Source organism: Hemicordylus capensis, chromosome 1 (assembly GCF_027244095.1).
Source record: "Hemicordylus capensis ecotype Gifberg chromosome 1, rHemCap1.1.pri, whole genome shotgun sequence".
NCBI lineage: Eukaryota > Metazoa > Chordata > Lepidosauria > Squamata > Cordylidae > Hemicordylus > Hemicordylus capensis.
Window position 1 is genome coordinate 152,534,544 of NC_069657.1, and position 70,781 is coordinate 152,605,324.

The 70,781-nt window shown below is 43.7% G+C and overlaps 1 protein-coding gene across 5 annotated transcripts; it reads right to left on the reverse strand.

Annotated features, from left to right (window-relative positions):
* Positions 1-1,867: 1,867 nt before the first annotated feature.
* Positions 1,868-59,889, reverse strand: SMARCAL1 (SWI/SNF related, matrix associated, actin dependent regulator of chromatin, subfamily a like 1). Of its 5 annotated transcripts, none has more exons than XM_053270859.1 (17): positions 59,771-59,889; positions 56,068-57,010; positions 55,193-55,243; positions 54,228-54,488; positions 51,745-51,795; positions 40,906-41,089; positions 39,960-40,089; positions 38,437-38,595; positions 35,299-35,364; positions 18,621-18,761; positions 15,065-15,283; positions 13,413-13,483; positions 12,792-12,894; positions 10,915-11,097; positions 8,999-9,099; positions 3,695-3,791; positions 1,868-2,917 (listed from the first exon to the last, which is right to left on the reverse strand). In XM_053270859.1, the coding sequence occupies exons 2-17, from the start codon at positions 56,963-56,965 to the stop codon at positions 2,708-2,710; spliced, it is 2,925 nt and encodes a 974-aa protein (XP_053126834.1). In that variant the 5' UTR covers positions 56,966-57,010; positions 59,771-59,889; the 3' UTR covers positions 1,868-2,707. The 5 variants fall into 5 exon arrangements, with proteins under 5 accessions (XP_053126834.1, XP_053126796.1, XP_053126826.1 ...); XM_053270821.1 differs by having other exon boundaries at positions 39,939-40,089; XM_053270851.1 differs by having other exon boundaries at positions 39,939-40,089; positions 59,755-59,870.
* Positions 59,890-70,781: the final 10,892 nt, after the last annotated feature.

Sequence of the window (70,781 nt, forward strand, 5' to 3'; positions counted from 1 at the left end):
CAGTACTTGCTGAGGCAGTCCTCCTCCTGCACGCCCAACTGCTAGGGAAAGGAGTGGGGGGGGGGGCGCGAGGCCAAATCTCGCAGGCTTACCTTGCCTGTGCTGCCGGGCGAAAGCTCTCTCACCAACGGGGCCTCCTTGTAGGGAAGCCTCCGATTCTGGTGCCGCCACTTGTGTCCTGCTTCAGTGGATTGCTGGTGGCATGAATTGCGCCCAGTCTCCTCACCGGTATCTGGCCACCAACGGGGCCTCCTTGTCAGGAAGCCTCCGATTCTGGTGCCGCCACCTGCGTTCTGCTACAGTGGATTGCTGGTGGCATGAATTGCGCCCAGTCTCCTCGCCGGTATCTGGCCACCAACGGGGCCTCCTTGTCAGGAAGCCTCCGATTCTGGTGCCACCACCTGCATCCTGCTACGGTGGATTGCTGGTGGCATGAATTGCGCCCAGTCTCCTCACCGGTATCTGGCCACCAATGGGGCCTCCTTGTCAGGAAGCTTCCGATTCTGGTGCCACCACCTGCATCCTGCTACAGTGGATTGCTGGTGGCATGAATTGCGCCCAGTCTCCTCACTGGTATCTGGCGACAGAGAGGACTGCTGTGGCCTATAGGCGCCAGCAAGGTCATCTGATACATCCGCCATTTTCCTTACACGATTTGCGCAGTCCCGAGTTTTTGGTGGGAACAGGCGCTGATGGGCGGATCTCTCCCTAACGGCCAGGAGTCCGAAGGTGGTCTTAGCGGACATCAGCCAAAAGGTTGGCAAGAGGTAAGGAGAGGTAACGAATAACAGAACGGACAGTAGAATAACAGATATGAAATAATTTTTTAAAAAAATTTAAAATTATTATTATTATTATTTTCTTTAGTAACTAGAGAAAAACTAATAGTAGTAGAATACCAGGTGAAGAATAGATTGGAAACAGTCAAAAATAATAGGAATATAAGCAGAAGAAAAGAAGAGGCCTAGTTAACAAGGCCAAAGCCAGCGAGCTGTAATGCGAGCCTTCTGGAGCAAAGGCAGGAAGTAGAACTGAGGAGATCCGCCCACATGCACTGGGTTAAGGATCTTCAAGTATGACTACTTCCTGCCTTTTGGAGCATGTGGGGGGGGGATGTAATCCCAAGCTTGGGTGACCTCCTACACCAGCCGAGAATTTGTTTTCCATTACAATACAAAGTTTTCCTTTGAATTTGATCCAATTTAAATTAATTGCCCTTGTACAGGGGTCCTTTTCTCTCATTGCCAAATCTTGTTATAAAGCATTACCCACAATCTATGGCAGATTTTGAACCCTATTTTGTTATTATCTACAGTCAAGACAACAAAATGTTGATGGACATAACCTTCTTGTATGCCAGTGACATAATGCCACTGCTTAAAATATATATCGGCCCAACCATATATGCTGCCATTTCTGATGAGATCACACTGCTGCAGATGTCTTAAGAAAGTGCCAGTAGTCTTGTGCAAGAGTGCACATATTTAAAGTTGTGCACCAGCACTTTGGGAGTACAACTTACACGGTTTCCAGTGCTATGCTGGTGGGCTGATTAGAATGAAACACTGGCATAACGCTGTGGAATACATGGGTCATTCTATTCTTTTCTGAACATAATGATTTTTCAGAATTTCTTCCTCATATAACATTTAGCAGGCCTGCCCACCCCACCCCCCCCGGCAATCCCATTGTTCTTTCCAGCTGCTTCTTAATTATTTAAATATTTCCCTGGAGAATAGAGTTGTGGAAAGCCTATAAACTCACAGAATTTATTTGCTGCGTAAGGAGGAGCATTTCATCCCCTGAGAAATCCTGTGGAGAGGTATTAAATGAAAAGATCCAGCAAAGATCCAAGCAGTAAAACTCATCTATTTCACTGCAGATTTTATTGGATTGGAAATTGAGCCACAGAATGCAAGTCCCAGGGAAAAAAGTCACAGTATGTGGGGGGAGGCAGCAGTCAAGATCAGGGGCAAAGAGTTATAAAGTCCCCTCCCCACTTGCCACAGTTTCAATCCACATGCCTCCCCCACAGGTGTTATTTAGTAAACAAAAATTAAGCACATCAGGATCAATGACACATTTTAACATAACATGTAGTTTGGCCCGTACTTTCCCTCCTAGTGAGTCTTCCTGATTCTTATCTGTAAATTCATTCAACCATTGTTAATTTGAAGCATTAAAACGAGTACTTGTGACTGGCTGCCTCTCTCTGAGTTCTGATACTGCTAGATCAAAACATTTATAGAGGAAATATTTGATAGACTTCAAGTCCTCTAATCCTGCACTGCACTAATCCTGTTTTCATGGGCATAAGCTGCATTCATGACTATCACTACCCCAGCCCAGGGAAAAAAATTCTTCAAAGGAGTACCAAGATAAAACAATGAAATATCTGGAACCCTTATGTTGAGGGCTCTGTCCTTTAGCAATTAACAACTTGCTCAATGTTAATATAGTAGCCAAAATGGTATTTTGACCATCATATGTACACTAGACTGGAAATAAAAACACAAAGGTTTGGGCTGCATATGGACTAACTAAACAGGGCAAGTTTCTTCTATTGTGTGAAAGAAAGTATGAGCTGTAGTTGTGTGTGTATGATTCAACATACCCATTTTTTAAAATGCCATTAGGTTTATTTTAGCAAACAATTCACTATACACATTTTTTTCTTAAATAAAAAGCATCATTTGAAAAAATAATATTACTGCCTGCAAAAAAAGTCATCAATGCGCCTTTTCTTGCATGGACTTGGGGGGAAAAGGTCTCCTTCTGCTTCACCCGAGGAAGTCTGAGGTCCAGAATCCTCACATGCATCGACTGCTTCCACCAGTAGGGCTTCATCCATGTCATCTGCATCTTCACATAAGGTCCTCTGGAAAAGGTTGAAGATGCTCTGCTGCTTTGGGTCTTGCTAAAAATATAAAGGAAAAATTTTGGCAAACTCTTATGTGCAGGAACAAGTAGACAAAACAATTTTGCCAATCAAAAGGCACAACTGGATAAGAAAATATCAGTGAGAGATGTACTGTACTGCTGATGAAGAGGAAAATGGAAGGTATCTTTAGATAGGTAGATAGCACTATCAACCTGTCATTGTCATCCTAGCCCCACAATGTTGACAGGAGTGGAGGAGTGAAAGAGGTCCACTGAAGTAGTAGACAGACCTCTTCAAAGCAGAGCTTTTTCGTGAAGTCTTGGCAGCAACCATCCAAGAGGCGTTTGTGATAAGAGAAGAGTATGGCCCCTTTACCCCAAAACATAGGGTAGTCATACTTGCTGGGGCCAGAATAGCTGTTGCCCAGCAACTGCAATTGGTGGTCAGGTTCCTAGGAACAGAGTGATTCACAAAGAGCAAGAGCACTTGCTTGGGCAGGGCAGTTACCCAGGGAGATAGTCAATACTAGGAAAAGGCCCACCTCAAATTCAATCCATGTCATTCTGCTTAACAGGAAATTAGGCATGTCTGCTTAGTGCTCTTTGTCACCATAACTTGTAATCCTTACATGTCTCTTATCTTCTCATTAACTTTTCTCCCTCCCCAAGAGATTAAGCAAGTACAGTAGCCCACACTGTCCCCATCTCTCCTCATTCCATGAAGCACCATGCATCTTAGAAAGAACAAAGAGATATTAACAAGCTCCAGGGATGAAGTTAATGCTAATAAAAACAGAGTTTTCCAGGTGGTTACCTTATAGAAATAATCTGTAGCTTCAGCTGTCTCCGAGAACTTGGCTTCAGAAAGGCCAGCTTCCCCCAACACTCTGATCTTCCTTTGAATCATAGGCCTGATGGAGGATACAGGTACTATAGTCAGGGAGTGGGTGGGGAATCTTTCAAATAAGCACTGTCTTGGTTGATTTGGAACTAGAACCCTGAATTTGGGATATTTTGCTGAGAAGTCATGACCATCTCCTCCTAGAAGAGCTCTAGAGACACCAGAATGCTGAGGACTGGCCTCTGGACCCTACCCAGAGCAGCCCACTCTGCTCCGCAGCACCATGCTGTGGCTGCATACCAGGAGCTGTGACTTAACATCTGCCTCCCTCCTGAACAGAGCTCCAGAGACACCACCATCACCACACGTGGGACTGAGATCTTTTTGTTTGTTTTTAACACTGTGAACCCCTTGGCAACAGCACCATTTTTTTTAAAAAAGGCTGCAACGCATTTAAAGCCTATGGGAATAGAGCAGGCTATGAAATATAAATAAATAAATAAAACCCTTCACTGACTTGCTGCCTGCTCCCAGATCCAGCACAAGCTTCTTGTCTTTATCTTCAAAGTCTTCCATAACTTTGCACCTCTCAGATCCCATATCAAGTTACAGTTTCATCATGACCTTCACCCCTCCAGCTCTACCGCCCTCAACCATTCAAAGGCTTCCTCAGACATTTCCACCCTTTCCCCCTTGTTTCTCGTTATGCTTGGAACTGCCTCCCAGAACCCCTGTGCAATGTTTTGTCCCTTATATTCGTCAAATCCCTTCTTAAAACCCACCTTTCCCAAGGAGACTTTAGCTGCACAACACTTTAGTCCCCATTCCCTACCATAACTATCATCGCTGTCAGCAGATGTGCATCCAGATAATTTTGGAGCTTGGACCTAAAGGCTTTTGGAGCACCCCTCCCACCCCCAAGTATTCTAAACACATTTTTATTGTGACCACACCACCTGGGACAGACTAAAACGGATTTGGGGGCCCTAAAGGGTGTGGAGGCCCTGGACTTCAGCCTGGAAGTCCAGGGGGATAAGAGCACCTGTAGCTGTCAGATGGTGACAATGTCTAGATTGTGAAGTCTGTGGGGCAGAGATCTGTCCACTCTTTCTTTGTACAATGCTATGGACATGGATGGCACCATATAAAATACACACATACAGAATAAGTGGAGAATGAAGGTGAAGAACATGGGAAACAATGAAGAGAAATAAGGATAATAGGAAATAAGACAGGAACAAATAACTATCCAGAGCACAGAAACCCATATCAAGCCTCTGTAGTTTCAAACCTTTGCAAGCAGGATGCACTCCCACTTTCCACTTCTCATGATTATGGAGGACTAGAAACATGCACTTTAAAAAAAAAGTTGCTATATTCTTCAGTTAACTATGCGACTGGAACTGTGTGGATTCCTAAAACTACTGAAAATTATCACTCCCCCATTAGTACAGTGGCTGCCCAGTGTGCAGACATGCTGGATACCAAGAAGGGACTGGATCAATGCTGGAGAAGGGGACATCTTGGAGGAAGAACCTTTTTAAAATTCACACACACCACACTGATGCCATTGTTTTAAAATGCCAAAAAATGAGGGAAACTATTGGGCTGTGATTTTGCAGTTCCGAGGATGGACAATGCCAGACAAATGGCAGCAAGCAGCATGCAACTCTGAGAAAAAAACATGGTCAGTAAGGGAGAAGTTACGGGGAGCAAAATTCTGTTTCTACTCTGCCTCAATACAGGATGGGAAAAGCAACCTAGTAAGGCATATAATCAAAACCAGCATTCCGCTTAGTCAGCTCCAAGTACATGAGAGTCAGACTTCCATTTTCATAATCTACTATGACCGGAAAAGCTTCCAAACAAGAGAATAGGAAACATCATCTGAAGAAAATCATGTGCATTGTTGCACATGTGTCTGGAGATGATGGGAGTTGTAGTTCAACAATGGCTGGAGAGCCAAGGTTGCCCACCCCTTCATTATGAGGACACGTGCAGAAAAAGAAATGATAGCCAAAAAGTTTGGGCAAAATGAGAACCCTTGAAAAGTGACAGTTGATTAGACAGATGTGAGTGTGTCTATACATGACCATGTGCGCACACACTAATTTTTTTGGAAGACCATTCACAGCTGGTGATGACTTTGGGACAAAAAAAGTTGTTATAGTCTGAAGCAGAGGAACATTTTAGAGGGGAAGATTGACAGAGTCATACAGGCTAGACAACAGACCACAAGGAACAGCCCCCCCCCCAAAGAGTGCAGAAAGTTGTAAAACAGAGAAAATGGAAACATTTAACATCTCAGCCAAACTGTACATTATGTTTAAAAAAGTGCTTGGCCCCAACATGCTTAGTTTTTCTGAGCTAAACAGCAACCATGGGGGAGCTAGATCTGGATCAAGCCAACTGAGTGCTTAACTCTTTGCTCCCACCACAATTTTCATCCCACCACTCCCAGGGGCCATTTACTTCACAAATCAAGCACATTATTAGCAAAACATGTAGTTTGGTCCTAAGGCACTGGCAAATAGAAAAATCATACGCAAGGTATCCAGTTCAGGAATGTAACAATATCAGTCTGAAAATTGTAAGATACAGCAACAAGAAAAATAAAAGATAAATTAAAATCAGAGAAAAAATTTATAACTATTTAATAAAGTAAACACAGTGGCCCACATGTTTGGCAGTTTAACAGGGGCAGTTCCCAGATGCACACTCTACTACAGACTCCTAATGAAGGGTTGGCAATCTTGCACAAAAGCGCAAATACCTAAACCAGTGTGTACATAGACTTATGTGCAAGAGAGAATTAGTAATGACAGTTGTAGAGTCATTATACTCCACCATCCCCTTACAAGCTTAACTCACAAAGGTGGCAGCCTTGCTAATCAGTGAACATGCCCTCCCCTCCTCATGCTCACTTTAGTCGCTGTAGGTCTGCCTATTCTCCACTTTGCTAGCTCAGTCGTTTGCCGGCAGCCCTCATGAGGAACATTCATTCACAGTAGAGAAGGATTGGTTCGCTTATCTCTGCCATTTGGCAGAGTAGTTTCTGTTTAGCATGCAGAGTCAGTAAGTTTAGGATTCTTCATCTGTTTACCCATATACTTCCAATATTGTGTTAAGACTACAAATTCATCAGTACCAGAGACATAGGAACATAGGAAGCTGCCGTATACTGAGTCAGACCATTGGTCTATCTAGCTCAGCATTGTCTTCACAGACTGGCAGCGGCTTCTCCAAGGTTGCAGGCAGGAATCTCTCTCAGCCCTATCTTGGAGAAGCCAGGGAGGGAACTTGGAGCCTAGATGCTCTTCCCAGAGCGGCTCCATCCCCTGAGGGGAATATCTTGCAGTGCTCACATGGACCCTGCTTAGCTAGGGGGACAGGTCATGCTTGCTACCACAAGACCAGCTCTCCTCTCTAGACAGGAGGAAAGCAAGGAAGAAGTTAGAAGGCTGTATAAAGCAAAAAGGTTAGGATTCCTAGCTTCATGGTGGCCATCTATTTTGGCAAGTGTAACACAAATCAAGTCCAAAATAGCAGGAAGTGTCAATGGTGCTATGCACAGTCCCCCAAACCCTGGGATGGTTTCGTCTCTAATCTAAACTGGGGAGCAATGCAGCACTGGAACGGTAGGCATGCCTGCCTGCCTCTATGTCACAGTCAGCCCAACAGGATTCCCTGCTGCTGTTCAAGGATGCCACTGCTCTTGCTGCCTGTGCCACTTGTGGCATCTATGCTGCAGGTTGGCCACTAGGTCCCAAATATAGCAGACTGAATGGCTAGTCATTAGTGTTCAAGGGAGAAAACCTGAAAGAGATACAACTGATAATGGCACCAAGAAACACCATGAGAGCCAGTACATAGCACAGTGAATCACTAAGACATCCATTCAACTCTCTTTCCAGCCACAAGCTCCTTAGATTGTTTAGGAAGCCATTATCTCTTAGCTGCAGCTCCTCGTTTGCATTATGGAAATAATTCTACTGAACTGTCTTACTGAGCTCCTAAAAGGATTACCGAGATAATGCAGCTGAAGTGCTCTGAACATCTGAGATGTCCTATATGCATGCTTATGATCATCATTCTTGTTGAAATGACGGCAACAAGGCAGCACCATGTTGTGCCTCATGGGCCCCCGACACCATCAGCAGAACGGGGCTCTGCCACGTGGCAAGCTAGCCACTTGATCAGCTCCCCAGTCCTATTCCAAGAAAGCTCAGCGACAGCTGATCTGTGACAGCTGCAGTTAGTCGGTAATAAATACAGTCATGGAAATCATCCACAAGATAAACAGAACAATGTTTCTTATTTCCAGCAGAAGAAGACAGCACATGCCAGGGTGCAAGTCAACAAGCTTTCTACTAACCACACATCCCGCAGAGCTATAAGGAGGCAGCCAGGGGAATGAAAAGGTGCCACCCCCCACCCACACACCCACTCCAACCCCTCTGCAAAGAGCACATTTTCTTGAGCTGCTAACCATTTCAAAGATGGCGATTTACAAGTAAAATAGGAAAATGACTGTCATTAGCTTTCCTTCATGCGTGGGCAATGTGTCAGCTCCTAGTTCCTTGTGAAGCAAAGAGGTAATTATTTGCAGAGCTGATATTCACAGCTCTAGAGGAGGGAACAAGAATTCTTGAGGGAGGACGGTTTGTCTCACTGACTACAGACCAATCCCACCCCACTGCAGAGGTAAGTCATCCCCCAACTTATACACACACACACTCCTGAGTCCCACCTGCCATCTCAGCCATTAATATGGATTGCTGAAGGTGGTACAGGAGAAGGTGCAGAAGAGAAGCTTGAGTGAAGTACAGATAGTCAGAGCAGATCTAAGTGTTCATATCTTTAGATCCTCCATCCCCCAAGGCCTGTGCAAGATCAGAGTCAGCAACCGTGTGGGACAGCCTACATTCCTGCACTAAAACCTTTCAAAATTTTGCAAATGGAAAATTGAGGGGGCAAACATCTAGCACAGAATAATGTGCCCTGTAACCACTCTCATAACAAGTACATTAAAAAAGATGAATGATATCGATTTTCCAAAACTGCTCCAAACTGACAGAGCAGAGTGTCTGGAAAATGCAACAATTTTTTAATTATGGTCTGACACAGTAGAGGGGAAAGGATGCATATAACATACAGGGAGAGTGAGAGTGATTGAGTTCAAGGGTTCTAGCTGATCCTGAGAGAAAGTCAACCTGAGGTTGCAAACCACAGCACGGACAAAACAAAGACAGCAATGGAATTCTTTCAATTTCCTACCATAAGTAGTCATCAGCTGTGCCTTTCGCTACAAGGTAGTGGATATTAACAGAATTGGTTTGTCCAATACGGTGTGCCCGGTCTTCTGCTTGGATCAAAACCTGCATTTTCAAAATCAAGATACAATAGGGAGGAAAACTGGAGTGACGGGGAAGTCGAAAACTACATTTTAAGCTGCTGTCGTCTCCAACAATAAGCCAATGGATCATTATAATGGTCACAGGGCTAATAGCCCTGCCCAACTGCCAACACCATTTAGTAAACCAAATAATGGATGGCTGAAAGAGTAACTACTGGGAGCCAGTGTTCCTTTGAACAGGGATTCCCAGATGTTGACTACAACTCCCAGAATCCCCAAGCAAAAGCCATTGCAGCTGGGGATTCTGGGGGTTGTAGTCAACAACATCTGGGAACCCCTCTTAGAGGGAACACTACTGGGAGCCCAATTTTACATAAAGAGGAATCAAAGCTCAGAGGAGTAGTACACCGACCAACAACCTGACTAACGAAGCACCAGTGCAATGGGAGAAGCACCACTAGTACCAGTGCAGTGTTAGTCTGGAACTCTTCCGAAGCACTAGTGCTACACCAAATCTTTGCATCATTGCACCAGTGCTTTGTGAGTCAGGATGTCAGCCACCTGTCAGCTGCCTGACACCGAGTCAGACCACTGGTCCTTCATACAGGTGAAACTCGGAAAATTAGAATATCGTGCAAAAGTCCATTAATTTCAGTAATGCAAATTAAAAGGTGAAACTGATATATGAGACAGACGCATTACATGCAAAGCGAGATAAGTCAAGCCTTAATTTGTTATAATTGTGATGACCATGGCGTACAGCTCATGAAAACCCCAAATCCACTATCCCAGAAAATTAGAATATTACATGGAACCAAGAAGACAAGGATTGAAGAATAGAACAATATCGGACCTCTGAAAAGTATACAGTGTACTGTGCTTGATTGGCCAGCAAACTCACCTGACCTGACCCCATAGAGAATCTATGGGGCATTGCCAAGAGAAGGATGAGAGACATGAGACCAAACGATGCAGAATTGCTGAAGGCCGCTAATGAAGCATCCTGGTCTTCCATAATACCTCATCAGTGCCACAGGCTGATAGCATCCATGCCACGCCGCATTGAGGCAGTAATTGCTGCAAAAGGGGCCCAAACCAAGTACTGAATACATATGCATGCTTATACTTTTCAGAGGTCTGATATTGTTCTATTCTTCAATCCTTGTCTTCTTGGTTCCATGTAATATTCTAATTTTCTGAGATTGTGGATTTGGGGTTTTCATGAGCTGTACACCAAGATCATCACAATTATAACAAATTAAGGCTTTACTTATCTCGCTTTGTATGTAATGCGTCTGTCTCATATATCAGTTTCACCTTTTAATTTGCATTACTGAAATTAATGGACTTTTGCATGATATTCTAATTTTCCGAGTTTCACCTGTAGGTCTTTCCCAGACCTACCTGGAGATATCAGGGATTGAAACAGAGACCTCCTACAGGCAAAGAAGATGCTCTACCACTGAGCTATGTACCACCACCATTTGCCAAGGGAAGGCAAATCCTCTCCTGAAGCAAAATCCAAAGTACCTACATTTATTGATCGTGGAGAAGCCAAACAGTTCAAACCTGCACAAAGCATACAGAGCCTTGAGACAGATACTTATTTCAGAAAAGTACAAGGCTGTCCTGCTGGGAAGTTAACACCAGTCTAAAAGAGTATTAGTACTGGATTACCCAGTAAACTGGGTGAAGCCAAAAATTCAGTGGAACATTCTTCCCTTTACATACACGACCCAGTTTCCCCTCACAGTAGTCCCTTACATTCTACCCTTAAATACAACCAACAGCCTCCACTCGGCAGTAACACCTCAGTTGGGAACCCATGATTTCTTACCCCAGGGTTCCAGAACAGTTCTGCAAACACAACCAAATCAGCAGAGGAGAGGGTAAGTCCCATGTTAGCTGCTGTTAGGGAGAGAACACCCACACAGCACTTCTCAGAGTACTGGAATTCTTGGCATAAAGACTGGCGTTCAGCTGAGGGCGTGGATCCATCAATGCGAATGTATCCGATGTGCTGAAAGGGAAAGAGAGGAAGTGAAGAATCACCTGTCATAAAGACTTGCTCCTCAGTTATTTCTCAGCTGAAAACAAGGGCCTTATGATTTTACCATGACAAACTGAGCTCTGGGATTTCAGAGTTTCACCTAGTCATTTTACCAAGCAGATGCTTTAATTTATTACATATGTATCTGTTCCTCCAAGCAGTTTAGAGCTGTGTATACAGAGTTCTCAAGTGGTCTCCCATCCAGACACTGGGCAGGCCCTAACTTGCTTGCCTTCGGTTTTCTCTCATCTGTCAACAATCCAAATAACCAGGAGTCAGGGACTAGTAACCAATTCACCACAGATTATGGTTCATGCCAGATGTGTGTCTCATTGTTCTTCAGGGTCCCCATATCCAAATTATCTGGCCTGCTCTTAGCATAGCCTCACATCACCCTTCCCTTGAGACAGATTATACACAAATGACATGAGACAATCCTCTTATCCTGATCAATGCCCTAACCAAAATTTTGTTTGATTCTAGCCCTATGTCTACAAAGATGCTGATGCCCAATCCTGGCACTGGAGAGCTAACTTACTGATATCTGTGATGATCAAGAAGATTGTCATATCACAGCAAAATTAACTGAGTTCCCTTAGTACATACTAAAGGCATGAAGGTCAATGGTGCCATGGATCCTTTTGACTTGGATCCTTATTCGTTCATAAAGTGAGGTAATCCTCAGCTTACACACAGACAAGGTAAGCGAGGGAGAGGATTCCCTTTTGGGACCTAATGTTTCCTTTTATTGGGATAGCTGGGCTATGTCGTATATGACAGACTTGTGTGAGATATTTATGAGGGACAAGAAGTCTACACGTTTGGCCGGTTGCCAGCTATGACCATCTCTTTCAATTTGGTGAGCACTTGCCCCAGCACTGAACAGGTTGCAGGGATCATTCCTTCCTGGTGGCACTTGAACACAGCAAGAAGTTTCACTGCTGCCGCCGCCATGTGCCTCTGAAGCAGCGTGCAATGGCAGAGACAAGTTTCTATCCTTCTACCAAGCCAGGAACTTGGGAGAAGGGCAGGGGCCATCCTTGCAATGACATTGGGCTCAGGAGGCAGCTAGAAACAGCACGATTTCTACATCAGGTGGCGCAATGCCAGAGAGAAAATCCCAAGTCAGGTGAGTGGTGGAGTCAGTGGACAGCTAGCCAAACTACGTGGACACCTGAGGAGGCTATTCTGCTGTTTGTTAGATGGCCATTCAGCAGAAACAGATTGCCAACTGAGCCTGTGTGTTACGTGTAATGTTTGCTGCTCTTCATCCCTCCTGGCCCCCACCACAATGCCATAAGACCTGAGAGATTTGTTCTTTTCAACTTTTTATACCTGTTCATTTTAACCTGTCAGCTTTTAAAAACCATAGCTCAGGGCAGGATATTGATTTGCAATATGAGATCTGGCAGCTGGGAGAAGATTAATTTTAATGTGTATCAATTGCTCCCAATGGTGATTGGTTTGGTCCAACATTACGAAGTCCTGTGGCCAATTCTGCGAGTTCAAGAAAGTGTCAGACAAGATGTTAATCATAAATGTACGGAATAAGGTTCTGCCCACTACTGAGAATAAGTGTCAGGCTCCTTCATATTATGCCTATGATAGAGGGGCTCACTAAGCTCTTCAAGTCCTGCAAAAGCAGTATGCCCAAGTTAATTTACCTTTTTCTCCAATTCCTCACTGATTGCATCCAGAATTAGCTTGTGATGAGCGAATACCAGAAATTTTCCTCGTCCACTTTCCAATAAATCTAGGATGTATTCTCTGAATGTTGAGAAGTGAAAAAAATCAAACACAAACAAAAAAACAATGACTGAACTACTGTTTCAGAATACAGAACCAGAACTTTTGACAAGTACCATAAACATAATGCAAATCAAATGTTTGGGTTAAGAACCTATTCTTGGGTAAAGAAGCTGTTTTTTTCTATTAAAAGTTGTCTATACATCACCTTGCAGAAAGGCAATTAGTAATTTTCAAATCTAATACAAGTAAGTGACAACTAAAAAGGACATGCTTATTTTAAGCTAAAGCAGAAAATCTCATCTCAACTCACGGCACATTGGGCTATTTAAACTACTCGTCTTAACATCTCACTCTGAGTATATCTGTAATAGATTCACCAAGCTGGTTCAATACAGAAGCCAGTGCCAGAATGCTGAAGTAGTTTAATTAGCAGTTTTCCCAAGTATGATTATGCTGCAATCTTATCTTGCAGTTTTTCTTCCCACTGTAGTAAGAAATGCATGGTCAGGTATGCTGCACAATACTCCCAAACTTACATGATACAGCAGATTTTGGCTTCTGCAGTTCTGTTGTAAAATAGAATGAGCGCTTCCTTCTCTTCTTGTTTCTGCAAACAGGTATTTGAAAGACCCATTAGTGACGTCTAGAGGGATGCCGATATGGCAACTCAGACAAAGAGGGCTGAACACAATGCATTTTATTGGACCACATCTCAATAGTGAGACATTTTTGAGCTTGCACATCAATCCAACAGAAACTAGGAACATAGGCAACTGCCATATACTGAGTCAGACCACTGGTTTATCTAACTCAGTGTTGTCTTCACAGATTGGCAGCAGCTTCCCCAAGGTTGCAAGCAGGAATCTCTCTCAGACAGGGAGGGAACGTGAAACCTCTGCTCTTCCCAGAGCAGCTTCATCCCTTAAGGGGAATATCTTGCAGTGCTCACACTTCTCGTCTCCCATTCATATGCAACCAGGGCAGACCCTGCTTAGCTAAGGGGACAAGTCATGCTTGCTACTACAAGACCAGCTCTCCTTGGGGTAATATCATCCCAAGTTACTCTGCCCTTTAGGGTGCAGCTAATTCTAACATATCTGCTGCTGCAAACAAGTCCAGTATTAGGAACCTTATAGCACACTGTTCTTCTAGAAAGGCACACTCTTGTGGATTCCATAATAATCACCAAAGTGTTCTCCTACAGATCTGGCAGTTGTTGGCAAAGCCTGGCAATGCTGACAGAATACCTGTGAAATCTTACTGCGATCCACAGAAAAGGAGGCACCAGGATCAGCTAGCTGCCACTAGCTAGGGCTGTCCACCCTGGAGAGCCCCATTTGTTGTGCCAACAGCTTTCACTGTGCACATAGCCCCAAGTGCCACACTGCACCACAGCACCCTTTGTTATCCAGAAGAATTCCAAGGCAATGTGGCAGATTTGGCAAACACAATTCTATCAACTATTTAACTCAAAGAATTTATATCCATAAAATGTATTTTCCTTTCTCTCTCCCCCTCCCTCTTTTTGTGCAGGGGGATGTGGGAAGGATGGCAGCACCAATCCTGGAGTACTTGTTTTTGTTAAAAGGGAAAGGGAAATAAGCACTACATGGAAGCCAAGAAGGACTTTAAGCAGGTTGAGCAAAAACAGGGAATTCTCTCTTTGGCTAAACTTGGGGCTCTCTAGTGAAACTTTTAATCTCAAATTCAGCGAAGAGCTACATATACAATAGACTCTGGACCACTTCATACATGACATTTAGAAAGAGATCTAACATATAATGTATTAATGCAACACACCTGTAAGTATTCTCATCAGGGAGTTGGATTTGGCTCTAGCTCTCTGACAAATATACACCTGATGAGAAAGCCAGGATTGCATAATATGTGAAAAGGCTGGAAGATTCTTTCCTCATCTGCCCCTGCTAGGCTCAACTGAAGTTCTGCCCAGAAGGTTGTAGGTTCTGCTTTCCCCTCCTTCCTCCTGAAGACACACCCATGCTAAGAGAACGCCATCCAAAGACTGCACATCCAGCACCGGTTCCAAAGTGGTCTCTGCCAAATATATGGGCCAAAAACAAACCAGTGCAGAAAGAATCCCCCACCTCACAACGAACCATCTTTCCCCAAGCCCTAAGCAGTCTTCAGTCGAGCCCCATAGTCATGGTCAGCAATATTTTGGACTTACACTCTTACAGCCCTTGGCCAATCCTTTTGCAGCTGCTGCTAGCTCAGCCTTGGTCCTGGCATTCAGGCCTTCAGGAGCTACCACCACCATTTTACGCTGCTTTGCCGGCAGCTGGGAGAGAACATCTGACTTCAGGCGACGGATCATGATGGATTCTTCCAGAAGAAGTTTCAGCTCACCAAGGTTGGATGATCCAGAGTAATCCCATCCCCAAGGCCTCTAAGTGAAATCCACACATAACAGTGAGCATCAACATTCACATTATTGACACTACAAAAAGCTGTGGACATACTATGCATCTCTGCACTGGACATCTGACACAGAACCTGGAGTTTATGTATTTTGCTTGCTTGCTTTTAGTAAAAAGATGAAGTTCTAGTCCACATGTGTGCAGATAAATGTTTGAAGGTGTCTACTGTGGTGTCTTAGACCAAGATTTTCAGGCCTTTCTGTAAGCACTACTCCCTGTCTCTCCCCACAGTTTTTAGTCCTTGTCCCCCCTGCCCAACTCATTCCTCTCAGCTTCTTTACCCTTTAGCACCAGTATCCCAAAATCAGAGCTGAATTCATGATGAAGCACAACATGCTACCATCCCTGCTTACAAACGCCATTCATTTATTCAGCTTGAGGACAAGAAACTACTGCTCTTTGTCTTTAGCTTGGAAAGGGATCTGGGCCGAAGAGAATGCTTGACAGTGGCTGCTTTGTACTAAAGCAAATAACAGGAACACCCGTGTATGTCGTTAACGAACACACCCCTGATGCTTTTCAAGTATGGGGCTGGCACTGGAAATAGACTGTAATCCTCACATGCATTTTGCTCTGCACTACAGTTATAGTAATTACTTCTCAAACGCTGTGCCCAATCCATGAGACTTAAAAAAACTATTTTCCGAAGGCTCTAATAAAATCCTGATAATCTTTTTAGCTTCTCTTTCTTGAAGGGAATGTCACAATGGGACTGAAGTGGCTGACAGCCTAAGTTTACTCAAGGAAGTCCCACTGAAATTAAGAGGACAAAGTAGGCATGCCTAACTTGTCCTCTTAATTTCAATGGGACTTCCTTGAGTAAATTTAATTGGGATATTAGAGTGTTTTTAATCTCTGGATTGCGTCTTGGGGTGCATAAGCTTGGCAATCAACATACATACATACTCCTTGTTATTAAAAATCTTAGAATTCTATACCCAGACAATCCAAACTCTGGACCAGAAAAGCTAAACTGTCAGCTATAGAATTAAGGCATGTTTGCATATTTTATCATTCTGCATAATTTATTTTGTACTTTTTACTATTTTTCAAGTTGTAGTATGAACCATGAGGTCACAGCCATAACAAACTTGCTTTAAAAGGGGGTGGGAGAGGAAGCTTACATTCTCAGAAAATGTAATTCTGCGTCCAGTACTACTTTCTATATTTTTCTGTACTTCCACAGAACAGCCTATGCACAATCCTGTGGACACAATCCTATCTCAAACAGAGACCAACATCTAGACATGAAGCAGTGATGTAATGAGCACCCAGCAGTGGTACGGAGAAAGGATGATTTTCGATCTCTCCCTCCTTCTATAGCCAATGGTGACTCTGCAAAATATATCCCTGAGGGATGCACAACCCTCACTGACATATTTTTGGGAGTTACAGTCAGCTACAGAGGGAAGGGGAGTGCCATTGCACATACACTTCCTTAATCTGGATGTCAGCCAGAGTTCCAAAGTCTAATCATCATATCAATATCATATGTAAAACTACACCTGTGAAAAAGGGCATACACCTTTGATCCTACGATATCACAAATCAGATTTAAGAAGCTGTGATTTTCTGACCTGAGGCCGCTCTCAGTTGAAGCAGTTACTTCCTAGCACCTTTCAGAAAAGCTCCTGAACCAGTCAAGCCATCTGTGACAATCTAGAAACATTTTTCTTCTTTTAACACTCACCAATAACATCAACTGCTTTGAAAAATGGCTTCAGAGTACCTATTTTTGCAAAATTTGGCTCATAAATAAACACAAGTGACATTTCATTTGTCGTCTTTTTTTGAGAGAGAGAGAGAAGTGCCAAGGAGTTGGATTGTAAACCAATAAACTAATTCCATATCTTTGCTTATTGCCTCTGATAGAGATTTCTGTTTTATGGCCATGAAGCTAAATCAGTTCCTTTTAAATGAAGTACTTGTCAGAGTCTTTTTTTTTTTAAACTGAGGTGTTCAGTTTTGAGAACTTCTGTTTAACTAAGACAATACAATTTATATTAAGGGTATCCTGCTTTTGTTATGACAATTCGTAGCCTGAAAATAATTTTAAACTATCCTTTTGAGCAACACAGGGCAAAATTACACATTACAAGTCAGGGCGCTAGGCTTGGCAATATTTGATTCTTTACTTGAGCAATATTTTCTATCTATCTATCTATTTATTTATTTAAAAAAAATTCTATATTGCCCTTCCAAAAATGGCTCAGGGCTGTTTACATTAAAACAACACTAAAATAAATTAACTGTTAAACTTTTTAATCTGGTGGCAACCCTAGAAAGCTCAGATCTCCACTGGATCTGAGCTTATGACTCAAGACTGCTTATGAAGATATGTCTTTTATTGGCCCATCTACCCTAGTGCCATCTATGAGTATGTTCACACATACAGCAGTTCACTTATATGAGGTTTACACAAGCAACCATAACATGTATTTCTCATTCATCCCTTTGAAAGTATCTACTTCCAGTCATTCCAATGTGCCGAGACTGGTCACATCATCCAAGCTCATAAATTTGGCATATCTTGTCCTACTTCTGTTAGAGAACCTGACACCTGTAACTGAGATTTGAAGCAAATGATAGATGTCTGCTTCCCTGACAGAAGTAGGGCAGGATATGCTAAGATTGGTGGGCTTGGATGACATGGCCAGACTTGGCTTGTCGGAACCTGGACAGGAAGTAGATGCTCAGGCGAGTGGGTGGGGAGCATGCAAACCTCAGTTGCCTACATATGTGTGAACCCACTCTATATGACAGTTAGCAGCTCTCAGGCAGAAAACTGTCCCAGCCCTATCACCCAAGGCTCCTTTAACTGGAGATGCTGGGGAATGAATATAGCATCTTACACTTGTAAAGTTCTATCACCGAGCCATGAGCAGCTGCTTCTGTAAGAGTATTGCTCATAGGCAAGGTGTTGCTAAAAGATGGTTCAATCAATGATTTTGCTAAGCTCTAAACAGAGCACACAATGCTTTTCAACTCCACATTTTAGCCCCACAAAGGGCCCTCCAAGGCAGCTTACAAACTCAATGAAACACAATAATACAAGAGTCAAGACAATTAAGATTACAAATAACTACAAGTAAAAACAAGTAAAAATTGAGGAACCAACACAGGAGACTTAGAATCACATATAAAGTTTAAGATCAACAATGCTGGTCAGAAGTTCATAATTAGTACATTCCTACAGAAAAAGTAAGGAGCACCTTGCTTCACTAAAGGAATAGGGCCATCTTGACCAAGGTCATCCAAGATCAAGTTAAAAAACTTTCCAGTTTGGCAGAAATATATCAAAATTACCTGCTTAGCAGCACAGTAGCGAAGCCCAAAGATGTGGAATTGAGAGAAAAAGGATGGTCTGACAGCTGCAATCTGGGTATACAGTTCTGCAGGGCGTGACATGGCAGGGGTGCCCGACAGCAAGATTACTCGTTTAGCAGCCTACAGGAATACAAATGTTAACATTCATTACAGGGGTCACAATAAGCAAACATGAAAAAATGACTTCTGGTTTCAGAAGATCAACATTCAAACAAGTGGTGAAGAGCGATAGAGCTGTGAGTCAGGAAGTTCAAGATTGCCTTTTGCCAACTGTAATAATACTAACCTACTTAACAGGGCTATCAATGTGTAATTACTTCAGAGGGGAAGCAATAAATCAACCAAACGCAGGGCCTTTTTGGTGGTGGTCCTGACACACGAATGCCTTCCATCAGAGGCCACATGGTTCCCACCCTCATCAGTTTTAGATGTCTCATGAAGACCTGGTGTTAAGATGGGTCAGACAAGTTTATATTTTGCTCTCCCCCAGCTAAATATGAGAGAACTACCCTTTGAAGATGTGCCTATCTGTGGGGATGGCACCATTGCTCCATGTCTGCATACCATAGCAGTCTTCATCTGAACAGAGAATCATAAAATGATGGAGGCAGGAGACTGAACTAGACAGATCCAGTGCTGAAGTTTCCATATGCTTTCAATGAGTTTCAACACAAAGAAAAACATACTCCCATTGGTGGCTTATCCTTGAGTATTGGGTGAGCTACCATAAGGAAATGTGAACAAGGATGGTTAAGGCTGAATCCATAGTAATTCACACTCCATTAGCCACCTCATTGAATTCTTCTGAGAATTTCTGCACATCTCTTTAATTCTTCCTAGATAACCAAGGTGGAACTAGAAAGGCAGTTACAGTTTGCCTTGAGATGGAGTCTCCGTTAAGAATTACCAGCCTTCTGATACCTAGTATGATCAGATGAAAAAGGCTGAATTTATAAGACAAACATATGTCCCACCACAATGGACTATATGGCTCCTTTCAGTCTTAAAACCAATTCCGTGCAGATGTCATACTGAGGCACTCACCAAGCTTTGACATAATTGGTTCCAGTGGTGTTTGAAGCTCAGAATTTACAAGTTTGCAGATAAGGTTTACAAGAGCCCACACACACCTGGCGGACTGCTTGCTAGATGCAATCCCCCATCAAAGGAATATGGAAACAGAAGCTTTTAGCTAAGGAGATTGCCCTGGGGAGCTTTCAAGCAAGTAATCCTACCACACGCAAGTCTAAGATGGTATAGCACCATGAGAGGACGGTACCATGTCAGAAAATATGTTTGAATGAATTAGAAGTTAGCAGCCTGTTCTCAGATGTGTATGTATTCCCTCTGTGAGGAGAGTTTTGACATGGCAGTACAGTGGCCCTTCCAAACAAGCACAGATGCATTCTGAGGTGGTAAGGCCAATGAGAGAGCTGTGTCCTGTGCCGCTATGCATGTTGGAAACAGCTTTAAAATCCTACTTACTCAGAAATAATCACAGGATATTTGCTTCTTTGACATTACCATTTCAGAATGCAGGTGGAAGAATCCCAGGAAGTTAGCATGTCTGTCCGCATAGCATTCTCAATGATGTGCTAATTTTCTACAAGGAAAATTCCATTTGGTTTGTTTACATGGCAAGTCTTCAAATATGGTGTCTACTAACTGCATTCTGAAGTCCTAGGAAAGCCATACCACATGCAGGGTCAGCCCATCCACTAGGTAGACCTAGGCAGTTGCCTTGAGCACCACATGTCTCCCTTTCCCTCTTCAGGCAACCACGGACATGCCTGACTTGCTGTGAGTGCCCATTTGCTCTCCTTCCCGGAGGGGAGTGGGGGGACATGGGTGGGGAAGAAAGAATGAGCGAGCAAAGCCATTTGTTGCCTTGCTCTGCTCTCTCTCCACAACCAGGCAAATGAGCAGGCTGTGCAACTCAGCACATTTCTCAGCTGGTGGAGAGGGCATCAAGTCAAACTTCGCCTAGGGCACCAAAAACCCTAGGGCCAGACCACATGCTTCTTCTGAATTAGTAGATTGGTTCCAAGTTCAGGAAGTCAATCTGTTGTCTTATCACCAAAAAGGAAAAGGATTTATATACATGTCTGTTTAATATAGAAACCAATATCTTCCTCTCATTAATCCATAAGCAAGGGGGAGAGAGAAGTGCTTTATTACAATCAATGACAAAAGGACAAGAGGCAACATGTTCAAGTTGATGCATAGTAGTAGATTTAGGCTGGGGAAGCTAAAATTAATGAAGAAAGCTACAAGCTGCCTGGGAACACTGTAGAATTTCTGGCTCAAAGCTTTTGCTATGGATACTTTTCAGCCTGGGAATCCTGCCAGTGAAAGCAGTTGGACTAAATGACCACTGAGATATTTAAACAATCTTAATTGGGATCTCAAGGGCTACAGGGCTGACTAGCAGGACAACACGACTTGCAGAGGTAATGTTGATGAACATCCCATGGCACAATTCCTGCAACGAAAGTGTTCTGATCATGCCAGAACAAAAATAGCAAGAAGTCACTTCATAAAGATAAATTCAAGATTTACACATTCAGATGCAGAGGTCAGAATATGGTATCCAACAACTTCTATGTGGGTGGAGGGTGCAGAACAGACTAGAAAATAAAAATAATTCAGCATGCCAAAGTACCTTGTTCTCATACAACCATTTGCTAGGCTTTAAATTATTTTCACAGCATGTGGCCTGCAGTATGCTATCTGACATGCTTTGCATTATGGCTATTATTTAAATGCACATTGTGCTGGATATATAATTATAACCATCCTCCTGTCTCCTTATTATGTCCTTGTCAGCTGTTTAACATTTAAAGTGTGTGTTGCCTTGACACAAAATGGAAATATCTGACAATAATTTCAATGTAGAAGCCTAAGCTTCTTGACAGAGAAAGAGCTGGGATCACTGGGGAGACAGTTGCCATATGTTTTCAGAAATTTCATTTCTGTCATAAAACAGTGCTCTCAGGCATGCCCGTTCTAACTTTAGAATAAGCCTCAAGTAAGAACAACTGACTCCCACTGCTGCAAATAATTTTAAAGTATACTATCGCTACTAACCCCAGAGCAGTCAAATTGCATAAAATGTTTTTTTTTTTAAATGGACCATTTCAAGTGGCAACATTTTGACTTCAGAGGTAGAGGACTTGCCAGCTTTTGGAAAACAAGGGAATCAAAAGCTCTTGAGAGCAGAAAGGAAGGAGAAGTAAAAACCCTTAAGGACTAGAAGCCCATCAATTATTTTACAACTAAGTCTCTTTCCCGTAATAAAATGATGCCTAAAGAAGGGACTTAGCAATACCTCAAACAATCCCACTTCCCTAAGAAAGTGGAATAAATTCATTCCACGTTAGAAATCACTGTATACACTGGGCAGCATCCAAACTTATTAGTAATGGCTAAGCACCACTGAAATCAACAGAACAAGTATCATCAATTTAAACAGGACCTCATCATGACCAGCTTTGGATGCTACCCACGAACTTTCAAGCTGCCCCATTTCCAGATTTGGATTTTTTATTTTTTTATTTTAAGTTGAGAGAGAGAAAAAACACACCCCTTGTCTGAAGGCAACATACAATGAAGAACATCAGATAATCATAGGATTGGTAACTGGGGCTGCTAACACCCTTTTTAAAAATGTGGTCATAACATTACCAATAATTCCATAAAGCTTAATGGGCTCAGTGACCACATTCCAACAGACACCTTGTGCCACTTGAAATACCTCTGAGAAAGACAAGTTCAACCAAACACAGCTTCTCACAGTAGTATAGCAATAGTATGCCTCATGAATGTTGGCTTAGATATACATGGAAGTTGCACAGCATGGTGCTGCAGAAAAGGAATGTGATCACAAGTGTACTGATGTACATAAGGACAGGTCCATCTAGTCCAGCATCCTGTTTCACACAGTGGCCTACCAGGTGCTTCTGGAAAGCCCACAGGCAAGAGATGAAAGCATGCCCTCTCTTCAGCTGTTGCTCCCCTGAAACTGGTATTTAGAGGCATCTTGCTTCTAAATACTATCTTCATGCAAATGTCATTATGCACCAATAAACAGTGTATATATTTAAAAGGTAGCTCTCCACCCCTTATGATTCATATTTGTAGTGGCTCCCAATGCTGAACAAGTAGCACATTAATGGTTATGGAACAAACATATATAGAACTTCTGAGATACAACTTGCTTTTCCTATATCTCAGTTGCTGAGCCATGACTCCAATCATTTAGAAATGTAGCTGAATATTCTTTAATCAGAAATTCCCTCTGAGAAGCACCACTGGATCTGGTGAAAGACCTCCACACCATTTCCATAGGGCTTTTTAGCCTACTTTCCAGAAGGCTTATGAGATCACCCAGCATTCCATGTGTGTCCCTGTGTATGTTGCTATCAACTTGGCAATGCCTGGACCAATATGAACCAAATGTGGTAGGGACACATAGGGACACCTCAACAGCATTGTTTGTGATGTCATCTGCCCCAATTCAAGATGGCGGAAGCATTAATGTTTGAGCCACAAGTGGGCTAATTTGTGAACCACCTAACCAATTTGAACCAAATTTGCTACGGCTGTAGAGACGAATAGGGATGGCTCAATGACATAGTTTGTGATGTCATCCACCACAATTCAAGATGGCAGATGAATGAATGTTTGAGGTGCAAGTGGGCTAATCTGTGATTTGTCTAACCGATTTCAACTAGATTTGGTACAGTTGTAGTTAGTGACACACAGGGACACCTCAATGGTGCAGTTTGTAATGATATCATCCAACATGATCCAAGATGGCCGATACATGAACATTTGAGGTGCAAGTGGGTTGTGAACACCTAACCACTTTGGACCAAGTTTAGTCCAATTGTAGGGATAGTGAAATGAAAGCAGGCAGATTAGTTCTTACTAGAACAACTGGTTTATTGTTTGTTAGACATGAGTATTTCTAAGTTTCATGTAATTTTGTACAAAGGACATTAAATTTCCTCTAACAGACAGGGACCCTTTCATATGTTACGGTCCTGCACTTCCACAAGATTAAATCACATTTCTGTAACATCTGAACAAGAGACATGCAATCCCTTTCAAACGTTTAAGAGAAGATGGGGCTAACACACTGCGGAACTTGCATTCTTTGAAACATGTGAAGGCGCTCTTAGCAACACTGAATCTTTGGGCAAGAGGTAATTTTATGGGTCACTCAGGCCTGACTCCAGGTTTGGCCCTTGAGTACTGCACAAAGGCCAGGGACACAGAGGTGACCTTGAGGATTGGCCCTTCTGAAGGTCCCAGCAGCTCTCCAACAATGTTGACCACTGATGCCAGACAGAGGGTCACAAAAAAACAACAACCCTATTCCTTGTGGCACAAGGCATCCTTAAAATGTATGTATTCAAAGTCTCCACTGCAGATCTGTTTAAGCCAGAGAAACTTCAGCAGCTGAGCTTCCTGAGGGCAGAGGGCCTGAAGTAACAAGTAAGGCCATTAACAGAAGGAACACCTACAAAATATTCAAGCAGACCAGAGTCTTGCTGGAAACTAAGGAGGACAGCAAACTGGGGATACCAGTGTTTACACCTACACTGCAGCTCAAGAAAGTGCATCTTGCTCACATAAAATAAGTCATTAAATAGAACAGTCAGTAGGACAGGAAAAGACGACTAGTTCTGGCCCCACTGAGGTAAGAAATCTGCCTCTGGGCTGTATCATTTTAGAATGCAGGCAAGAACTCATCTGAAAGAATACTCCTCCACAGAAAAAAAATCCCTGTGCATAGATAAGTTCAACAGTTTCATTTCTTGGAGCTTTTAAAGTGGCAGCAAGTATCCCTTTTGAAATACTGTCACTTTACACATTGTGCTCTATGAAGCAAAAATCTTATAGCAGATCTCGTCTTCTGTGTGCAGGGATTTATGTTTTGATTTAATGGTTTACAGTAGGGGTGTGCATAAAACTGGTTTGCCTGGTTCAGTTTGAGTCCAACCGTGCCATTGAACAAACCGCACAGCTTGGCTCGGATTTGAGGTGGTTCGAGGGTTGTAACGTTTAAATAAAATATTTTATTTTTTAGAATCACTCACCGGCGGGTCTGATGGCCTCAGGTGGGGTGTGTGTGCTGGCGCAGCCATAGTGGGGGTCTCCACAGTCTCCCTCTCCCCCTGGTCCTCTAAGCAACATTCTGGCCCTTTCCCCACTGGCAGCAACCATCTTGGAGGCCACCATGCATGCAACTTGGGCATTTGCATGGCCTGAGACATGACCTGGCCACACAAATGGCCTGGGGGCATGCGTGATGGCTTCCAAAATGGCCACTGCCACTAGGGAAAGGGCCAAAACAGCCCTTAGAGGATCAGTGGGGAAGTCAGCATGGGGAGAGGGAGACTGCAGAGGCACACATCCACAGCTCAGCAGTACCAGCATTGCAAGGATGCCAGAGATATTTTTATACACACACACACACACACACACACACACACAAGAAAGAGAGGGGGGGAGAGAGAGAGAAGTGTGTGTGTGTGTGTGTGTGTGTGTGTGTGTGTGTGTCCTCAAAACAGGCCTCAAGCCTGTTCGCACATCCCTAGTTTACAGCATGCAGGAGTAGTCAGTCATAAGCCTCTACATGCACTGGCACAGTCCATACACAGGTTTACAACTTCAGTGAGAACTAGGTCTCCAAGCTACCATATATATGGTATAGCAAAGATATACCAGGACAGAATGGAGCTTAGCTGGAGCTTGCACAGTATATCTTAAATTGCAACAAAAGGCTCTATAATCTTCAGTGCATAAGCAAGGATGGGGCAGGGGTGCTTTAAATCTAGGAGATCTGGAAGTTGTGTCTATTAAGGCAATCCCACCAGAGATAAAGAAGCTATTGAACAGTGTATGCATAGCCTGTGTACACAGAGTAATATGGAGGCTGCTGCCTGATCAGGGAAGTAGAAGCTGAGCTCCCAAGGTGTCCATGTTAGTAAGGATCCAGCTGGAACTTCCAGCAGCTGAACAGTGCTCAGATCAGATCTAATTCTGACTTCCCAGACCCACCTGAGGATCATCTTTCTTGATCCACAACACAAGTTTTTAACACTCATGCACACAAACCCCAACACTCAATACCAGAGCACCAACAGCTTTTCATGCATGATTGAAGGTACCACACTGGAGACACAGGAAGATTTCGATGAATAATTACTTTTGAAAACTCGTGGAGTCCAGATTTTAGTTCCATGTTTTAAACATGGGCCTATTTGAAGTTTCCACAAATCACTGCCCCGAAGTCATTTTCTCAGAAATTTATATTAGAAAGCAAGAAATAGACTGCAAGTAATGCCACTTTATCTTAAGAAGCCATCAATGCCTAGTATATCATAGATGAAGGCAAAGGTTTTAGTATTCTAATGATACCCACTTTGGGGGGTAGGGGGAATACAATATTAAGACCTGTTCTTCAACAGAATTTCAGAACAAATATGAAACTAAAGGGTCCTTATTGATATATTATTGATTATATATCCCTCATCCAAGCCATCTTAAGGATTTTCACTTATTACATACCAGAAAAATCAGATTTATGAGAAGCCTGTATTAAATACTCTTGGGAAAGTAACTATCAGGATAAATCAACTTAATTGGTGATTACCATCATATCAATATTTATAGCAAATAAAGATAAATCATTATTCTTCAAGACAGCTTTGATTGGAAACATTACTTTGAAAGTGACTCTGTGACCTGGAAATTCATTTATATTCTTAGATGCTTAAAACCTCAATATCTCTGACACTTCAGTATAAGTAATAATTGCCTATTTGTCTTGCCTTCATTTTGCAAGCATTTAAGTACTGCAGCTTATATTATAATTAGGATTTTTTAACTTTTCATGATGCAAACTGGTGCTCAAGTACCAGGAAAACAAGATTGCCCTATGCCCACTCAAGTGAGAAAATGTGCTTAGTATCACAGGTGGGGGAGGCAGGATTAAAAACTCATCAAATGTATTCCACCTGCCTCTTTGGTGTCAACTTCAAACATTACTGCCTCTTTTTTGCCCCCTTCCACAAAGAGCACATTTTTTCTGCAAGAACTGGAGTGCTTCATAAAACACCAAGGCTGTAAAGCTCTGAAATTCACAGCTGTGGAGGTGTCCAGCTGTGTGCCTTGAGGAGGAATGGAATGTCAACTTTCAAGCAGGTTAATACAAGAACACCAAAGCAGACGTCTGATTTTTATTTTATTTTTAAAAAAGAAGGATTTCAGACTCAAAGGGCATGAAAGATTCTGAAAGTCTGAGGACAGAGTAAGCAACATCTGCAAGAGCTCTACTCTATGCGCTGCTTGGCAGTGAGGCCCAGCACTGGAAGAAGGCTGGGGGTGGGGCATGTCCCCCTACTCTGGTATTAGGAATTGTTTTTGTTCATTTAGCCACAATGGCAGCCACTGGCAGGTTATTTCTATGTTGGCAGCGAGGAGCTATAGCTCTGCAGGCAAGCTCTCCGCATCAGAGCTCTGCATATGCTTTATTCCAGCTAAAAGAATCTCAGATAACTAGTTTGGGATGCTGGAAAGTAATTGGCAATCAGAGCAGACAGTGTACTAGATGAACCAATGGCTTGACTCAATATGGGGCAGTTTTGTATGTTCATATAGTGTAGGGAGTGGGAGCAAGCATGGCAGGATAAATCTATCAATGGCAATCCGTCCCGACAGCTGTGGAGCTTCTGTTTTCAAAGGCAGGAGCTCTCTGGATAACAAGTGCTGGGGATAAGCAATAGAGGAGGGATGTTGCCTCCATGTCCTGCTTGCAAATATCCTGGAAGCGTTGGCTACTGCTGGAAGCTGAATGCTGAGTCAGATAGACCTGGAGTGAGTCCAGAAAAGCTCTTCTTATATCCTTATGAATGGTGTTCAAGGGCAGGTGGAGAGCATTTTGAGCCACCTAGCAATCACACAACCCTGTACCATCAAAGAGTACAAGCTGAGAAGAGGAGAAGCAAACAACAAGATGCTACAGTGTTTGCAGCAGAGGGGAATGAACTGACCACTAGGAATGTGCAAAAATTTTTGGGCACAGATCGATCTGTGCCCGAAACAAGCAATTTCGGGTGATTCGGGTCTGAACCGAATCACCCCCGATGTCCCCCGATATTTTTCGGGGCCGCACCGAATCACCCCTGATTCGTGCCCAAAAAATTTGGGTGATTCGGGATGACGTCTCTTTGAATTTCCCGCCTTTTTGCCTCCATTGATTTGAATGGGAAAAGGTCTGATGTGACGTCAGCTCGAATTTTGGGTCCCAGGGGCAAAATAGTGGGGTGCGGTGGTAGTGCCCAATGGATGGAGGTTACCACCCAAATTTCAGGGGAATTGGGCAAAGGGCTGATTTTTGGGGAATTGTTGAAGTTTACGTGTCTTTGGGGCAGATCGGGGGCATAGGGTGGGATCTGGGCAAAAAGAGTGGGGTGGGGTGGTAGTGCCTAATGGGTGGAGGCTACCACCCCAATTTCAGAGTGATTGGGCAGAGGGCTGATTTTTGGGGAATTGTTGAAGTTTACGTGTCTTTAAGGTTTTTCCCCATAGAGAAGCATTGAGGTGTGAGCAAGTGTATAGCTTCACGCGGGGGGCAAAGGGGTGGCCTAGAGCAGTGTGGGGTTGGTGGTAGTGCCAGGTAGGGTCAAGGAAGCTACCTGAATTTTTTCAAAGGATTTGGGCAGAGGGCTGATTTTTGGGGAATTGTTAAAGTTTACGCGTCTTTAAGGTTTTTCCTCATAGGGTATTCAGCAGCCCCATAAGTGCACTTGGAAGGTGCTGGGGTGGCCCAGAGCGAGTGGTAGTGTAGTGCACATAGGGTGCCAACCACCCCCATGGGTTTCTAACCCATGGGGTACAGGGTTCTGTTGTTTCAGAGGTATTCTGAGTGTGGATTCTATGATAGCAAATTAGAGTGGATTCATGGTGTTTCATTGAAAATCTCATTAGAATCTCATTTTTACACCGCCCAAAACCTATGTCTCTGGGCGGTTTACAACAAGATTAAAAGTAAAACATTAATTAAAAACAAAAAATTTAAAAGCAAGAAATTTAAAACACAATTTAAAATTTTAAAACAATATTGTAAAAACAACATTAAAACAATCAAAACAATATCAGTTAAAAGTCTGGGTGAAGAAATGCATCTTTAGAGACTTTTAAAAAGATGTCAGAGATGGGGAGGCTCTTATTTCACTAGGGAGCACATTCCAAAGCCTCAGGGCAGCAACGGAGAAGACATGCCCCTGAGTAGCCACCAGACAAGCTGGTGGCAAATGCAGACGGACCTCTCTTGATGATCTCAATGGGCGGTGGGGTTCATAACGAAGAAGACGTTCTCTTAAATACCCAGGGCCCAAGCTGTTTAGGGCTTTATAGGTTATGACCAACACCTTGTATTTTGCCCAGAAACATATTGGCAGCCACTGTAACTCCTTCAATACGGGAGTAATATGGTCTCTCCTGGATGACCCAGAGACCAGCCTGGCTGCTATATTCTGGACCAACTGTAGTTTCCGGACTACGTACAAGGGCAGCCCCACATAGAGTGCATTATAGTAATCCAGTCTGGAGGTTACCAGCAGATGTACCACTGTTTTGAGGTCGTCTAACTCAAGAAACGGACATAGCTGGCGTATCAGCCGAAGCTGATAGAAGGCACTTCTGGCTGCTGTCTCAACCTGGGACACCAAGGAGAGACTTGGATCCACAAGCACCCCTAGACTGCATACCTGTTCCTTCTGGGGAAGTGTGACCCAATCCAGAACAGGCAGATCAAAATTGTCTCTCGAGTTCCGACCCTGCACAATGAGTACCTCCGTCTTATCTGGATTCAGTCTGTTTGTTATCCCTCATCCAGCCCATTACCGCCTCCAGGCAGGCATTTAGGGAGGTTATGCCCTCTCCTGATGATGCTGACATGGAGAAATAGATTTGTGTGTCATCAGCATACTGATAACACCCTGCACCAAATCTCCTGATGATCTCTCCCAGTGGTTTCATGTAGATGTTAAACAAGATTGGAGACAATACGGAGTCCTGAGGGACACTATAGGAAAGTTCAGATTTTGAAGAACAGCAGTCTCCAAGGGACACCATCTGGAACCTGCCTGAGAGAGAGGAGCGGAACCACTTCAAAGCAGTGCCTCCCACCCACAACCCCCTCAGATGTTCCAGAAGGATATTACAGTTGATAGTATCGAAAGTCACCGAGAGGTCCAAAAGGACCAACAGAGTCACACTTCCTCTGTCCATTCCCAGTTGGAGATCATCCATCAGGCCAACCAAGGCAGTCTCCACCCCATAGCCAGACTGGAAGCCAGTTTAAAATGGGTCTAGATAATCCGTTTCCTCCAAGACTGCCTGGAGCTGGGAGGCCATCACCCTCTCAATTACCTTGCCCAGCCACGGAAGGTTGGAGACAGGCCTGTAATTACTCAGCTCCGAGGGATCCAGGGTAGGCTTCTTTAGAAGCAGTTTAATAATTGCCTCCTTAAGACTAAGAGGCATCCTACCTTACCTCAGAGATACATTTATGTTCTCTACCAGGCCTTCTACAACAACCTCCCTGCTAGATCGAACAAGCCATGTCAGGCAGGGGTCAAGAGGACAGGTGGTGGGCCACACTGTTCCAATCAGCTTGTCCACATCCTCAGGAGTCACAAACTGGAACTGATCCAACCTAACCACATAAGAGGAGTCACTGGATACCTCCACATCAGATACTGAAGTAAGTGCAGAGACGAAATCCAAGTCGGCCCGAATATGAGAGATTATTTCCACAAAGAATTCATTAAACACATCACAGCGGGTAATAGATGGTTCCAAATTCTGATTCAAGGGAGGAGGGGCACATACTAGCCCTCTCATAATCCTGGACAACTCTGCCGGACATGAACTTGTGGATGCAATACGGGCAGAAAAGAATCACTTTGCCACACGTATCGCTTGAGCACAGGTCTTCAAATGAGCTCTATGTTGCAATCTGTCGGATTCAAGCCGAGTCTTTCTCCACCTGCACTCCAGTTGTCTACCTCGCCGCTTCAGCCCCCGTAGTTCTTCCATAAACCAAGGGGCCAGTTTTGAAGCAGGTCAGAGAGGACGCTTAGGAGCAATCATGTCTGCCGCCCCAGTGAGTTTGCTGTTCCAATTCTCCACCAGGACATCAACAGGATCGCCGGCAGAGCCAACACTGAATCCCTCCAAGGCTTCTTGAAATCCTATGGGATCCAATAACCTTCTTGGGCGGACCATCCTAATAGGTCCCTCGCCCCTGCGAAGGTGGGGTTTTACTGTGAGTCCAACCTTAACCAGATGGTGGTCCGTCCATGACAATGGGGAAATCACAGGAGTCCCCACCTATGGAACACCACCCTGATCAGAGTGAAAGACCAAATCAAGCGTGTGACCTGCAACGTGCGTCAGTCCCAAGACCACCTGAGATAGGCCCATAGTCGTCATGGCCACTATGAACTCCTGAGCTGAATGCCAGAAGCCTCCAAGCTAAGATGGGTGAGCTGTAGTGCTTGGTTACTAATGAAAACACAGATATAGTAGATGTAACGGAAACCTGGTGGAACAGTGAGAACCACAGAGACATGATTATTCCTGGATATAAACTCTACAGAAGGGACAAGGAGGGGGGGATTTGGGGAGAAGTGGCACTGTATATCAAAGAAGGGATAGATTCCAATAAGCTAGAAAACCTAGGTGGACCCAAGGCCTCCACAGAATCATTATGGGTAGCATTACGAGGACTGAAAGGAAATGTATTACTAGGGACATCCTATTGCCCTCTGGATCAAAGCACTGACAGTGACCTGGAGTTGGAGAAACAAATAAGAGATGCTTCAAAGAGAGACGGGGCAGTAATAATGGGTGACTTCAACTACCCACACAGTCTGGGTAAGCTCAAATTCAGGTACGTAAAAAGATGCCAAATTTCTAGACATGCTAAATGATTGTGCCTTAGAACAGTTAGTCGCGGAACCAACCAGAGAGATGGCGACCTTGGACTTAATCCTGAGTGGTGCCCAGGACCTGGAACGAGATGTCAGAGTTGCACAACCACTGGGTAGCAGTGGCCATAGTGTGATTCAGTTTCTGCATATATGCAAGTGGAGAATTGTCAAGTAAGAATTGCCCAACAGATGTGTTGGACAGCAGAAGAAGATTCTCAAAAATGAGGGGACATGTAAGAAGGAAGTTGAAAGGGGAAGTCAGGAGGGTCAAATCACTCCAGAAAGCATGGAACTTATTTAAAACCACAATACTAGAAGCACAGTTGGAATGTATACCAAGAAGGAGGAAAGGTACCATCAAATTCAGGACACCAGCATGGTTAACAAGTAGAGTCAGGGAAGCTATAAAAGGGAAGAAGACTTCCTTCAGAACACGGAAATCCTGCCCAAATGAAGAGAACAGGAAGGACCGTAAGTTCTGACAAAAGAAATGCAAGGAGACAATAAGGGATACAAAAAGAGAGTTTGAGGTGCATATAGGTAGGACTGTCAAGGGGAATAATAAAAGCTTCTTTAAAAATATCAGAAGCAGAAAACCTGCCAGGGAGGCGGTTGGACCCTTAGATGATGAGGGTGTAAAAGAGATTATTAAGGAGGATAAGGAGATTGCAGAGAAGCTGAATGAGTTCTTTGCATCTGTCTTCACAACGGAGGATACCATATACCCTCTCCAGAATTGAGTTTTTCAGGTTTAGCAGCTGAGGAACTGGGCCAGTTTGAGGTGACAAGTGAAGATGTGCTAAACTGTCTTGAAAAACTAAAAATTAACAAATCACCAGGGCCAGATGGCATCTACCCAAGAGTTCTGAAGGAACTCAGATGTGGAATTACTGATCTCCTAGCAAAAATATGTAACTTGTCCCTACAATCAGGCTCTTTACCAGAGGACTGGAAAGTAGCCAGTGTAACTCTGATTTTCAAAAAGGGACCTAGGGAGCATCCGGGAAAGAACTGTCCATTTATTCCTACCCTCTGTTTCCTGCCCTTCAACCAGTTACCAATCCATGCATGAATCTGTCCCCTTATCCCATGACTGCTAAGTTTACTCAAGAGCCTTTGGTGGGGAACTTTGTCAAAAGCTTTTTGGAAGTCCAAGTACACTGTGTCAACTGGATCCCCTTTAGCCACATGCTCGTTGACACTCTCAAAGAACTCCAAAAGATTAGTGAGGCAAGACTTTCCCTTGCAGAAGCCATGCTGGTTCTCCTTCAACAAGGCTTTTTCTTCTATATGCTTAACAATTTTGTCCTTAAGAATGCTTTCCATCAATTTACCCGGCACCAAAGTTAAGCTGACCAGCCAGTAAGAAATGGGGTCCCCAAGGGATCGGTACTGGGAGCAATGCTCTTTAACTTGTTCATAAATGATCTAGAAGTAGGAGTGAGCAGCTAAGTGGCCAAATTTGCAGATGACATGAAACTATTTAGAGCAGTGAAATCCACAACATACTGTGAGGAGCTGCAAAAAGATTTCTCCAAACTGGGGGAGTGGGTGACAAAATGGCAAATGTGGTTCAATTTAAGCAAGTGTAAAGTTATGAATATTGGTGCAAAAAAACACCAACTTCACATATACGCTGATGGGATCTGACTGACCAGGAGAGAAATCTTGGGGTCGTGGTAGACAGCTCATTGAAAGTGTAATCACAGTACACAGCAGCTGAGGAAAAGGCTAATTCCATGCTAGAAATCATTAGGAAGGGGATTGAAAATATAAATGCAAATATTATAATGCGCTTATACAAATCTATGGTGCAACCACATCTGGAGTACTGCGTACAGCTTTGGTCACCATATCTTAAGAAGGATATTGTAGAACTAAAAAGGTGCAGAAGAGGGCAACCAAGATGATCAAAGGCCTGGAACACCTTCCTTATGAGGCTAGGCTACAGCATCTGGAGCTCTTTACCTTGAAAAAGAGGCGACTAAGGGGAGACATGATAGAGGTGTATAAAATTATGAGTGGGAAGGTGAACAGAGAGACATTTTCCTCCCTCTCTCACAACACTAGAACCTGAGGTCACCCCATGAAACTGAAGGTTTGGAAATTTAGGGCCAAAAAGCGGAAGTACATTTTCACACAGCGTATAATTATTCTATGGAATTCTTTCCCATGGGACGTGGTGACGGCCACCAGCTTGGATGGCTTTAAAAGGTGCTTAGACAGATTAATGGAAGACAGGTCTATCAATGGCTACTAGTCTGTTGACTGTGGGCCACCTCCAGCCTCAGAGGCACAATGCTTCTCGATACCAGTTGCAGAGGAGCAACAGCAGGAGAGGGCATGCACATACCTCTTGCCTGTGGGCTCCCCAGAGGTATCTAGTGGGCCACTGTGTGAAACAGGATGCTGGACTAGATAGGCCTCGGGCCTGATCCAGCAGGGCTGTTCCTAAACAGTTTAGAGGGAAATTCTAAAAGGCTATAGGTAATAATGAGGATTGTGCATGTATACAAGCCTTCCTGCACAATCAAACAAAGAGTGCCTGAACTGTTTATACCCTTTGCTCAATTCTCTTGGCAAAGTACATTCTAGTATTAATGTCATGATCTATCAACCACCACACAATGGATATGTGGAATGGGCAGGTTGATTTGTTGCAAAAGTCCTTGTTTCCATACTGTTTAAATGTGGAGGTGCACACAAAGATTATTGGAATCTCATGGAATCATTCTGCAACTGTAGTGATGTAGTCTATCTTTGCAAAGTGAGAGTGCAGCGTCAACAAATAAGTAGACATGCCCATGTCATTTTGTGGCTGGAGGACCATGCAACTCTCTCTTTTACAAAATACTTCAGGTTGAGTGTCAAGAAAAAACAATATCCCTGAACCAGAAGCACAATCTCAATTGATGACGTGTGAGATGTTCATATTAAATATTCATTTATTGGCAGGGCGGCGGGGGGCAGGGAGATAAATGGATCATGCACTAAGCTAGGAAAAACATAACTCGAGGATTGCTTATAATCCAACGTCACATCTGTGAGGTTGCCCTTTTTTGCAAAATGTCCTGCATGTCAGAATATCTCATCATCTTTGCAAGTGCCAATCACACAGACAGCACACCCAATTAAAGTCCACATGACCTTCCCATCTCAGATACTCTAAACAGAGTACACCCATCTCTGACTATTAGTCTCAACTTGAAGCAGAAATGGCTAAGTAAAGACTCAACATGGCTTGCCCCCTACTAACAATCTTGGGTTCCTTGCCACTTCGCCAAAGTGACACAATGGAGTGGCATATCACTCAATCAGGAAACAGGGCAGGAACTACTGCTACTTACACTGGTGCAAATGCAGTACAGTTGCCGTGAATTAGGAACCTTTCTGGATTGGCTGTGGTAATATTGGCAAGGTCTGACCATGTCTTCCATGCTTCTAGGAGCCTTGAAGGAGTCAGATGCACAGCAGCAGCTCTTTCACTATGTCAGTCATCCTGTCCTTCAAGTTTGTCACTGCAGCATTGTAGGCCCTAGCACCCTCTTTCTATTACTGTTTCTATTGCTTTTGTCATACACCAGACATTTTGAATATGTGACGCCTAAAATTCAAGCATGACATTTTGAAAACTATGGCATGCTCACCTTCAGGAGAGGCATCGCAGCGCGACATCGAGCAGTTTTGATGTTCTTAAGAAAATGGGATTCATCCTGAAAGAGAAAACAGTAGAGCAAGTGAAATCTTGAGAAACAGAAGGGCAGACAAACATCCCAATGCTGAATGCTAGATTGTCCTTGGTAAAATTTTAAAACAGAGTGACAGGGAGGGATAGGTATCCAAAATTCTGGATGCAACATCTGCACAACATTGGACAGGTTTATCTGCTTGAAATGAAACAAGAAAGACTGAGAAAACAGTCCTAAGTGGAGAACCATAAACCATCATAGCCAAGGAAATGGAGGACTGAAGAAAGGGAAGAGAACAGTTTCCATTACTGATATTCTTTTGCCATTGTGTGTCCTTCTTTTAAATGCAAATATAATTGCAAGTGCCATGCAGCACTGACTTTCCCAAATGAAAGGGTTAATGAAAAAACATCAGAAAAGAAGAAATCTAATTAGGAGCCAACTGGTTTGCCATTAAAGACTCACTAGGTAGATAATAACCTACCATTTGAGAGTTTCCCTTCCGGAATGGGCTACATCTCCATTGCTGTTGTGTAAGGCTGAGTTTCAGGACACTGAGGAAATTGGCACCCTCCCAGGGAATGTGCTCATCTTGTTGCATTTGGGCGAGTAAGCAGTCATGCACAGAGAAAATAATATACCCCCTTCAACTCTAAGCTACTGCTTTCTCAATCTTGATTAGCAATAAGGTTATGCTAATAACAGCCACCAGCAGAGGGAAGATTGAAAAGAGAAGTGGGGATGCGGAACACCCTGTGGGGGCGATTTGATCTGAAAAGTAGAATATGAATACCGTAATATAGTCAGCACATGAATGAGGGCCAAAGTATGTGTTACACTGGGGATCGATGAGATTAGATCTCCCAATAGTTATTTATCTTACTGAAATGCAGCCACAGTGGGTTTTCAAAGCAATGACTCAGGGAATGATGTTTAATCATCCCCTCCATACTATTTTCCCAATCAAAAATGGCATGCATATACAAAGAGAGCTGCTCTAGAGTGTGTGTGTGTGGGGGGGGTATTTGTGAGGCAAACAGACATCAGGGAGGGGCACACTACGATTTGCATGGGGAAAGGTTAGCACATCCCCCCAAGTGGCAGCCTCCATGACTGCATATCTGTAATAATAATATATATATTTGAAAGATAAAGAAACATAATCATATATTCTGTGTAACATGTAGTTTATCCTCAAGAAACGTGAGAAATTCAGGGCCAGTGAAACATACAAGATTCATAAGACAGTGAGCCAGGTCTCATGATTAGACCCGGTTTGTAAAGCTAAGCGGGGAGAGCGGGCTAAGCCCACTCTCCCCACGGACAAGCAGGGCGAGAGCCCTGGGTGGCTGGATCGACCTCCCACACAACTGTTGGCTCCATGATGGAGCTGGCGGGGGCTGGGGAGTTCGGGGGCCGTGTGGGCATACTGGGGAGACTCCTGAGCCGGGAGGCTGCTTTTCAGCCTCCCGCCGGGGGTCTACTCATGAGTAGCCGTGGCACAGAGCCGCACCACTGCTACTCACTATTTTTAAAACCAGGTTTGTGGAGTGCTCGCTCCACAAACCCTGTTTAAGGGGAGGGTTACTTTGGCGGGTTAACTGCCTGAAGGCCACCGGGCTCACCTGCGAGCCCGGTGGTTCCCACGGTCAGGAGAAATCGGGCTAGGCTCCCCTAGCCCGATTTCTCCTGATCATGGGAATAGCCTCATTGTCTCCTCCTCCAACTCAAATATGTACAAGCAGTGACCAGGAAAGAGAGAACTGCTAAGCCCCATGCACAAAATGAGAATCTACACAACCCAACTCAACACACAACTGTTAAAACAACATGACTACATATTATCTTTGCACAACCTGAGCTTGTTCTCCCTCCTCTCAATGCCACAGGAATACTCCCCACAGATTCTGCTAAGCTTCAAATAACAATCACCTTGTAAACAATAAAAAAATGGTTTGCCTCTGGCGCCCACCCTTACAAGATATTGACACTAGAACAAAAACTCTCCTCCTCCTGAAGTCTGAAAGCTGATAGCATCCACATCTACATTTTTATCAGCAAGGATGAGAGCTAAAAAAGCTGCTTGGATCCAGAATCTTAATTGACCAAGGTGCTTTGAGCATCAACTGTCAGCTCTACATCAGGCTCACTCAACTGCAGAGAAAAACGTTTGGCTGGAACCCAGACAACATTTCAATGAAAGTGAATTTCTGCTGAGATCAGGAGAACTTATTGCCAAGTAAATGTTTAGAGTCAAAATGCCAGAAATGTGAGCCATGACAACTTCACATGTCAAAAAGGGACTTTTATGAAATGATAAAAACTGGGATTCTGGAGTTGGCTTAAAGAAATGCAGCTAAATGGACAGAGTTCCACATAAACATTTCCGCAACTGAAAGTTCTTGTCAAATACCACCGGCCAGAAGTGAACAACATTCTGAGAGCATGATCTTGCTGCTCTCTAAGGAGGATGTAAGTTTTCATGAAAAATAATCACTGTTTCCAAGACAGACCTGGGAAGGTTATAAGAGCATGCCCTGAAGCCTCAGAACCCAAAGTGTGGTGCTTTTGTTTTTAAAGGCAGCTTTTATTATTCTTTCAGGTATTATGATTTTTATGCCCACCTCATGGTCTTGAAGGGCCAATTCATTTCTAATATGTAGAATCAGCAACACAACAGTAGAGCTCTTGGTTAGCTGCAGCAGGCTAGATAGGAACTTTGGTACTTCCAAAATCTGATGGAGCATCTCTTGAAACTGACTGATTATCTTTCATGTATTTGTTAGCAAACGTTTGCTGCAATTGCTGAACAGTATTAACTAAATCACTGATTAACTGGAGATATTCATCAAAACTTGGAAGCAGCAGCTACTTCATACTAGACAGTGCACAAATAGTACCACAATATGACCAGCCTGACATGAATTAAATTCAGACAAGTTTTATGTAGAAATTATTCAGGCAAAGTGCCTTCCATCTTATAACTCGGTCTAATATGGCCCCTTGCACTGGATACGTTTCCCATTTCTGTCCCTGATTGATGTATCAAAATCTTGCAGTACCTGCCTTCCCACCCCCTTAGCATGCCCTACTTACAACAATCACAACTTGGAAAGTGGTTTTGAGCTGTTTCTCCATCTTGCTGAGAAGGTCAAAACTGACAACATTTATCAATCTTGCCAACAGGCAGTCCTTGCCCGTTGCTATGACACTGATGCTATCTGGATTCAAGGAAGGCAGCCACCTGTGGAAAGCCTTAAGCAGCAAAGGTAGAAGAAAAACAGAAAAGAACAGAACACATTATGTTTGCATCTGAATGGCTTACAGGTACCTCAAACACAAACCAGCACAGTTTATCCAGCCCTTTGAAAGTCATATGAAGTTACCTTATACCAAGTCAGACCATTGCTCTGTCTAGGACACTACGGTTTCCACTGACTTGCAGAGACTCCCCAGGGTTTCAGAGAGGCTTCTTTTTCCAGTCCTACCTAGAGGTGCCAGGGATTGAACCTAGGGCCTTCTACATATAAAGCAGGCGCTCTGCCATTTAATGCTTCACTGAGTCATTCCCACAGCACACACTGGCACTCAGCCTGTATTATTTCAAGTGGTCTTGCTGTGGGTATTGAGGTTAACAGTGCATCCACACCAGCTGTTCTTCACAGGAACATCCAACTCAGCCTGCACCACATCTCAGGTGGCATCCCTGAGGAGGATTTAATTTCCAGGCTTTTTTCACTGGGGAGCAAATATTTCCTTAGAAAGGCACCCACTTGTCCTTTAATAAATCCCCTTTCAGCCCTAAACTGGAACTACCCCAGTGCTAAACTGGAGCTACTCCTGCATGATCTCCATTTTTAGTTCCTGTCTGAAATAATGCATGAGAACTGCAAACAAAGGAGGGAGGGACATGAAATGTCACAACACCTGTAGTTCTAGTGGGTTAAGAGCAAGGATGTCCACGAATCATTTCGGTGCCTCTAATTCAAGGTGCCAAAATGATTAGAGTTCCCCCAGCCAAAACATTTCGGCCAGGAATAAGCAGGCGCTTTAAACCAAGGGAGGCAGGTCTTACCTGCTCCTCTGGCACCCCACTGCAGCGCTGTCACTTCCAAACGGCCATGCCATCTCCGCAGATAAGCCACGCCACAGGCTTCCCACGTGGAAACAGGAAGTTCCCTGTTCCCAGCATCCTGCGGGAGGCAGTGTCATGTAAATGGCATCTGCACATGCCATTTACACGACGATGACGCTTGTGGGATGCTGAGAAGAGGGAGCTTCCTGTTCCCATGCAGGAAGCCCCTGGTGCAGCGCGGCTTATCTGCAGAGACAGCGCCACAGTGGGGCACCAGAGGAGCACCAAAGGGGCAGGTAAGACCTGCCTCCCTCTGTTTAAAACACCCGCTCACTATCCCCGTGGATGTGCATGCAGCACTTTGTGCACATCCCTAGTTAAGAGTGCTATGGAGCACTCTTTTTTTCTTGCTCTTATTGCTTTGTTTCTGCCCAAATAAAACATTACAATGTGTTTCTCAGAACATATAAGCTAACTAAAGAGTGGTTATTTTTTTTAAAAGCTCTGAAAATCCAGACATTACCTCTGCCCAAGTAAATCTCACTGAGGAAGGAGCTACCACCAGCAGCGGCCACTCCTTTCGATAATAAGCAGCAATGCAGATTGCCTGGATCGTTTTCCCTAAGCCCATGTCATCAGCAAGTAGCAAACGGCCTTCTCTGGAGATGGCAAAACTGAAGGGGGGGAAAACAAACACTCCAATCCAGAGGAAACTAATGGCTTATTGCTTCAATTTCCACAATGAACACAGTCTAGGGTTTAAAACTAATTGCAAGTTCAATACCACACACCTAGTCCCTGCCCCAAATCACTTCTTCATAATATAGTAGAGAGCTATGGCTTTCTGCTCTAGACACGCCAGTGTCCTATGTGATCCCTGAACAAGGATTAGGCAAGCAGAAATAATGCTTCCATGTTCCATATTAACAAAAGTCTTTGCACCAAGAGAGTTCAACCCTCATGGGCTGCAAGAAGAACCTCTGCCTTTTTCAAGGATTGCTTGAAAAAGATCCCAATTACCAATGCAATTTTATTCATGCCGCAGGAAATGCAGAAAAATCCATTTTCTCTACAAAGGGAAAAAAGGAGCTCCCAGAACGTTAGCAATCAAGGTTCTGTCTATTTGAAGCATCAGCAGGAGCACTGTCCTGTAGAAAACCTTGAGTGTGGTCCAGGACTGCCCATCTTGAAAATGTCAAATTTTATTTTATTTTTAAGAAGCAGGTTCTAGAATAGCAGTAAGGATGAACTATTTACCTGTTACCCACTCAGTTTTGTTTTCCTGTGCCAACTCTGAGGGTCAATACTGATCCTGAGTGTTTCTGTTGTTGGACTAATCTGGGCCCAATAAAATGAGATGAATTTCCTTTTCCAGGTTGTGCTGGCAGGGTCAGGGGGCATAGGAAAACAAATTACAGTAAATACTGAAAGCATGTGCCAGCGTCTTGAAGCAAAACTCTAGTTGTCAGCATCTTGAGGACACAACTTACTTTACACCTTCTCTCTGAAATGGCATGAGGCTTGTCACAACCTTCGAATCCACTCCCGAAAGGTCTGCTTCTGGGATCTCTGCAGTCTTTGAGACAGACTTCTCAAACTGAGTAGCAAAGGCTTGTATTACTGGCTTAGGCAGCGGTTCTACCTCCACCTCTGGAAGACTCTTTACCAGTTCAACTGCAGAGAATACATGCGAGGGGGATTTAGATACTCATTTGCAATTTATAAAGGTGTGGCAATTCACTTACCAACTTGAAGTTGCATACAAATAGGACACTCATGTAACTGGATCCATAGGCCATTGCCTTTTACATGTTATATATATTTTACAGTTCTCAAGCTTAAAGGAGAGGGCGGGGAAGGGGAAAATTTCAAACACTGTCTTCATGAAAATTAACACATTCCTCAGCAAGCCAGTAAGGTATGTGAATGAATGCATGCACATGCACCCAGCACAATGAAGAAGTTGCTCAGAGCTGCAATAGGATACCTTTTCAAGAACAGAAGAATTTATATACATACAGGCTAATGCTGAGAATGCCTCTTCCTCTGTGGCTAGCATGGTCAAGAGCAAGTGCTCAACTGGTCTTAGAAAGCACAATAGTTAACAGACAGAGATGTATGGTCAACTGAGCTTAAAAAAAAAAAAAAAAAGGTCTGTCCCCAAAGTAACAAGTTCTTTGCCCAGGCAACCTGCTGGCCAATGGCTGTAATAAAACTGACGATGCCCAGGCAACCTTTCTAAATTAGGCAAATCAAGCACCTCCTTTGTGTGATTTATTCTTCTTCTAGTAATCATGATAAAGGGCAACAGGCTATTCATGGAAACCAATGGAAACCTTATTTAGCCCCCAGATGGGCTTCTGAGTCTGAAAGGGTATTGCTCACAGAATTTAAAGTCTATCTTTACATTAATAAGGGTGATAATTTATTTTTAAATTTCTATACTGTCTTTCATTAAAATAATCTCAGGGCAGTTTACAAAAAACATTCAACAATATAAAACCATAAGAACTACACAGTTAAGAATTAAAATTAAAAATACAAATCTAATTAGAAGTTTAAAAAACATGTACAACATAACCATAAGATACAAAGCAGCAGCAAACGAAACACTCATTTAAAAGCCTGGGTAAAAAGCCAAGATTTTACTTGATTTCTAAAAACTGATGGAGACTGGTGAGCAGAGGCCCTCCAGGAGAGCATTCCAAAATCTGGGGGCAATGACCGAGAAGGCCCACGACAGGCAAGCCTCCCTCATTGATGGCACACGAAGCAGGGCCCCCTCTGATGACCTCATCGAGTGGGCAGAAACCCTTGGGAGCAGGCGGTCGCTCAGGTATCCAGGGCCCAAACCACTTAGGGCTTTAAAGGTCAAAACCAGCACCTTGAATTGGACCCGGAAAGAGATTAGCAGTCAATGTAGCTATTTCAAAATGGAGGTGTAGCGGACTATAGCCTTTGTCTCAGTGCAAGCTCATGTGAGGGGAAGGGGAAATGCTGAATCATCCCTGCTGAGCTTTCTTGCAAAGGATCCTCCAAAAACTTTCCTGTATTTCTGCTAGGTTCAAAAATGGCTGCCACCACCACCGCTCTTTATTACAGAGCTTGAACTTCCCTAGAAGGGGGGGGGGGGAATCCCAGGGAAAACTCTCTTTTGCTATTAGAAAAGTACAAAAAAAAAAAAAAAAACCTCCACGTGTAAGCCTACACATGGTGAGAAAACTGGTAGTTGCTGAATGTCTGAGAATGTGCTTACACCAGAGTAAGCCCCCCCTTCCAGCCTCGCTTCTCCTGAGTTAAAAACCACACTCTGAGAGGCTTGTGAAAAAAAAGAACAAAAAGAAAAACAGTTTTATTCAAATGCTACAGACTGTTTCTGTCTGAGGCTCTCTTAGCTTTTAGTTAAAGGTAAAAATACTCAGTAGGTTACAAGAATATTTTAAAAAGCACCCCGAATGATGTTGGAGCGGCACGCTTTGAAAATCACAGTTACCCAGCTGCAAGGAACAGGTATTTAGGAAAATACAGAAGCACAATTAAAAGATTACAGTCTTTTGCAACACCCTGGCTGGATGAGCCTTTAACTTCCCAAAGCCAAAGCCCTGGCTCCCTTGTCTTGAACACATCCAAACTCTGGAAAAGAATTCAAGTTTCCTGCCCTCCTGTCTTTCAAGGAGCTGCAGAGGTCATTCCATGAGAGAAAGCTTCATGCTAGCTTTGACCATTAGGGAGCAAGACTCCAATGCTCCTCACGAAGCCTTTCTGCCCGTGCTTCTCTCTAACAAAGAACTCCTTCTTTCTCCCAACGGCTGTCTAGGTCCCACCCACCTGTTGTGCTGATTGGCTGAGACCTGGAGTTCACCAGCCTGTCAGTCAGGACAGAGTTCACTTCCAGTTAACTCTTTAGGGGAGGAGTGGCTGATCACTGCAGGGAGTAATATGGTCACACCAGGCAACTCTGGATAACATCCTAGCTGCCACATTATGCACTAGCTGAAGTTTCAGAATATTCTTCAAGGGCAGCCACACATAGAGTGCATTACAGCAATCCAGCTGTGACATGGCTAAGACGTGGGGTTGAAGGCCAAGATATATCCCCAAATTCTTTATGGGGCACAGATCGGTCCTCTGGAAAGTTTCTCTCAGCTTGAAGAAGTACAAACTAAATTCCTGATGGCTATTTTTCAAGTACTCAGGGATACGGCAAATGCCGTCCTTTGTAGGGAAGCAGGGGTTACCACCCTGAAAGCAAAAGTATGGTTTTGCATAATTAAATTTTGGTTAAGCCTGGTCTTCTTTCTGGCTAGTCTTGCCCCTTTAGTGTTATTAGATAGTTTTGTTTCCAAATGGAAATCAGCTCTGAAATTAAAATTGCATCACTTGGGCACGTCTCAAGAAGATCTTATTGGGCGAGGATTAGAGCAGGTGCTTTGCTTTGTTAAGCAACGGCGCCGAGATATAGATTTGCAGGAGGAGTCTGCACAGCTACCCAAGGGAATATACTTAGGTTCTCAAACTTTTAACTATAAACCAGCTGAATATTTAGACCAGATCTTGGTACCAAAATTTAGGAGATTTCTGAACCTCGCGCGATTGAACGTTCTCCCTTCGGCAGTACTTGATGGTAAATTCAAACGACTTCCTTATGATCAGCGCAGTTGCTCCTGTGGGTCAGGGGATATAGAGTCTATCACCCATGTTATTCTTTATTGCCAGTTTTATAAGGACACTCGCACCAAATTTATTGCTCCTATTTTAGCCATTTATCCTGGTCACACAGACCAATTTTATTTGGAAATTATGCCGACCAGTTTTAAACCTGTAATTTCAGATAATGTGGAAAAGTTCTGTTTCGTGGCATTGAAGCTCCGTAAAGACTGTATTAGTAATTTGAACAGTTTGTGATTTTGTAAACTTAGAAATTTCTTGAATTTTCTTATTAATGCTATTAATTGTTATTGTTTGTTAATCTGGTCTGTGACCGCAATAAACTTACTACTACTACTAAGGCATGGGTAACAGTGGCCAGATCTGTCTTCTTGAGAAAGTGATGCAGCTGGCACAGTAGCTGATGCCAAGCAAAAAAGGCACCCCTGGCCACTGTCTCCACCTGAGCTTCCAAAAGCAGAGCCAGGTCCAGCAGTTCCCCCAAGCTGTGTATAACCGTGACATAATGTTTTTGTAGCTTGAACCAACAATAAAAACCTTGTCCCAAGCTGTGCACTTGCTTTTTCAAGGGGAGTGCAATCCCATCCAGAACTAGTAGAATCTCCTCATCTTGATTAACTCTCCTACTAGTACCTTCGTCTTGCCCGGTTTCAATCTCAGTTCGTTAGCTTACATTCAACTCATCATGGCCTTCAGCCCCGATTCAAGAAGTCCATTGCCTCCCTAGCATCAGGTGACAAGGAGAGACAGAGCTGAGTATCATCTGCATATTGCTGACAACTCAGTCCAAGTCCCCAGATTACCTTTCCCAGCGGTTTAAGGAAGATGTTGAACAGCAGGGGGTACAAAATCAAACCCTGCAGGATGCCACAGGCCAATGGCCACAGAGCTGAGCAGTAGTCTCCCAGCACTACCTTCTGGACCCTTTCCCCAAGAAAGGACCGAAACCACTCCAAAACAGTGCCTCCAAACCCTATACTTGAGAGGCAGTTCAAAAGGATACCATGGCTAATGGTATTGAATGTCGCTGAGAGGTCTAGCAGAACCAACAGGGACACACTCTCCCCGTCTAGCTCCCAGTGTAGGTAATCCACTAGAGCGACCAAGGCAGTTTCAGTCCCATATCCAGGATGGAAGCCAGATTGAAAGGGATTCTCAGTGTTGGGTCCCCAGATGTTATTGGACTTCAACTCCTATAATTCCCAACCAAAGGCCACTGGGGCTGGGGATTATGGGAGATGAAGTCCAATAACATCTGGGGACCCAACGTTGAGAATCCCTGATCTAGACAATCCGTATCATTCAAGACCCTCTGTAACTGGGATGCCACCACATGTTCTATCGCCCAAAAAGGGAAGGTTAGAGACAGGTCTATAGTTATCTAAGTTGGAGGGATCAAGGGGGAGCTTTTTAAATAATGGTCTTACCATGACCTCCTTGAGGCACGATGGCATTTTGCCCTCCCTTAATGAAGCACTGATAATCACCTCCAACCATCTGCCTGTACCCTCTCTGGCAGCTTTTATTAGCCATGAAGAGCAAGGGTCAAACGCTCATGTCGTCACCCGCACACTGCTCAGGATCTTGTCCACATCCTCAGGCTGTCCTAACTGAAAAGAATCCAACGCAATAGGACCAGATGGTACCTGAGACATGTCTGCCTTAACTGGCAAAACTCTGGAGTCCAAATCAGCATGGATGCAAGCGCTTTATCTGCAAAGTGACATGCAAACTGATCACAACAGGCTGTAGACGGTTCCTCCCCCATTACCTGGGGAGGGGGAAAGTGTGGAGTAATTCCTTTGCTACACAGAACAGCTCCGTTGGTCTGCACTGAGCAGATGCAATGGAGGCGGAGAAAAAACGTTTCTTCAGCACCCCTCTGCCACAGAGAAGTCCCTAAAACGGGCTCTAACCCGGTTGGATTCATCACGACTCTTCCTCCAGTGTCGTTATAGGCATCATCTGAGTTGTTTCATTGCCCTAAGCTCCGAGGAAAACCAAGGAGCAGAATGGGCTCCACCGAGCCAGAGAGGGTGTTTAGGAGTGACTGTGACAATAGCCCTGGCTGTGTCCATATTCCAGAGAGTCACCAGGGCCTCGACAGAGTCGCCAGCTTTGGACACAGGAAACTCCCCAAGGGCTGTCTGGAAACTAAGCGGATCCATAAGCCTCTGGGGGCGGACCATTTTAATTGGTCCACCACCCCTGCAGAGGGTTGACGAAGCAGTCAAACTAAACCCCACCAGATGATGATTTGTCCATGACAAGGGAGTTATCTCAAATTCCCCCACCTCCAAATCATTTATTCCCTTGTCAGCAAAAACCAGATCCAGAGTATGTCCTGCCATATGGGTAGTGCCCAATACCAGCTGAGATAGGCCCATGGTTGTTATGGAGGCAATGGAATCCTAAGCCACTCCTACAAGGGGGGCCTCAGCGTGGACACTCAAGTTCCCCAAGAATATAAGCTTGGGGGGAACCCAAAGCCACCTCCAAAACCACCCTCTCCAGCTTAGGTAGGGAGACTGAAGTACAACGGAGTGGTCGGTACACCAGCAGAATCCCCAGTTCATCTTGGAGGCCCACCCTCAAGGACAAACACTTGAAATTCTAAGTTTGCCTAAACGGGCACCTGGAAAGGGGAAAGGTCTCACAATAGATGACTGAAATGGCCCCTCCCTGACACAAGGCTGGGCTGCTGCAGGATCAGGAAACCTAGACGACAAAGCTGAAAAAGACCAATCCCACTCAGCTCATTCAACCAGGTCTCTGTCACACATACCAGGTCAGCATGCTCATCTACAATCAAATCATGGAGGAGAGATGTTTTGCCATTTATCAATAGCAGCACCCTAATCCTAGGGGGAATGTTCCCAGAGCTCCCTGGGGTCACACATTTGGGAGAAGAGCTGGAAAAAGGAACAGGCCTCAATTGCCTGGACTGTTTTCCCCTGTAACAGCCTGCCCAACTCCCACCGCCATATCTCCTTCTGCCCACTACCCATGATAACATCACCCCCAAGCCATCCCCACTCTTCTACTCTCCCAGACACATCTCCCCAGTTCAACCACGCCCAGCTCCTCTATTTTAAAATTTAAAAATAAGGTCCCTAGCTTCTTCAATCATGCAGCTCTATCTTCCAATCTGGAGGATACCATGGCCCTTGATAAAATATGGGGTATTCCTCGACTCTTCTAGGGCCATGAGAGCCCTTGTACTCTCACCCTTCGGCTCATGCCAAAAGGCTCACGCCCTGATGCAGCCTGGTCTTTATAGCCAGCAAGGATCACCTGGAGGGGTGGAGCTGAGGCAGACAAACAATCAGGCCCCACCTAGATCACTTGTTTTTAATAATAATAATAATAATAATGATTATGATGATGATGTAGTAAGTTACTATTATTATATTATTAAAGCGGTTTCCTAGGATGCCGTTTTCTGTTCACAATAATAGATTTCACACATACCACTTCTGTGAAACTGCAGAAGAGAATGTTGGACTCAAGAGAAGCATTAAAGAAATACAAAGCAATGTCTTCTTTGAACAGAATGCAAAACCCAAGTTAAACAGTCTGAGATCTTTCACTGCCATTTTGGGCTGACATCCAGACTAAGGAAGTGCCAGTGAGTAATGCAGCAGTAGAACTCAGGCAAGGGGGGTTTCAATGACCTTACTTTCCCACAAAAGCATTCTATGTCACCTGAAAATCTGTCCCTCAGAGTTGCACAGCCCTCAAAGATATATTTTCAGTCAGCAAAGAGGGATTCCAGGGGAAGGGGGATTGTCAATTGTCAAAATTTCACCACCATCACCCCTGCCAAGAACTGGTGCTGTGTTAGCCAGGAATTCAGCAGCACCATTAGCACTTCTCATGTAGAACTGGTGCTTTGTTAGTCAGGATGTGGGACTCAGTCTTTAAACATTTGAAACACAAGCCCATAGCCAATGGGGGGGGGGGACACTGTCCCACATACCACTTCCTCTCAGTCACTGCCTTCTCAGGTGTTTTTTTTAAAGTAACTAGTTTTAAGTATTTCATTACTTTGCAATACTTATTTAATGCCCCATTCTTCTTCTAAAAATAAAATGATTGAAGAAGAAGAAGAAGAAGAAGAAGAAGAAGAAGAAGAAGAAGAAGAATTTACTCCCCACAAAACCGCTGAATAACATGACTCTGGCTTTGGAACTATCCAACAAACATGTTAAGCTGTGCACTAACATGAGGTTTTCCTTGCAAAAGCCATCAAAACAGGTCTATACAATAGCAGACGCAACAAACAAAAAGCCTCCACAATTCTGCAAGCAACTCTCTTTAAAAAAAAACACAACGAAAATATGGAAATCAAGAAAATGGAATTTAATTCTGACAGTGCAAATTTGCCTGGTTACTCATCTTTGTACTCCCTTTATTCATTATAAGAGCCTGGGTATTGACTGCAACTACAGACTGCCTATTTTAATTTCAGTTATCTCTAGAGTGGAGGCAGCAGATTAGACCCCTGCTACCAAGGCAAAATCCTTCATTCTAAAAACATATAAATATATGAAAGGATTTCTATTTGGCACTTGTGTGATAGGTTGTTCAATATGCACATTTTGGTTTAATCTGTGCTGCTCCAGCAAGGAAAGAAGTCTCTCCCTGCTGAAGCAGAGCTCCTAAACCGTTCTTACACTCAGAAAGTTGCTAGAATTATAAACTAGCAAACTGCAGCAATTATGCTATTGTTACTGTTTTGAAGGCAAGACTGGAAAATTAGGATGTCTCAATAGTTTGAGTGATTCAGCTAAAAGTTTCTCTTCTTATCCCCAAGTGACCTGTCATCTTAAGAGAAAAGAGCATGAACAGATAAAATGTTTAAGATCAAAACAGCAGAGTCCTTATTTTATAAAATGTATTTAAAGACATTTTTAAAAACTTTACATTAGAAGAATGCAGATTGCTCAAGATAGTTGCCCTGATTCAAATGAGGATCACATGCACAACATCAAGCTTCTGCAAATCTCTCTAGCTGGCTGGAAAATGACATGTGAGAACAGGTGCACACATAATTTCATAGCCCAATCCAGCAGATGGGAGCTATGAGTGCATAGCCCTGTAAAATTGTGCAGATGAGTTGTTCAAGAGAAAGAAAAAGAGCAAGAGAATGAACAGGAGACAGGATTTTGTCTCTCTTCCTATGATGAACAATCAATTGGTATGACTGCAGCTTGTTGGATCAGCAATCTGAGTTTCCTTGAAGAGCATCTACCAAGGCCTCTTTTACTGTTCTTTGCAACCAGTCCATAAAGCCCATAAACTACTACTACGAATATTGCATTTGAAAGGGAGAGTACTACTACAACAAATATTTATACACCGCTCTTCAACCAAAGTTCACAAAGAAGTTTACATAGAAAAATGAATAATATGGTCCCCTGTCCCCAAAGGGCTCACAATCTAAAACAAACATAAGGCAGATACCAGCAACAACCACTGGAGAGATGCTGTGCTGGGGCTCGATAGGACCAGTTGGTCTCTCCCTGCTTAATATAAGAGAATCACTTTAAAAGGTGTCTCTTTGCAGGAGTTCTCAAGAAGTTGCATGCTTCTTCTCTCGCCATAGCCATCAACTTAACATTAACTCAACATTTTGCAAAGAGTATTTGCTATCTCTTCCCTTACCCTCATTAGGCCATACTATTTGCTCTTTTTTGATCCAATTTTCAAATTACTTCTCATTCCCAGTGAAGTCATGTGGGCTCTCTTACAGGGCCTAACTAGATGGGAGATCTGATCACAGATATCTCATCTCTTTAAATGTTATCAGACAATACACAGAGGGTAGGGGGTGGAGCCAATTTGGATTTGGACCACAGCACTGGGAAAGGGGTAATTTCAGACTTTCCCCGGGGTCATTTCTCCAGTGCAAAGTGACCTTCTGAAGTTGTTATCTTCCTAATTTGTGGAAAGTTACACATACAGCATGTGTAACTTGAGAGCCTTCACTGTTTTCAGTCTGAAACAGAAAGTTTGAAACAGAAGCTCCAATATCTTTTTTCTTCTCCAAACTAGGAATGTGTATGAAATGTGGTTTGAACCCATTTTGGGAGCAGGGCCTGGGAGCTTTAAGAAAGAGGAGAGCAGGTCCTTACCTGCTCTCTGCCACCCCACACAGCTTCCTGCTGGGATGGCACACATCCCTAGAAGCCCCATGCACCGTCAGTATGCACATGGCACCTGCGCATCCAGAGCTGCCATGTGCATGCTGACGCCGCATAAGGCTTTAGGAACATAAGCCTCCGTGGTCCGTGCACATCCCTACTCCAAACTCAAGCTGATGCTCCTAGATCTGTCAGAAACCTTTGATTCAACTGAACACTAAACGGTGGTCATTTGTACAAGATATTTGATGTGCATAGGAATAGCTTTGTGGTGGTTTAAACTTAAACCATAACTCACGCAGAAACTGGTTTTCCCTTATTGATCATCTGTACAAAGCTTTCTAGGCTTGGGCAACAACTAAAGCACGACCACTTATAAATAGACTCCCTTCTCAAATGAAAGTTTTCCTACTGTTGTCCACATTTCTATGGCCTCCAGACTGATATATGAAAATGTACTACACTTGGAGTACACATAAAGCAATTCAGAAATTTCAGCTTCTGAAACTTCTTTGGTTCAACTACAAGGAACCAATTACATCTGTGCTTCATACTGCACTGGCTTCTAAATGCACCCAGAATCTGAAGGAGGAATCAGGGAGTCTAATCAAACAACCTTCATACCAGCTGTAAACCAGAATCATACATATGTAGTTTTAAGCTCAGTTAGGCCCTCTCCCGACTTGGACATTCTGTTGACCTGTATTTACCACCACCAATGTTCCCTCTAACAGGGATTCCCAGATGTTGTTGACTACAACTCCCAGAATCCTCAGCTATAATGGCTTTTGATTTGGGATTTTGGGAGCTATATTCAACAACATCTGGAAATCCCTGTTAGAGGGAGCACTGACCCCCCCCCAAAAAAAGAGGACTCTGAATTTAAGATGACACACACACCCCATATTTAACAGTAAAGAACTGGGGGGAAACCACGCCTTTGATTTGGATAAATATGGTATACTGTATGGCAGTGTATAAAAGAAGACTCCTCACTATCTTCTCTGTTTCTAGATGTGTTTCATGGCAATACACAACCTCCCATCATGGTGAAGCTCCGCCACTCTGGGCAGGAGAAAGCCTTCCTAGAAATAGCTGAGGGAGGGAGAGAAAAGCAAAGTAATATAGAGTTTGGAAGCTCTCCTTTCTTTGAACAAATCTGATCAAAATACCACACTTAATATACAGAACGATGGGCAGAAAATCTACTATTTATCTACTGCTCTAGCTAATGGAATTGTCTCCTACTGTAGGAGATCATCAAAGATTAGGCTGGAACAACAAGTACCTCTGCTTGTGACACAGACACCAACACTCACTAACAAGAAATGAAGATTAGGGTGCCACCCCAAGTGAAAGTCATAAATATTGCCTTTGTAAAGCAGCAGCAGTCCACACAGAAATTGCTTGCCACCTCAGTTACCTCTAATTAAAGATACAACTCCTAAGAAATAAGATTAGTGTGAACAACCTTCCCAAAATAATACTGCATGCCAAACAAAGATAACTTCTTACTTAGTCTTAGGTAGTCCTCCAGTAAGAAACTCCATTTTCTAGTCTTCATGTCTGTAAGACACATAATAAATAAATAAGCAAATGCTTGCAGAAGATGTTGAGAAAGTAAGAAGAATATCCATCTTAGATGAGAGTCTACATTTCATAACTCCTTACAAGTATAATGCAACTTCATTTATTTGAGCAACCTAAAAAGCATCCAAAATGTTCTGAGGTAACAGATCATTCAAGTGGACCTATTACAATTGCACTGGATTTTATGAAGGGCACAACAGAGTTTGGATGGTTGGGACATTCAGGTAATGGAGGTGTGATGATACATACAAATTCAAATTCAATCTTCAGTCACCATTCATAACGAATTCCAAGGTTAGATGTTCAGAGTTGATTAAAGACTGGCTTGCACCATCAAAATATAGATAAAATAACTTCCAAAATTAGTACATAGTCCAGTGCCCTGTACTTTGATTTCCACACAAAACCATTAGGAAAGTCTAGGGCAGGGATGGTTAACTGGAAGTGAAGCAATTTTAATCTGCTCCCATTAGTTACTAAGAGGGTTTTCAATGTGTAAGAGAGAACTGTACTGTATGTTACATCTCTTCTTCAGTTTTCATAGTATGTAAACATATACATGTGTGTGCAATACTAGTCCATATGTTCCACAGCTGTGGGAGGGCAGAAGAAGGGCTGCATCCTTGCAAGGAGGCTGCAGAGTACCTGAGGAGAAAGCTTCATCTGCAGCCAAGCATTTGAGGAGGAGAGGGAGAGCAATGTTTCAATGCTCTCCCCTCCCTTCAGAATGTTTTTTGGCTTCCAGAAATATGTTCCCAAGAGCTCTATAACCCTCAGGAACACATTTCTGGAAGCCAAAAGGACTTTTGGATGGAAGGGAAAGCAGCAACATAATACATATTGCTCCCCTCCTTCCAAAATCTGCATGCTTGACTGCTGAAGAATCCTTCTCCACAGCTACTTGGCAGCTTATGATGGATCAGTGTTATGACTAAGGGTGGACACGGAACCATCCAATCTGAACTGGATTCAAACCGACCTGGCTCAGTCTGGTTCCATGTATGCCCAAACTGGGCCCAGTCCCCAGTTCAGTCCGCAATCAAACCTCCAAACCAGCCCCGGTTTGAGGAGAATCAGTTTGAGGCGAACCACTCGTGCAGACCCCTAGTAATAACAAAGTACACTTCTGGCCTCTGGACCACCCATTGGATAACAGTGGCTCTAAAGATACAGAAATTGGCCATCCTCAGTCTAAGGTACCAAAATACAGACAAAGCCACATTCAGAGAGCTGAATCATTAAAAAATGTGGTCAGGTTCTAGTTCATCAGTATTTTTTAAGCTCTCTGTTCAGTTCTGGTTCAGAAGCAAACTTTTTAAAAATGGTTCTAAAACCAGTTCAGACACTTTAGACCAGTTCTGAATTGGTTGCTGCTTGCAATGTAACCCAGTAATATGAATACAATAATTAATTAACTTGAGAAAAAATAATGTAACAGTTTACTGTTGAATTTTAGAAGGTTTTATAAGCAACACACATACAGCGTGATTAAAAAACAGGAAAATAAAACGTTAATCATATAGTTGAAAGCTGAGTGCCTGATTATTTAACCACTTATTTTGAACTAATTACCACTTTGGGGGTTTAGGGGTTAAGTTCTAGTTCAAGGCAATTATGAGAAGCTAGGATCAGATTCACGAAAACAAAGTTTCTGACCTGGTTATTGGGTTCAGTTTGACTCCCTGGCTACATATAGCAATAGCAACAGCAATAGCAATAGCAATAGCACTTACATTTATATACCGCTCTATAGCCGAAGCTCTCTAAGCAGTTTACAATGATTTCGCATATTGCCCCCAACATTCTGGGTACTCATTTTACCGACCTCGGAAGGATGGAAGGCTGAGTCAACCTTGAGCCCCTGGTCAGGATCGAACTTGTAACCTTCTGGTTACAGGGCGGCAGTTTTACCACTGAGCCACCAGGGGCTCCCTTATGTCCATAACATGTATTGATCTCATATCCCTTTGGCCTACCCTATTTCACATTTATGAGTCAAGAAATTAAAATGCTTTCAGCCCATGGAAAGGAAACGCCAAGGATTATTCAGACATTTATCACACTTCTTATTTGACATGATTACATTGGCCCATTGACAGTCAGCCAATAGCTGCTGAAAAGCTTCTGGATAGCTATTCCATATTTTTTTCTAGAGGAAGCTCAGAGGCTAGGATTACAGGTAAGTAAACTAGGTCATAATCAGCCATGCTATTTGAAGAGACCTCTGATGGAAACACAATTAGACAGAGCTAGAACTAACCAAAAGGGTTCCGACCCTGTTCTTTGCTATACAGCCATTAAACGAAACAATAGAGTTAGGAAAGGAAACAAGAAGAAAAATACTGGCAGCTAAGACTAAGTCCAAGCTATGCACACTGTTGATGTTAAGACAACAGCAATATTCTCACCATAATTCCTAGAATTCACTTGTTTGAACACCCCTATGATGTTGGCGGCGTAGCCAATATCTACTTCAAATCGAGTGTATGAGATCAGCACACATTTTCCCCTGATAGTTGCTGATGGTTTCTGCCACCCAACACACGTCTGCAAGAGAGATCGCAGATGAAGCCTTCTACCAACAGAAGTTGACTCAGTGGCCCGAGCAGCTGCCGCCATCCCTTCCAGGGGTGCCAAAGTTACAGAGGGAATTTGCTCTGCTTCTTCCACTAGAGACAAAAAAAAAGTTTTCAAGGGGTGGGGAATTATTAACAAAAGGATAATGGAAAAACAAGCCATCAGCTCCCTAGGAGAGTGGGAAAGTGAAGAGAACAGAAAGAAAAAGAACACAATAAATTTTGATTTAGAAGAAAAGTAGAACAGAGGATGTTGGTGCCCAGAGATGCCCATGAAGCAAGCTCAGGAACTGCAACTTTATCAGTTATTCCCCCCACTCCTAACTCAGCAGAGACCATTCCTCTGCGAGTTACACTTGGAGAGTAAAGATTTTGCTGGCATTATAGAACTTTCAATAATTGATGAGTTACAAAAAAGCCTCTTTTTAAAAAACAAAAACTCAAACAGCAGATTCTGTTCTCTCCCACAAACCTGCTAATATATTCCAAACTATTTCAATGGAATTTAAATTTGGGTTGTTTCCCCCCCCAAACTAATCTTCCTTTTCCCTGAACAGCTCTACTACATCTCTTGCATTAGAAGGGCTGGATATTCAGCACACCTGAACTCCAGTTTCAGGATAATAATGATTTTTCCTAAGCCATTAATTAAGCAACTCATGCAGATTGGACTAGGTTTAATTAATCTGCAATATTTATAAGGATCCCACAGGCAATACTGTAAGGGTCCAAATGTCTGTGCTATGGCAAGTCATCCAACACCTAAAACATTACATCCCAACTGCCCAGTTACTTACTGAGATTGCTGTAGTCTTCAAGACTGAAATTCCACATCTTTGTTGCAGGATCTAAAACATGGCAGAAGTTGCATGGTTATTTGGGGCAGAAGAGGTCCTGCCCATATGTTCAAACACTCTAAGATGTAACAGGGCATAGCAAGGTTGGAGTTACTGTTCCCTCTAAGACCTGCGTGCGCTCACAAGTTTTTGGATGTCCGCTCAGTTCAATTTAGATCCCACTCTGGTTGAATCAGGAAGGCCCCATTCTGAATGAAGGTGCGTACACACTGCCTTGTTACAGCCACCCAGAACAAAATTAGAGGGATCACTGGTTGGAGTGGGGCCTGGGAAAAGGACCAAAGGTGGGCTCATGGGCCCCCACCTTCTTCTCCTTCCCCCCACCACACCCCATGTCTTTGCTGCAGAAGAAGCGTAAGGACATGGTGGAGGGACATTCTTGGCATGCCCTTTCTCTTGCTCCTATGCAAATATCATCAGATGCATTCCCACACACACACTTTCATGCACACACTTGTGCACATGCATTCCCTGGCTCAGATACTTTTTTTAAATACCTCAGCTATTCATAAAACAGTGAAAAGCAAAGAACGAGTTATCACCCAGCTGGTGGGGGCCCCTCCCTCAGGAGGCACAGGAACATTTGTCTCCAGCCTCCATCCAATTTATAGCTACATGCTTGATGTGTACTAGAAATTTCTGAACCAACATGGCTCAGCAGGTTGTGTGGAACACACAAACACCCCAACATCTCTCTAACTTAATATTGTTCCTTGATGGGATTTTAACTGTAAACCACTTTAGGAGCCAATCTTGGATTAAAAGCCGGGTATAAATATAATAAATAAGCATAGACCAGTATTCAGTTGTCTTACCATAGTTTCTGCTTGGTAAACTCCTGAACATTTCAATAAGCTCTGCATTGTATCCAATCTCAACCCGGAATCGGTCGTTAGAGTACTTCACACATTTCCCTTTGAGGCCACTGTGTGGTTTTCTTTGTACAGGCATTTCAGATATGTTGCCAGCATCCCCGGAAACAGCTGGTTTCTGTCCTCTGCCCCCCTTCACAGGGGCTAATGGTTTTTTTGTGCCATAGAACTGCACTGTGCTACTGCCTTCCTTGGTGGTCAAGAGTTCACTAGCTGGATTCCTGGTACCTGCCTGTATTTCGCAATCACTTGAGGAAGTGCTGCTGGCATTCACTGGTGGTATATGTTTAATATCACCATACCCACTGGTGGATTTGTTCAGAGGGAGCACATTCTTAAGATTGCCAAGGCTCCTATTAGCATCTAGTCCAGGCTGTTCTGTTGGCTGCCATGTGTTAGAATTATGTTGGACTGGAGAACCTTGCTCCTGAGTACTCAGGTCAGAAGAATGCCACTGAAGGTTGTCTACACCCACTGGCAACAACTGCTTAGTACTACTCAGCTGCCCACCTCTATTTTGGCTTGAACCCTCCGAATGACCCTTCTGTTGAGCACCACACAAAATGGCTGCCTGTTGGTGTGAGCTGCAGTGACTGTCTTGCATTTGAAGAGACTTCTGCACTCCATGGCTTCCAGCATCCTGCAGGCAATGGCTAGTGAAGTTGGTGCGATAATTTTCCTTCTTTAAAGGCTGCTGCAGGTTTCCTGGACAGCTAGAAAGTTCAGGATTCTTAGCCACACCACCTTGCTGAACAGCCAGTCGTTCTGCTCTCCTTGCCAAAGCCTTCTGCCTGTTCTCCTCAATCTTCCTTTTCTGTTCTTCTGTGAGCCCAGAGGACATCTTCCACTAGGTACTCATTGATAGTCAATATAACTGGAGATTGGGCTGAAAATAGGACAAATAGTCAGAAATCTTAGTCAATCCATCACATGAATTTTAACTAAGTAACAGACTAGGTGTAAAAACAATAGTTCTGGAGCAAAAAGAGTACTTCCTTTCGTTTTTAGGTAAAACACATGTGTGTCCTTAGAAGACTCCCTTTTTGAAGAGGCATTCCCTCCTGTGTGAGTAAAAGGGAAATGCCTCTTCTAAGTTTCTGTAAGTACGTCTATTAAAAACAATACATAAAATATGCTACAAACCAATAAAAAACATGTTTTTATTCAATCAAAAGGGTTTCTAATCAACTGATTTACCCAATTTAAAGTTTCAGTTCTAAAAAGAACCCCATTTTAACTACACCTATGGGAGGTACTTCAGTCCACATTTACATGAACAGCAGTTCAGGGAGATTTTTGTGTGGATGGATGGATGGATAGATAGATAGATTTTCATCATATTCCAAGGGCTCAGGATGGGCAAAAATATATCTTTATTTGATTCTTATCCTCCCACTTTTATTGTGAGATAGGTTAGATCAATAGGCAATCACTACAACTAGTTTAGTAGCCACCTAATGGTGCAGTGGGGAAATGACTTGACTAGTAAGCCAGAGGTTGTCGGTTCAAATGCCAGATGGTATGTTTCCCAGACTATAAGAAACATCTATATTGGGCAGCAGCAATATAGGAAGATGCTGAAAGCCATCATTTCATACTGCATGAGAGGAGGCAATGGTAAACCCCTCCCGTATTCTACCAAAGACAACGACAGGGCTCTGTGGTCGGCAGGAGTCGACACCGACTCGAGTACCTTTACAATTAGCTCCCACATTAATTGAGGATTAAAAGAAGGGCCCCCTGCTCAGAACAAATGGGGAAAGGACCTAAGGAGAAAGGGGAAGGATTGTAACTCAGTGATAGTGCACATGCTTTGTATACAGGAGTTCCCAGGTTCAATTCCTGGCATCATGAGGTAGGGCTAAGAAAGACCTCTGTCAAACTCTGGAGGGCTTCTGCCAGCCAGTGTAGACAATAGTGACCTCAATGGAATAATCGTCTGACTCACTATAAGGCAATTTCATGTGCTAGTTTGGGTCCTAGCAGTATCAGCTGTAGAAATTGAATGCTAGATTGTACCATTTGCTTATTACAGGGCAGCAATCCCAAACAAACTTGTGTAGCACCAAGTTTCATATTACATATGAAATAGTATCTGACCTATAGTGAGAAAACATAAAAGTACTTGTAATTCCTGTACTGCTTAAACAGGAGCACTAGAGGGAACAGATAACCAGATACAAAAGCGCTAGAAGCACTGACAGCTAACAGCACTCCAAACAGAAGCAAGCTCTAGCGTGGAGTAGACAAAGCTTTACTTGACATCAACATCAAGTTGGCTGCTATCTTAAACATCAAGTACACATTGAACGTAGTACTTCTGTGCAAACATACACAGGGGTGCTCACATAAGGTCACAAAGCATCCAGGGACCAGTTCAGAGAACACAATCATATATATTATTTATGTTTATTTTATTTCTATACTGCCCTTTCAAAAATGGCTCAAGGCGGTGTAAACAGATAAATAATAAATAAATAAGACGGATCCCTGTCCCCAAAGGGCTCACAATCTAAAAGAAACATAAGATAGACACCAGCAACAGTCACTGGAGGTATTGTGCTGGGGGCGGATAGGGCCAGTTACTCTCTCCCTACTAAATAAAGAGACTCACCACCTTAAAGGTGCCTCTTTGCCAAGTTAGCAGGGGTAAACTGGCTCATTCTGGCCGGTTTTACTGCTGCTGCTGCTCTTTGAGAATTGTTTTAATACAGTGTTAGCTTCTTTATAGCTGGTGTTTTATACTGCAATTTGTTTTCTATTGTGTATTTTAATTTTGTTATTGTGTAAGCCGCCTTGGAATTCTAATGAAAAGCATAGGGTTTCCACAAGGGGAATCCCATCTGTTTCCAGCCTAAATGACAAGCCTCCAAAAGGCTTGTATTCCTAGGTTTTCTATTGTTGCATTCCTAGAAACATGAAAATTCCTAGATCTTTTATTGTTCCCTATTAGCAAGCAGTATTTTCCTATAGTTCCTTAATGGCAAGCATAACAACAGCCCTGCTGGATCAGGCCCAAGGCCCATCGAGTCCTGCGTCCTGTTTCACACAGTGGCTCACCTACTGCCAAGCGTGCGTCCCTAGTGGCCGGTGGTTGAGTATCACCCCTTCAAAAATCAAGACGTTTAAAGCATTCAAAAAAAGCACAGCTTACTGACACTACTATGTAATAACCCTCGCTGCTCAGTCGGCTTTGCAAAACATATAACTACTGAGTTAAGTCAGAAATTCGCCCCGCAGCCTCTCAAACCTAGCTGGTTGCAAGGGAGCCTTGCTGAGTCAAAGCGGGCTTCCGTCTCTCCCCATTGCTCAGCCTCGTATGGTTTTCATGGCCATTACGAAACGAAGCACAACTTCCCCATCCTCGGTTCCCCTTTGTTTCACCACGTAGCGCTCAGACCCCTCATCTCTCTCGCAAAGCCGAGAACAGCCGCCGCCTGTCTCCGTCCTATTTATAGTCCTTCTCTCGGCCCGCCTTAACTTCTTCTCTGCCAAGCAGCGGGACCATCACCGCCTTCTCTCCGCACCTTACCCAAACGGAATCTCAATCTCTCCAAGCACGTAAACCGAACTTTTCCTGTGCCCGAGTAAGTCCCCACCCCGCGTAGGTCCCGTTCCTATCAATCTCACTGGAGTGTTGTTTTACCCAAACTCCGCCAACGTCCAGAGGCCGGCACTAGAGCTTCATAATAAAAACCTCGACTTCAAGACAACTCCTCTTCCTTCCTGTTCTTGACTACAACTCCCGTCGGGCAAGGCGTACCACAAGACATACCCAGCGTCCTCTGAACCGTAGTGATGAGCAAAGGACTGCATTGTACCATGGGAAATGTAGTTTCGTCGTGTCTAATGCGCAAAGAAGCCTTCTGTAGTTCCTTTAGACTTGCGGATATTAAAAACATGCTCATTCCGGCCGGTTTTGCTGCTGGTGCTCTTTGAGAATTGTTTTAATGCAGTGTTAGCTTCTTTATAGCTGGTGTTTTATACTGCAATTTGTTTTCTATTGTGTATTTTAACTTTGTTATTGTGTAAGCCGCCTTGGAATTCTAATGAAAAGCATAGTACAGACAGATACCATGAAATGAAATTAAAAGCATAGGGCATGCATATGTGCAGGCAGGGGTGTCGTGGAGGTGGGGGGGGGGCGCGCAGGGACGGAGCACCGTCACTTCTCGGCTTCTCTAGCTGTTGGGGTGGGTATGGCCATGGGGGCTGTCATGGAGAGCGCCAGCACTTCTGAACTGGCAACTACAGTACATCACTCTGTGTGTATAAAATAAAAGACTAAATCAATGTGCTCTGAACGCCAGGGTACAAGGGCCTAACAAGACCCCCGGGGGCCAAGGGACAAAATCTGGGCAGGCCCCACCCCCCGCCATAGCACGCGCACCTCAGCCACGCCCCTGAATCTGACGTCAGATGCAGGGGGCGGGGCAACCAGCTTTTTCTACCTCCTCGGCTGGCAGCTGCTTCCCGACGCTGCTGCTGCCGCCGCCCCTGTAACTCTCCTGCTGCGAGCCATAGCGCTCGCCGCTGCCACCACGGGGGTTGGCCGACTTACCCCGCCCCCCAGGCCAAGATAAGCAGCAGCGGGGCGGCCTGCTTGGGGGGGGCTCCCTGATCCTCTGCGGGCCCGGGGGACATTTGTCCCTGCTTGTCCAATGGACGCCACACCCATGCTGGGGTAGTATGTTGAGAAGACTTCATGGAGCTTATAAGGAGGCATTTTACTCCCTTACTTGGGAGTATGCCCCATTGAAATCGACGGGACTTACTTCTGAGTAGACGTGGCTAGACTTGTGTTGTATGAAGGAGTGATTGTATCTTGTTCCAGAACCCCAGCGAAATTCAAAACTTCCAGCTAATGGCTGAGAGCTACCATAAGGTCACAGAAACGGGAAAGGTGGGGTGGAGTATTCTACCGTGCTCCCGCCCACAAAAGGTCACCTTTTTGAGTTAAGGTGTATTGTATTATGAGGTTTACAAATTTTAAAAATCTATGCTCCCTCCATACGTACACACACGCACATATTATATTAATTCAAAAATAATAATACAGACATTCTTAGAAGAAGAAGAATATGTATCGGGGAGCAAATAATCTAAAGTGCCTTGGACCCAGTTAGATATTTATTTATTCATCATTTTTATACCACCTGATATGTACATCTCTAGGCAGTGTTCAAAATTTAAAACACAATCTACAATTATTCCTATTATTGTCTCCCCCCCCTTCACCTAAAATAAATGTTAATTTCACCATCCATATAACGTTCCATATTTTTGAAACCTTTCATGTAAGTAGGTTAGTCAGTCACCTTTTATTTGTAAATCTCTTTAGCTAAGTGCTAGAAAAACCATTGCCTTGTTTCAGGCCCTCTCAGAATGCCATAGAATATATCATAATAGATATTCAACAGCTTCAGAACCACAATATCACTTCATGCTTATTTGTAAGTTCCTCTTCCACCATCACCCGATTTTGAATCCATTGTGAATGAATTCTTGCAATTAGATTGAGGTGGAGGGATGCATGGAAGATGTGATTACTGGGGTGGGTGTGTGTGTTTGTATTTTTGCTTTACCTATCATCTCATACTCCGCAGGAGAAGGCAATGGTAAACCACTCCTGTATTCTACCAAGAAAACCACATGGCTCTGGAGTCGACACCAACTTGATGGCACAACCTTTCCTTTCCTTAAAGAAAATAGGTTTGCATTTTTCCACACAAGGGGGAAGCAGACAGGAACTCAGATGATGAAGAATCATGTTCTGCAAAAGAAATAGAAGTGGAAAATCTTACCTAATATGATAGACAGCAGGATGACACACTGCACCTAAAATTCTCCAAACTGCTTAGTTTCCACAGATGTAGAAAACGTCAATCTAGACTCTGTCAATTCACACTGCAGATGCGGGTTCATGTGGGTGAATGCTCCCTCCCTCGCGCTCTCTCTCTCTCTCTCAAAAAAAAAAAAAAAAAAAAAGATTCCCTCACATGGAATACTTTCATCAGGCAGAAGGCAAAAGGCTAGGCTGGTATCCCTCTCTATGACATGCCACTTTTTCATGTGGAGGGATTCTTTTTTATATAGAGGAATTTCCATATGAATTTCCATCTGCAGTCTGGTACAGCCCAGGAATAGGTTTACCAGCTCAAGTACAAAGCCCCAAGTAATAGTGTAGGAAATATAGCAAATAAGATACATTTTACATTTGTCTTAGATTGGCACTGACTCAAGATTCGTAAGCTTCAGACAATTCCCTTCAGGGCAAATTCACACAGTACCCTGTATACAGAATAGTGCAATCCTGTACATTGAAAGCAAGTCCCTCTGTGCTCAACAAGGCTTAATCTCTAATAAGCCAGTTTAGGAATGTAACCAATGTTTTAAGCATTACCCAACTTTGGGGCTATTCTGACGATCAACAGAAGTCGGGCTAGCTTCTGCTAGCCCGATTTTTGCTGATCGTCAGAACCACCGGGCTCGGCTGTGAGCCCGGTGGTTCTGGAGCGGGTAACCCGCTCAAGAGCCCCTGCCTCAAAACCAGGTTTGCGGAGCGAGCGCTCTGCAAACCTGGTTTTTAGCATCATGAGTAGCCGCAGAGTGGCTTTGCACCACGCCTCCTCACGAATAGTCCCCCGGAGGGGAGGCGAAAAGCTGCCTCCCAGCTCCGAGAGTCTCCCCAGTATGCCCTGCGCACTCGCGCAGGGCATACTGGGGCTTCCAGGGACTGTGTGGACCCTGAGCTCCCCAGACCCCGCCGACTCCGTCTCAGAGCCGGCAATCGTGTGCCCAGGGCTCCCTCCCCACTCGTGAGCAGGGAGAGCGGGCTTAGCCCGCTCTTCCCGCTCACTGCCCCAAACTGGGTCTCACAGATTGTGAGACCCGTTCCTTTGTATTTGTTTATGTTCCATAAATAGTATTAATGGAACTACCCCAGTTGGTGATTGGTGAACACCCCAAAATTGCATTCAGGTTTTGTTGGGGGGGAATTAAGTCAGAGTGGAGCAGTTCCACATCAGAACAAATTTTAATGTAAAGTGTTGGTTACAGGAAAATGACCGACAGAGATGTTCAAAAATAAAGAAGGTTTTATTTGAGAGTGAGGGGTACAATGAGGGGCGGAGCTACCATTGTGCAAAAGGGTTAAAAGAACCCGGGCCGCCAATAGCAAGGGCCGCTGAAGCCCACAGGGGTGTGTGGTTCGGGCTCCATAAGAGCCCCATGCGAACTCTCCCCACCCTGCCCTTTCATTTAAAGCAGCGTTTGCTGCCTGAAAGCCTCTATTTCCCTTTGTGAGGTGGTGGGCAGTGGGAGTTCGCTTGGGGCTCTTATGGCGCCCGAGCCACGCCCCGTGTGTGATGTCACATGCACAGGACATCACTTGAGGGGCCGCTGGGCGTGGCCGGACCCGGACCTAGGCCAGCGTTCAGCTGAATCCGCGCCTAGGTACAATGGAGTAAGAGAGTAATAACAATGTTATTACTAAAAATACGTTACAAGATCAACCATACAACTGCTTAGAGGAAATTTAGCTTAGTGTCCGAATTAAGGTAGCTTCTAGGCTGGCCAGAGAAAGGAGGCTCAGAAAAACAGGTTCTTGGATTTAAGAGAGAAGAAACAGGGATAGAGGGAGCCCAGACTGGGGCACAGCAATTGTCATACAATCTCATTCCTTCCTTTAGTCGCAGGTGGATCCTTGTAGCTCGGGAGCAACTGAAAGACCTCTTTCCTCGGGGACGGACCGGGAAGCAGCAAACAGCAGTGAAGAATCAAGGGGGTTAGATGGCAGGGATAGATCCAAAGGGCATCTGTTCTCCTGCTCCTACTCCAGATGGTGGCAAGTAGGGCTGTGCAGATCAGATCCAGCAAGAGAGCCAATCTAGGGCCTGGAAGCAAGGGTGGCCCACATTGCAAAACACAGACAATTGGTATGGCAGCAAGTGTCCACTGCAGTATCCAAGTAATGGGTGACTCTAAAATATGGAAACCAAATGAGGGGCCCTGTAAACCAAATGGAGCACACTGGCTCAATAATCCAGGGGCAGTTAAAGCCCAAATTGTGTCCTGTGGGGACATTCCAATTGTCCTCCTTTCTTGACTAGGGCAGTTCCAGGGAATCTCAAAAGATCACATTGTTTTGTCTGTTGTGCTATGCTACAATACAATGCATGAATAGGTTAATGCAAATGGAGTGACTGGACGTGCAAACACAGGAACTCTTCTTGGTTGGAAACACCTAGTAAACTAATCAGCGTTTTAATGGGTACATCTCTGAATTCCTATCGTCCACTCTAGCCTTCTTTTGATAAGGAGGAAATGTGCATTTGTGGAGCCTTATCTGACTTCCCTGCTGAGGTAATTGGTTTTAGCTCTTTGCATCTATGGAGGGAAGGTAAGCCAAAGGAGGGTCAATTGTGCAGAGAGACCTTGAACGGAGAGTTAACTGTTGTGAGTTAACTTCGGGCGTCGACTTAGGTATCCCAGCATGGGGAAGGCACGAGGATAGTTTCCTTTCAATTTGGCCTTTTGGCAGCTGCTAAATCTGGGGGTAACTGCCCCACTGCCTACTAAGTGACTGTTCCCCAATATGCCAACAAACGGAGAGCTCACAATGCTGTGAGGCTCTTGAGCATGTCAAAAGTATGGGGGAAGAATGGCAGTTCAGTCCCTCAAAAGCAAAGCAAAACCAGTTTGGTGAGAAAGCAGCAAAGCAAGATCTTGAGACAGTTCTTTAGTACTGAAGAACTACATGGATTTATTTAAAGAATGGATTACAAACAAATGTGAAAAAGCCTGCAGCTTATTTTCAGCTGTAGCTCATGGCTGAAGAGAGAGACCAAAACAAACAGCCATTTCTGGAGAGACAAAATGGAGACTGACACTGGAAGAACAAAGAGGGGAGGAGTCCAGCTCTTTTATCCATGACTCTAACCCCCCATCCAGTGGTCACTATGAGACATTGCAGCTGAGAGCTGATGCTGCCAGGGTCCTAGCTCCAACAAAAAGCGAGACCCATATGCTTGCAGTCTCAAATATAAGCAGAGATGCTTCTGGGAGCCTGCAGAAAAGCAGTGCTAGCAACAATAGGATCTGAAGTAATGAAAACAAAAATGGCACATTTTTCAAAACCATATTGAGCTCATTTCAATATTTACAACACTGTACAAAGATTGCTTTCCACACCCAGTTGGAACATCTAGTGTCTACAGATGCAGAAACAAAATGTTACAGAATAAACCGCTATTCATTGCTTTAGCCTAACCTTATATGTGTTTTCTCATAAGTCCCACAGGTTGACATGTCACACAACGTTAGCTGGGTGGTAGTGCACCATCTGTGCTGCTGCATGGGCCAGAAACACAAATGCCAATTCACACAAGTGCTCTTGTGCAACTGCCAAAAAACTGATCAAACATAGTTATGTGTCTGTATAGCCACTGGGAATAATAAGAACACAAGAGCACTTTTGTACAGCTACATCAGTGTTGTATTTCTGACTCACACAGCAGTACAGATGGTGCATGAAGCCCAACTAACCCTGTGCAGTATGTCAGCCACCATGTTCAATAGGTCTTACTTCCAAGTTAATGTGCACAGGATGGCAGACTTCATTAAGGAATTTCATCTTTCAGCCAGCATGGTGTAGTGGCTAGAGTGCTGGACTAGGACCGGGGAGACCCGAGTTCAAATCCCCATTCAGCCATGATACTAGCTGGGTGACTCTGGGCCAGTCACTTCTCTCTCAGCCTAACCTACTTCACAGGGTTGTTGTGAGGAGAAAATCAAGTATGTAGTACACCGCTCTGGGCTCCTTGGAGGAAGAGCGGGATATAAATGTAAAAATAAATAAAAATAAATAAATCTTGTTTTCAGCACTTTCATGGTGTATTACTTCATAAAGCAGCATTAGGGAGCAGAGAAGACATTTGAAGCAGCATTAAAAATAAAGTTATAGGCCTCCTCCTACTGACTCTGTCAGCTGGATTCAGAAATCAGACATGACATTCAAATGGATAATACCTTATGAAAATGAGTAGCTAAGAGGATAAATATAGTAGTGAGGGAGGAAGAAGGCGGGATGATAGATGTTAGATGTCTTAGGGCAATTGTAATGGGATTATTTATTTAAGAGCAGACAACCTTCATGCACAGAGCTTTGACAGAGACACCTCCCCTTGCTGATGCCCCTTCCCCCATACAGTTTTGCAGGATGCTGCAAGCAATGGCCTAGAGGAAGGGACCCATTTCCTCCTTGGCCTGAAGGTCTTGGCACAATGATAAAGGAGTGAGTTAAGCTGTCTTTTTTACGCTGTTTTGGGTGTGGTGTAGTAAGTTAGAGTGTTGGACTAGGTTTGCAGAGACCCAACTCAGTCTTAAATTTCACTGGGTGACCTTGAGCTAATTACTACTTCTCAGCCTAACCTACCTCACAGAGTTGTTGATCTGCATTGTGTGTGTGTGTGTGTGTGTGTGTGTGTGTGTGTGTGTGTGTGTGTGTAGGGGAGAACTATGCACACTATCTGAGCTCCATGGAGGAAGGATGGAATAAAAATATAAATAATAATCACAATCATTTTCCTTTGTAGCCCTTTTCCACAGACAGAGAAAGGGAAAGAAATTGGGCAGCTTGGATGGTCTGAGTTTAGTATTAATCTTTTTTTTACTGAACAGCTCCATTCTCTGAACACTGTTATTATTATTATTATTTTAAATTAAAAGTCTTTATATAGTTTCCTATCCTGTCAAGATTTCTGCCAACTTTTCATTTCTTTGCTACATGAACCACTCTGTAGACTTCCAGTGGCACCTGGTGGGCCACTGTGTGAAACAGGATGCTGGACTAGATGGGCCTTGGGCCTGATCCAGCAGGGCTGTTCTTATGTTCTTATATAAGCATGTGGATAAAGGTGATCCAGTTGACATAGTATAATTGGACTTCCAAAAAGCTTTTGACAAAAGTTCCCCAACAGAGGTTCTTGAGTCAGCTTAGCAATCATGGGATAAAGGGACAGGTTCATGTGTGGATTGGTAATTGGTTGAAGGACAGGAAACAGAGGGTAGGAATAAATTGACAGTTTTCACAATTGAGGGAAGTAGGAAGTGGAGTCCCCTAGGGATTGGTACTGGGACCAGTGCATTTAAACTTGTTTGTAAATGATCTAGAAGTTGGGGTAAGCAGTGAAGTGGCCAAATTTGCAGATCTCCTCCGCAAGTGTTGGAACTAATATTGTTTGTTATATTTGTACCCTGCCCCAAAGTTCCATCTCTGGGCGGTTTACAGCCCAATAAAACAAATCAAAACAGAAATTAAAGACTTAAAACAATGTAAAACCATAAGTCCAGTTAAAAAGCTTGGGTGAATAAATCACTTTTAAAGACTTTTAAAAAGTTGTCAGAGATGGGGAGACTCTCATTTCATCAGGGAACACATTCCAGAGTCTCGGAGCAACAACAGAGAAGCCTCATCTCTCTGTAGCCACCGGACGAGATGGTGGCAGTTGCAGACAAATGTCTCTGGATGATCTCAATGGGTGATGGGGCTCATAATGAAGAAGACGCCCTTAAATACCCAGGGCCTAATTGACACCTTCTATTTTGCCTTAATACAGTAGTTGAATATAGGCCTATTCAACTTTGTTTTCTGTAAAATAATGGCCATGGTGGGAAGGGAACGGAAGGGAAGGGAAAGGAAGGGAGAAGTGAACCAAGACTTGCAGGAAGCAATTGGGTACTAAATGACATGTTTGGAATATCACATGATGCAGCCATTCCTGAACTGTACCACTTTGGGCAGGTTGGAAATTGCATCTTTGACAAAAACAAAACAAAAAAATCCTCCATGTATATATACAAAGAAACAGCACTCAGGAACAAAGGTTAGACTGGAATAGCACTCTTCTTCCTCTTGTTCTAGTTGTCCACAGGAAAGACAGTTGTGATGTGGATACAATCACTACCTGCAATCTGATATAGTATAGTCCAGGAAGGACTGTATCACATGATATTTCTAAATGTGTCATTTGGCTGTAAGGTTCTATTGGATGGTTAAATGTAGGGATGTTCCTGAATCGTTTGAGTGCCTCATTATACAGGCCAAAAAAACAACTTTCAGCTGGTGCAGCCGAATCATTTCTGCGGGGGGAGAGCAGTAGATTTAAAAGGAGGCATGCAGAATCTTACCTGCTCTTCCGCTGCGCCTCGCCTCTTTGCTGTTGATTCTAAAAAGCCTCATGGCACAGCTGCGGTGCTGCTCCCAACAGCCCGCATGTGGTGTCTGCACACATGGCTGCTGCGCACTGGCTGCTGGGAGCAGCCCTGCACCTGTGCCGTGTGGCTTTTTAGAACCAACAGTGCTGGGGTAGAGGGGCAGGGCAGAGGAACAGGTAAGACCTGCATACCTCCTTTTAAAGCTACCACTCCCCCCCCCGCCCCACACAGCTGCGCGAAACGCTTCGTACACATCCCTAGTTAAATGTGGGTAGGCATCAGTATTAGCACATATGCACGGGAGGGTGTGTGAATACATTAGTCCTGTTCAGACATTATGTTGTACATAATGTAGGGTTACGCTGAGAACATAATGTGTTGAGTTTCCATTTAACAGGAGAGATGGGAAGAATACAGCTAGCATATATCAGTTTGAGATATCGACAGATCCTAAACAATGCTCATTCCGGGAAAAATGCTCAGCAAGCACTAACAAAAGTGCTCATAAAAGCAGTGCACTTTGCATGTATGATGTTATTTTTTCCAGAGAGATGTCACTGGCATGGCAGGGGGTGAGTTGCCAAGGTTTAGTCCCTGGGGAAAGAAAAGGATTGCTTTGTAAAGCATTTGATCCTGCAAGGAGAAAAGATAGAGCAAACTACCAAGATGGAGTTTATTAGAATGACTGGAAATGGAACCTCTAAGAAGCATTAGGTGGAAGAGCATTTTGCTTCTGAAGACAGTCATCTGCAACCTTGACCCCGCTTTGTGAGAAAGAAAATGTTTTTAGACTTTATTTTGATATAACAATACTTATCATGTCATTTTTGTCTCACCTTATAGTCCTGTCCTTTCTGCATGCAAGTGATATCAAGAGCTCTAATGTCAAAAACAAAATCTGAAACTGTACCAAAATATTTCCCAACCTTAAAACTGGCATATCAAAATAATATGAAAAATTTCAAAATTTGAATTTTGTAATTCAGCATTTCTAGTTGATTTCATATTAGTTCCTCACATCACATTTCTCCTCTCTCCGCCCCCCCCACCCCACACACATCACCCAGCAAAAACCAATGATGCTTGATTCCAACTATTTTGAAACTTGCATAGTTCACTGCAGGGAATTTGAAAATGAAGTCAAAATTTGCCTGTTTGAGTTCAAATGGCAATTCATTGCTGCTTTTGTCAAAACTCACTGTTGCATCTCTGATTAATGTACAGATTGACTGGGCACAAACTGGCTGAATTCCATCACTTTCCACTGTGGTTTATTTCCTGGGGGGCTCTGTTTAAGCTACATGACACTAAGCTGTTTAAGTCTTGACACTAAAGTCATTCACACGATCAAAAACTGTGTTCTACCCGGGTTTGGGAGCTGTGTGTGCTCCCAATTTTTGGTTGTGTGGACAATTTTTGGTTGTGTGGAAGAGAAAAACCTGGGTAGAAGTGATTGTGTGAAAGCAAGGGAGGAGGACAAGCTATCCAGGTTGTCCTCCTACCTTGCTTCCACACAACTGAGAATTGGGAGCACACACAGCTCCCAAACCCAGGTAGAACACAGTTTCTGAATGTGTGAATGGCCTTGGTGTTTATCACGTGTGAGGAGGACTTCCCGGTTCTGCTACACTTTTCCAGACCGTCTCAGTGCAACAGGACATGACCACTGGGAAGCAGGACTCGTACGCTATGTACTTACACCCACTATATGCTTTGCAGTAGCAGGACACTCTGATCTCAGTCAATGCACTGTATAACAGGCTGCATGGGGTCCATTTTAAATTGCTGTCTGTGATGGCAGCTTCCATGCAGCCAACTATTAAACTGCAGCAACCCTCCGTGCAGCAGAGTCTCCTGCCTCTGTGCTGCTGGCAGTCCAATTTGGGATAGTTTTAACATGCAGAGACAGGAGATTTCTCTGCATGACAAAACATTGCCGAAAAATGGCAATGCCCTGTGGAGACAACTACCACAGAGAGCAATTTAAAGCAGTCTCCACGGAGACACAGTTTGTGTGTATCAACATTATCAACACTATAGATTTAAACTGGGCTAACAGTTGTTCCCTCTTCCAAAGAACCCTGGGAACTTAGTTCTGTGAGTAGGACCAGAGCTACATAACAGGCGCACAAGTCCTGTCGGAAGTAAAGCTGGTAGTCCAAGTATAGGACCTGGATGCTTGTATTCCCTGTACTCGGATACGGATACGGATACGGATACGACGAATACGAAGTACTCAGTGGGTACTTTTGAAAAAGTCACTATCTTTCAATCTCAGTTCTACCATCTGCAAAATACTACTATTCTTTCTATGAATATTGATATACCGCTTTTCAACAAAAGTTCTCAAAGTGGGATAGATAGATAGATAGATAGATAGATAGATAGATAGATAGATAGATAGATAGATAGATAGATAGATAAGGTGGTTCCCTGTTCCA

Bases quoted from the DNA above. Each gene is read 5' to 3' on its own strand.
- SMARCAL1 (XM_053270821.1), bottom strand. From the start codon at position 56,965: ATGTCCTCTGGGCTCACAGAAGAACAGAAAAGGAAGATTGAGGAGAAC. The intron at 55,244-56,067 runs GTAAGACAACTG...GCCATGTTTTAG, and splicing joins TTTACCAAGCAGAAACTATG to ATCCTGCAACAAAGATGTGG. The intron at 11,098-12,791 runs GTAAATTAACTT...TTTCCCTTTCAG, and splicing joins GTGAGGAATTGGAGAAAAAG to CACATCGGATACATTCGCAT.